The sequence below is a fragment of the Dermacentor variabilis genome, chromosome 9, assembly GCF_050947875.1.
Source record: "Dermacentor variabilis isolate Ectoservices chromosome 9, ASM5094787v1, whole genome shotgun sequence".
Lineage (NCBI taxonomy): Eukaryota > Metazoa > Arthropoda > Arachnida > Ixodida > Ixodidae > Dermacentor > Dermacentor variabilis.
In genome coordinates, this window is record NC_134576.1 from 3,626,672 (window position 1) to 3,698,760 (window position 72,089).

General features: G+C 45.8%; 3 long non-coding RNA genes across 4 annotated transcripts; 2 read left to right on the forward strand and 1 right to left on the reverse strand.

Annotated features, from left to right (window-relative positions):
• The first annotated feature begins 25,251 nt into the window (after positions 1 to 25,251).
• Positions 25,252 to 36,240, forward strand: LOC142558259 (uncharacterized). Of its 2 annotated transcripts, XR_012823005.1 has the most exons (4): positions 25,252 to 25,411; positions 26,342 to 26,477; positions 35,482 to 35,585; positions 36,019 to 36,240. It is a non-coding gene; the product is annotated as an uncharacterized LOC142558259 (long non-coding RNA). The 2 variants fall into 2 exon arrangements; XR_012823004.1 differs by having other exon boundaries at positions 35,482 to 36,240.
• Positions 36,241 to 51,892: 15,652 nt separating this feature from the next.
• Positions 51,893 to 54,298, reverse strand: LOC142558261 (uncharacterized). The gene is made up of 2 exons (XR_012823007.1): positions 53,903 to 54,298; positions 51,893 to 52,200 (listed from the first exon to the last, which is right to left on the reverse strand). It is a non-coding gene; the product is annotated as an uncharacterized LOC142558261 (long non-coding RNA).
• On the forward strand, positions 52,200 to 52,869 carry LOC142558260 (uncharacterized). The gene is made up of 2 exons (XR_012823006.1): positions 52,200 to 52,424; positions 52,493 to 52,869. It is a non-coding gene; the product is annotated as an uncharacterized LOC142558260 (long non-coding RNA).
• Positions 54,299 to 72,089: the final 17,791 nt, after the last annotated feature.

Here is a 72,089-nt window from a genome sequence, read left to right on the forward strand (position 1 = left end):
ACTGCCTTGCTCAAGATGGACGACTGAGCTATTTCATGATAGGTGTGTTTGAAAACTTGCATCAATACTGACTGAACGAAATGCTATTTTGCTTCAGCTACCTAGAAAGAACTAGCATTAGTGGGGTTGATCTCTTGATATGTCTTATGGTAAACGAATGGAGGTGCATTTGCCCATTTAGAATGAGAATAGTGGAAATTAATGGGAGATTGAAAAGACACTTCAACATTCCGACAGTTGTTACAATTATGAAGGGCATGACAGTTCCCGTAGCATTACTGTTCTGCTTACCATTTAAAGGTTACCAGCTTACTGCTGTGGTTTGGACATTAAACTCTACATTCGACCTCACATTGTGTGTTCTTGTACCTGCCTTGAACCTCATCCTTTCCGTGCATACGAGGTGTGTTGAAAAAGAAACCGAACTTTTGCTATAACAGCTTTGCTGCTTATGGTACAACATCTTAAGTGCTGTCCCCTTCAAAGTAGTCCCCTCTACTGGCAATGCACTCTTCCCATCTTTTCTTCCATTTTTGGAAAGCCTCCTGGAATGCAATTTCTGGAATGGCATGCAGGTCTGTTCTCGCATTGTCCTGGATCTCCTCTACGATTTGGAAAGGGTCTCGGTCCGGAGAATATGGTGGGTGGGGCACAAAAGGAGTGTGGTGTTTCGCTAAGTAGCTGCGAACAAGGAGCGACATTTGAGCCAGGGCATTGTCATGATGCAACGTTCAAGCCTGATTTTCCCACAATTCAGGCCTCTTACTGCACACAGAATCTCTCAAATATGCTAGGGTTCCCTGGCAAACTTCTTTGTTTACCATCTAACCATGTGGCACAAATTCCTGATGGGCAATGCCTTTGCAGTCAAAAAACACAACCAACATCACCTTCATTTTTGACCGACTCATGCGTGCTTTTTTTGGATGAGGAGAACCTTTGGCCACCCACTGCGACGACTGCACTTTCGTTTCAACATTGTAGGCATAAGCCCATGTCTCATCGCCTCTTATGATGTTCTTAAGAAAGTTTTCATCGTCATTGGCAGCGGCAAGCATTTCCTGGCTGATTTCAACATGGGTCTGCTTCTGTGCACCAGACAACAAACGTGGCACAAATTTTGCACTGACACTACGCATCCCAAGTTTGTCACTCAAAATTTCATGACATGATCCTATGCTGATACCCACTTCATCAGCGACTTCTCGAACAGTCAAACAACCATTTCTATGAATCACAGTTCAAACTCTCTCGATGTGGTCATCATCTGTGGATGTGGAAGGTTGTCCAGGCTTGGGATCGTCACCGACCAACATTCTTCCCTCTTCAAAACGCTTGAACCAATCATAGCACTGCGTGCGACTCATATAGTCCTCCCTGTATGCTTGGCTAAGCAACTGAAATGTCTCTGTGAAAGTTTTCCCAAGTTTGTAGCAGAACTTCACACACACACACACTGTTCTTCCAATTCCTTCATTGTCACTTTGGCACCAATCCGAAGAGCAGCTTGTTCATGTGCTCACTTCAGCGGCTGTAGCTCGCCAACTAACGGTCAGAGCGAAATGCGGCAAATGGCAGTTTGTTGCCTAAACCTGCCGCTACATGCGCTCAGTAGCCGCAGCGCGCTCCCTCTGCTGATTGGCATGCTATTTCAAAAGTTCGGTTTCTTTTTAAACCCACCTCGTATATATTACTGCACACACACACACACGAAAACCTTAAGTCATAAGTGAGCACTGTGTCTGTCCCCTTTCCTTTTCCAATCAGTTGACGCTGTTTTCGTTCTAAATACCTTCTAGGAACTAGGCCATCAAGAAACTGCCTTGCAAGTGCCCTATATTATCTGTGTTGTACAGTCCAGTTTGTCAGTCCACCTAAATTTAGCATTGTTTATAAATTCTGCTTAAGTGCTTCAAGATTTTATGTATTTTATTCTGTACACTTCTACAGGTCAACACCACCACATATTTCATGTAAGTAAAAGTTACTATGCAGAAAATGCTCGTTTTATTTGAAGACCAAGCAGTTTAAGTGATAATGCATGTCCTGACTAGGTAAAGTTAGCGAAAAGTGACCAAACATATTTTTCAACGAAAGGCTATGTATATGTACTACAGGCAATACAAACCTCTATTTGCATGCCGCTGCTATAGGTCCCATGACCAGTGTGACTTGCTTTCTGTAAGCAGTACAGGCTGTACAGAGCTGTCAAGTCAGCTAGTCTTTAGTCTATCTAGCTTGCTTTCCTGGTGCTTTCATGTATACAAACCAGAAGGCTGCCTTCTACAGTATTATGCTAAAGATTATGAACGGTTGTCTGACACTGTGCCTTGCAATGTTCACAGGCATTCTGTTACCAGGAGACATCATTTGTGTTGGCAACAGTAGGTGAGAGGTAAATAAAAAATAAAGTACACATTAATTTAAAAGCCTTCATCTTCACTACATCGTGCAACATGAGGATGCCTTTCCAAAGGAATGTAGCCAGTGCCATCTGCAAGCACATTGCTCACCAGCTGCAGTGGCTTCATATCGACACAGGTGACACGCAACGACATCATTGTGCTTGAAGTGAGGTGCATGTAAAGCACCACAATCCAATAAAACTGCTCATCTTTTATACATGTACTGCGTTTTTGCTTCCACTTTGAGGTTGACATGATGAGCCTGAATGCCATCAGCCATCCCATACAAAAACTGTCCCAACTTTCATTCAAATGACTCAACCTAACTGTGATAGGCTAGCAATTTTGTTGCTTGGATATGCTGTTCAGTTGGTGCATGTTATAGTGCAGGCATACCTCCAATTGAGTTAAGCATTGTGAAAATCAAGTACACTACATTGCCTACTTAAGCACATGAACATTTAAGTAACAAAATCTTTTTCTGCTCATGCAGTGACCTACAGCTACAAAGGAAGACACAAAGACAGTGCAGACGTGTAGGTAATATCAAGCTTTGATGCAGACATAGTAAGCTGTGGTGAGGAATGAAGTATAATCTGTGTTTCCACTTCTGCATGAATTTTGTGGAAGTGCTGGAGGGTCGAGGTTTTATACAGCTACTAATTTATGTATGTGGTCTAATAAACCATTGCAAAGTGAATGTGTGGCATCAGCAACAGATAGCCAGGCACTATCACAAAAAGAAGCAAAACAATGCTGGGGAGTGGTCGAAAGCTGCAGGTCTGGAGGAGAGAGACAAAAGGACAAGACTGCATCAATCAATTGGACATGACTGAAGGCATGCACGGCATGTCGAGCAAGAAGCAGACAGAAGGAGTATTAAGGAAACGCATGAAGGAGAACAGTCTGACAGTGTGTGAAGGCAAGAGCATCACATAAAAAGAAAAATTTGAAGAAAGTAGCAAATGAATGGGGAGATCAGATGCCAAGGAGCAAGCATTTTTCGCTAGAAATGTTTTTGCTGTTGTGCCTTAGCCCTGGTGCTGTAAATGGAAGGTGGAAGAAACAAGTACAGTACAAGTTGAAAAAGTGTTGTGGCAAGCGTGAGCGGCATTAGATCGGTGCCTCATCAAAATGATTGAATTTGCAGTGCTCATCTGCACTCAACAAAGTGTGGTAACCTGTGCTGCTGGAAGTGTGTGAACTATCTCGAGATTAAATGTACAATCAGCCAGCTCTTCCAGATTCAGAAAAGACTTAAGACCAGAGGAAAATTTCAAAAATTACAAGACGGCAACCTGATTTGATAAATCATATTTTGGATGTTTCCAGTAGAAGCACTTGCACCAACGGAAACTAAGCTGCATTAAAGGTTGGACTTCAGAAAGTGCATCAACACTACACCAACGATAAATGCAATTCCACTACATGGATGACTTGCCTTGTATGAAAACATTGTTTTCACCTTTTGCTCTCCTGTTCGCCACGTAAGCATTGCGGATTAAGACGAAGTCCCACTCTTTGGTGCAATGTGTTTGTCACTGGCTGACCACAAATTAATCGCTGTCAATGTAGTGTAATGAGCATTAAAAAGTTCTCTTCAGCTCCTACTTTGTGACTAATGAGCCGGCTGTGCTTACATAGGTACGGATCCACCTCCAGAGGGTCACCACTGAATTGCATCTTTTTTTTTTCTTTACAGGAGCGTGGAGGCCTGCATTAATAGTGTTTTTTTCACTGACTGCACATATGTTACCAGGCTTTTTATTAATCTTTTAAATCACCCACACTGGCGTACGTTATCCTCTTCGTTTAGTATAGAGGGGTAAACATCGACAAAATGATGCAGCTCAAATAGGTTGAACGTGTATGCGTTTTCTATCCGCAGTGACGGACAAGATGGCTCGAGCGTTGCATAATGCCGTTTGCCTAAAGCCAGCTTCGCTGCAGGGCACCATTGTCGCGCAATGAAGCATGCGCATTGTATTGCGGCAAAGTATACCAAGAGTGGAAAGCGGCCACTGTGATATACGCGCCCACTTGCCATCACGTCTCCTGCCGCAGTACAAGCACGGAGACGCCGAACAAGTGTACTGGCAGGCATTCAGAGTATTTCGCATGCGGTTGTAGCGATCTGAGCCCTTTTTTCGTCCACATAGAGCGCCCCGTATATGAGCTAGACATCGTAACAGCCAGGATTATTAACTAGCCAATATCAGTGTTACTGTACAGCTTTCACAAAGGTCTACTGCTATGAAATTGCATGACGACCATTTTTCTTTAGCATACATTTCTTCCGTATTCATCCGCAGGGGTAGTGTTTTGCCAGTGTGGCTGTACAGCTCTCACAACGAACTACGGCTCAGATTGCATGGCGACGCAAGTTTTAGTACTTACACATACAGAGTACAAGATTTCCATTCCCACGAACCTCCAAGTGTGCTGTATTCTCAGTTACATTAAGAACTAATGCATCGGCACGGCAGTTAATTCATAAACTGTTTCCGTTCCCGCGATTCCCCTGAAGTGTGTGGTATGCTGACCTTGATCAACGACACTAATGAACAATGCATCGGCACGACGTAATGCTTTGCCACTAAAGTCATCCGAGAAGACACCTCACTTCCAAACGTATCCCCTTGCGACTATAAAATTTATTATGCTACCGTCTTAACAAAATAGCAACAAACTCACCTCGGACGCGGCTTTTTCGCCTTGCCGGCCACGCATCCTGTCGATTCTGTGCTGCAAGCTCGGCTAGGGACAAACGGAGCAAACGGTTTTCTTCCCCATAGTACCTAAACGACGAGAAATTTTGAGCACCTAAAGTCCCCACATTTCTCTCTCGCAACCACTGCTCCTCGCGCGTGCGCAGAAAGAGCGGTGAAATCCAATTTCGATGTGCTCGTAACTCGCGGCGTTTGGAAACACGTGGTTTCCGTGTCATTGCACGCACGTGGGTTGTTGTATATTCCGGCGGCAATACAGGGAAGAAGCCTCCCCAATCACGTGACACACTAGGTATTCTGTGGCCTCATAGAGACATTTGGAAACCGACTTAGGGAACCAACATCCGGGAACGCAGGGTCACGTGGATGCTGCCTTCTATTGTTCACCGGCCTCAGCCGGCCTGCGGGGAGACGCTCGTATATTAACCATATGTGTCTGCGAGGCTCGTGTTGGCTGATGTTGTACGAGGCTTCGTCTAAAACGTGGATATGGCTTCACAAATGACACGTTTTTAACTTAAAGGGACCCTGAAACGCTTTTGACGATTTTCTACAAACGTATTGAGTCGTTAGAGTAGGTCCTTCTGATCATTAATTGACAGATCTAAGTGCTCCGCGTAAAGCGTGTAATTTATTATAAGGTTTTAATATGCACATCGCTGCCGATCGCAGCGCACTGCTCGGCGGAATTTTAAGCCGCCCCTACCCATATGACCGAAATCACCCATACGACGTCGCGTGCGTCTATTTGTCGTACAAAAATCCCTCACGTGACCTGATCCTAGGTGCCTAGGGACAGCATCGTTTAGGGATTTTTGAGAAGGCGCGATGCTGGCGTGGAGCGACGCCGTGGCGTGTTCGTCCACGGCGTGATCGTTCTCTGGACCCCGCGTTGTTCAACATTGCTCATGTCATTGTACGTGCGTTGCTTGTGTGTTGGTTGTAGGTTCTGCGTTACTTGGCGGAAAGCCGCGAGTAGTGGTGGTGCGGCAGTGCGGCTTTCGCCTCGGTGAGCTCTGGCAGTAGAGAATCTGCGTTGTGTGACCCGTGCTTCCTTGACAATTGAAATGTCGAAGTGGCCTAGTGCATCGGCAGCGAAGTTCTGCGAACCGCGATGTGGCGTCGCCGTGTCCGACTTTGCTTAACGAACATCCAGGGATGTGCTGCTCGCTACAAGTCATGTAAATGCGACTGCGTCGACCGCCCACTGTTCAGTGCTGAATGTGTGTTAGGTGTGCTGTGCTTGAAACTGAGTGGTTCAGCCGTACAGCGGGGTGTGGTGGAGGAGCAGAGTGGCTTAGGGTCTCCATTTGCACGTTCACAGATATGTGCTCCCGTTTTGGTCTCATTAGCGGCTGTCGCGGGATTGTGGTGTGCTCCTTGCCTAGTATGAAGTTTACGATGCTAACACACAGCATGTTCACGTTTTTCCGTGCCATATGTCATTTGCATGACGACCGAGTTGAAAACAAGGCATATATATCTGTTGTTTTCGTTTGTGTGTTGTAAATTACTTCCTGTTGTGGAAGTTCTGGAAGTCTTATTACGCAAGGAGTACGAACGTAAACATATAAACATATTTCTGTGTGTGTGAAATTATGAATTACCCAGAATAGCCTTTACGACTGATAAGTGGGGTACACAGCCTGTGTGAATCAGCTACCTTTTGTTGCGACGCTCTTCCATGTGGTAGACTGATGCATGGTGCGTGTTTATTTCTGTACTGTTGTAAAAACCATTTGTTTATTCACTCAATACAAATGTACGGCTTCTACGCCGCAGTGCATTTTAGTTACGCGGTAAAGGATACTAAAAGTGGGAGGGGGCCGCTATCACCCAGCATAGTATGTCCACTCAGGCGACCTGAGGCGGCGGTTGCGCGAGTGTATAATCATAGGGTATAATTAAAGAACTCTCTTTATGTCCAGTGACAGTGGCCCCTTTCCACTTTTGGTATGCTTCAACGCAGTACATTGCTTAGGCTTCACCGCAGAACATAGGTGTATTGCAAAAAAGGTAATCTTAAAAAGCTCAATTATGCAGCGTTTCTTTCGTAGCTTGCTACACCGCAATACAGAGGTGGAAATAAGCATCGTGCAGTAAAGCATACTAATAGTGGAAAGGGCACATAGGTTTGCTCATTATTTTCAATTGTGATATAATTTGCAAGTGCATCTGTGCTCTTGGTAAGCTTAATTGACAATTCTTTGTACATTACAAATTCATATTGCAGGGAAGCTTACTAAGGCACATTCGTCATTTTGTAACGCATTATTCACCTTCAATGCAGGAGCACAATGCGGTTTCATGCCTATGCTTCTGGCTGGACTGCACATGCTCTTTGAGAATTGATTCGTTGTTCATAAGTGCACTGGTACTTTACTCTAAACTGGAGGGCTGAAGTTTATACGGAAGCACAATTTTTATTAAGGGGACAAGATGTTGCCAAGATGGTTGCAGCACAGCTTTTTTTTCTTCCAGGCGCCTTTTCTATTAGAAGCTTCCATTGCAGTGTTTCGAGCCTCTTTGAGCCAGCACATAGTGTATATAAAAATCGTACACCGATTGGGAACATCACGTATGCTCTCTGCAGTAAGCTGTGCACAGGATAAGTTCATGCCTATTTATAGAAAAAAATGTTGCATGGGGGGGGGGGGCAGACAAAATAAAAGGGGGTGGGCTGCAGCAATACTAGGTGTTAAATGGTGCCTTATCCTTTCCATTCAGTTTTCTGTTTTGTGCTTTTTATTATGGATCCACCACAGTAACCACACGAGTGCTGAACTTGGGCTTGTTGGTTTCAGATCTGATGGTTGTTACTAACAGAACAGTCTGATACACGAACAAGGGCTTGGAGGCATCCGGTCACCTTGCTTGTCTCATGGTGTCGCTTTGTGAGCACCATGAGCCTCCAGACCAACTCGGAAGAAAGGTTTCTTGCAATCGCTTCTGAACTGTATTGCCACCAAACCAACAGTGCTCTCAATGACAACTTTTGGACAGTAGAATGCTTGCACCCAGCAAAGTCTAAGAAGGAAGCATTCAGGATGTGCCAAGTGGGCCTTTTGAAGCAGGCAGCATTGCTGAAGGGGCTTTGCCTATCCGCCCTCTTTATGGATGCACAAGGATGATTTCTTCTTTCAGAAGGATTGCTTCAGAGGTGTCGCATGGCAACAGTGTTGGGTGTTTAGTAGCAGATAAGCTTGCCTTTGGCCACTGTCAATAATCTGTTTCTTCTCCAGTGCCCCTGTGAAGTGCCTACTTTTTGGACACAATGTGCTCTCCATGCATGCATGCATCTTTAACTTGTAAAGATGTCTATTACCCCTTGCCTCAAGCCGGTCCTTGCTGATGTCAACCAAGAAGGCAGTGGGGAGTATGGCGATGCACACTTACAAAGCACTGCTGATACCAGTGAAACCAGATTAGTGGAGCTGCCGTTTTTTTATCCACTCCATCTTCATCAGTTACAATGAGCAGTTCTTTGTCCAAACAGAAGGCATATGTAGTTGGTCATGCATAGCCTGCGCACTAAGATTTGTTGGCGTGTTACAAGAGACGTGCCTGAGAACCTTAGCAGTGTCTATACGCAAAAACCTTCTGATGTGTTGATCACTCCATCTTCATCAGTTACAATGAGCAGTTCTTTGTCCAAACAGAAGGCATATGTAGTTGGTCATGCATAGCCTGCGCACTAAGATTTGTTGGCGTGTTACAAGAGACGTGCCTGAGAACCTTAGCAGTGTCTATACGCAAAAACCTTCTGATGTGTTGATGACTTGCTTCTCTTTATCACAGTTTACCTGATGAAGCCAGCAACTTGGTCAATTAGATGTTCAACAGGCTTCCCACTAGTTTTCCCAGCGTCTCCTTTACCAGTGTGCTGCTCATAAATATCTGTTTTCTTGACCTTGCACTGCACTTCAATCATGGCCACACCTGCTGAACCTATAGTGTGCGATCAGAAAAGTGCTATACATCACGTTGCTCCAAACTCATGACAAGCTAGAAGGCCTTGAGGAACACCTTCATTAATTTCCGTCCTCATCATACTGTAGGAAGCTTCGCATGACAAGTGCGACAATTACCATCTGCTGGTTTTTCAGTGCTATTCCTGTCCAGCTTGCTGAAAGCTATCCTGAGTGTTTCAAAAGCAAAACTGCTGCCGGACAAGGAGTGCATAAAGCAAGGGTAGCTGTAACCATATATGTCACACAAAATGAAGAAGGCCACCGAGTTTACAGGCGGTTTAATTCATATCCAACAAGCTTGGTTCTCTCTTTGCAAGTGAGTAAACCCAACTTGCCCCAAAAACATGGCCTGTGACAAACTATGTACCAGATGCTGTGTCCCCTGCAAAGCTGAAGATGTGTACAAGACCCTGACACCCGCAGTGGCTTCTACACTGGGCAAACAGGCTACTATAAGAACGACTGCCTCAACTAATATGTTAATAACATGAAAACGGGCAGAAATTTGCCTATTCATTGGGCCCAACTGCAGGTGCAAGCCACTCTTCCGCCGGATGCGTGTTGTTCACAGGAACTGGAGCTATACAAATGCAGATAAAAAACAATGATGTTTGAAAGTAGTAGAGTTGAACTATATTCTGCACAAACAGTGCTACTTGCAGTGCTGGTAACTTATAGCTACAATTCATGGCTGCCCCACCATGCAAAGGCACTATTCTTGAATTAACTTCTATTTATAGCGGCCATATATTGCAAGTACATATCATCCACATTGTGTGCAATATGGTTAAATGATGTCAACTGTGATAGCCATTCCTAATCTGAGATACAACAAAAGAACTTATATAGGCAACAAATTGTAATTCAAAAAGACAACCAGTGCACAGGATAAGTGACAGACTTCCTTTTATTGAACAAAAGTCACGTGTGTCACATGTCAACAGCAGTGGGTAGCAAACTTGCAAGCTTGGGTGACAGAGGCAAAACTTGGCGAAATGCTACACTCATACTCAAATGTAAAACGGCCTACGACACAAAAAACGACATTATATTGTACTGAATGAAAGGGCAAGACTCCATCCAAGAACACACTATGGCACCACATAATTGACATGGTGTAAAAGATGTTAACATGCCCTCTCCATAAAAAAAGAAACACTTAGAACATGCCTTAAAAGGCAATGTGCAGAGTCTGAAAGCAAGGGAAAACAACCCAATAAAGGTTTCGCTAAGTCTTTCAATGATTAAAATTGTCAAACTGTCTTGTCACTTCTTATGAATCTGCACAGCGGAAAAGGATGAAAAGAAAGCCCAATAACAGCGCCACAGAAAATGTCACCAAATAAATAAACCTTGCTTACCAAGGATACTGGTTTAGTTGTCTGACTCTGTACAATAATAGCGTATGAGCTTTTCTTGTTTAGAATGGTTTAGCAGATAGCGGAAAAAATGGACATGAGAGCACCAGGTGCATGCATAGTCGATGCACAAAAAGCCACTGTTTTCTTACTTTTTTTTCTCTACTACTATTCACGAATATGTAAGTGCCTTAATAGCACTGCTAACATCCTACTGCAAAACACAGGATTGGGCAAATTGTGGCATAACGAAAATTGGAGTTTCACTCATACTGTGAAAGTGATGCAATAAATGGTGAAATATGCGCAGGAAGCTTGCTTCATTCCGTGTTTGTTGAAGTGAACAGTTGCCAGTGCAAGTCAGTAATCTCCTTTAAAGAAGTAAAACAAGTGGGAGTTGTGCCTGCCAGTGTTGAATTGGAAAGACTAGTTTTCTTCCTCCTCTCACATCCAGACTTGGTCACTGGTCTCCAGAAAAACAACCCTTTAGCTTCTTACTGCTGAATTAATTTGGTTTTCGCAACTCTATATTTGAGCTACCCATTTCTAAGTCTCGCGCTCTGCCCCATCAACCATTTCCATCCAGTAAATCTGAGAAGCCAAGCACTAGAAGATTAATAAAGCAGATGCACCCAATCACTGTCATTACATGTAAGAAGAAAAATTAACATAGTACTGCCTTCACAAGTGGGGAAAATGATGAGTAAGAATTTGAAGGCGTGGACGCCCGCTCTATATACAGCACGCAGACATTGAACAGGTGTTAGCCAATCATTGCACCTGTTGGCTAGATCGCACTCTCCAGGATCAGTATTCGCCACAACTGTACCTTCAGCAGAGTGGCTGAAATGTAGAATTGTGGACTGCCAATCTTTTGATCATATGTTTGAATCCACACATTACAATGAGAACTTTATCGGCAATATTCTAGCAATAAATTTGGGAATTAGAGTGACAACACCAGTAGACATCAGAACCAGGGGAGTTGGCCCATAGCAGCTATTGGTGTAAAAAAGAAGACTGGCATAAGAAGAATTGAGATGTGCGCGCTACATGCCTTTGTTCGATAGTGTTCCACTACTTTGGTGCTACAGTTAATGATCTCGAATGAGTTCAAGGAGCAAGAATTTAGTCCAGAAAAAAATATTACGCATAACAGCTGTATCTAGTTGTATCATTTGCCTATGCCGCTTTATATAACCCTGTCCACACTGCTAGGAAGGGAAGCGTAGCAGAGGGTGGCAGAAAGTTGGGTGGGCGGATGAGGTTAAGAAATTTGCAGGGACAACATGGCCACAATTAGCACATGACCGGGGTAGTTGGAGAAGTATGGGAGAGGCCTTTGCGCTGCAGTGGGTGTAACCAGACTGATGATGATGATGTCCACACTTACCTAAAGCACATGAGTGGCATCCTAAACAAAATTGAGCTTTTGATATTGCTTTGGAGAAAATTAATCTGTTTCAGCCTAACAGTATGTATACATACCGCGCACACCTGTATTCGGTGTACCTTATCACCAACTGTTAAGTCACCTTCTTACCTCATCAGCGAATCACTCCTGCAACCAAGTGGGCTGGTGCGGGTTTTACCTGCATTTCCACCTGTGCAGTTGGTAAAAGTCTTTGGCTGTTTACTATAACTTCATATTCAAACATATGGTTGCATAAGAGGCTTTCGCAACACTAATGCCTGGGCAGGCTTCACGAAAGGCCACCAGTATCTCCTCATTGCAGACTGTGCTCAACATCCTTCTTGGTTGGACTGTGACTAAGAACCCATACATCTTTCCTCCAAAGCAGCTGGCATTGGCGATGGTTTGATGCAGAAAGAGGCTATTGTGGCACATGTCAACCTTAGGTCAGAAACCAATCTGGCACAGGTGGAAATCGTCTTGTCTTTCCCAGATGCTGGTTCAGCCTCGCGAGGCACATTCCTTCAGTCAATATGCACACTGTCAATGTGAGTGACACTGATCAAAGGTTGTTTATGGTGTCAGGTTTCTTGTCTGGTTTCGGTAGTGGCATCATGACCAAGTGTTTCCACTCTGTGGGGAATTCCAATATTCCAGATTTCATTGATTACAAGCAATAGTGCTTGCTTCCTTGTTTCGGCAAGATTCCTCAACATCTGAAAAATGACTCCATCTTTGCCATGTGCACTTTAAGTGTTGACATGCTCGAGAGCAACAACAGGTTCTGCCATCGTAAATAGAGGCTTTCCATTCCTTCCTTGGCAAGTGGTCATTAAGGTGCGTACAACTCAGGTGACGGTCAGTCACTGCAAGGTGGTCGGGGATAACATCTGCAGGTTGTTCCTCAAATTTCTCAGATGTGCACTGAAAATCGAGCAGCATGTTTTCAATAGTATTACAGTATTTGGTGCATCCTGTTATAGCCAAGAATGTGTTACAGCTTACTGAGGCCTATATGTTTAAATGACGCGCGCAGTAAGCTCTAGTTAGCATGTCGCTCTTTGCAGTGTGTAAAGCATGCGTGTTGCTAGCGATTCTTCAACACCTTCACATTCTGCACACTCAAGTGCATCACGGAAATGGCCCCAGCCTGAAACCCCGATTTTGTGAATGTGGCACATTTTCACCCCTACATCAAGTATTATATCACATAATGGTCGCTGCCTCTTGGGGCAGAATCGCATTGACACTCTTAGATGAAGGCCCTAGTTGCCCATGCTAGGTAAGTGTACTGCCCTTCTGGTTTGAATGGAGGGTATACCAGTTGGGATAGTTGGCGTCATTTGTTAATTCGAGGTCTGTGGTGTCTGCTTCGTCAAGGTGGCATCCTCTTGGCCGTATGTCTTTGCATCCCCAGTGTGGGTGATGTGCATTGAGCTCACCTCGACTGAGTGTTACGTGCTTGTGAAAGCGAATTTGAAGCTGTAAAAGCCAAGTGAAGTCGCCTTGGCTGTGGTGCCTGGTTTTGGGACAGAGGTAGACCAATGCCAAAACGGCTTTTAGCCTGCAGCACACCACCGCAACTTTCTGATGAGACACATGTTTATTCAAGCCGCTTCTTCCTTGCCCTAATTCAATAATAGCCAATTTTAGCAGCTGCGAATCAAGCCGACTTCAGAAGACTGCTGATTTTTTTAGCCACTTCTAGTAGATTATCGCATGGTTAATTTTCTAGTTGGGCATGACATGCTTCGTGCTTAAAAAATGAACTGTTTAAAGAATTATTGGAGTAACATTAGGACAGGCAACTCTGACTGACTCATCACTACTTTTGTCGCAAAATGTGGCAATGAGCTAGGTAGATGCTGTCACGAAACCATAGGTTGTACAAGTACAGAAGAAACAAAATTGGAGTTGTGAAATTCAAAGCCATATTTTTACAGCCTCTCTTTATACTGCTGACATTAGAGAGCTTTAGATTAGTGGATGCAAGCAGCGTGTGTAAACAAGCACCATGTTTGGGTATTTCTGGCACCCATGTGGTTTGCATAACCAAGCAGCACACGAGTCGCTTGCGTCCTCTTATGCAGTACTATTATTTTCATTGTAAAACAACCAATGTCAAAGTAAGTCTGATCAGCCTGCATCAATATGCTAGAAATTTTTAAGCACTTAAGGTGTGTTGGATGAATGTTTAAAGCACTTCACCACACCCTTGGTCACTAGACTTGAACTTTCCAGTATTACTTGCTAATCAACTCTTGAGGTGTTTACGTTGCTTTTCTGTGCTGTAAGATTAGTTTGACAGTCCTAATAGAATTCTTAAAGTGAAGGTGTGAGCTGTTGTATTGGCCATGTCATTCTATAACTGTTAGATCTGACACTGTCAAAGCATTTGGCAACATTAATCAGCTTCACCTCACTATATATATGTATTGCGGTAGGACCATTCAGCACGTGAAAATAAAAATACCGGCAAATAGAGAGTTCGAGAGCACCTGAGATTATAGTAAGGCGGGCGGGGCAGTATGTTCAGGGTAACAAATGTGTTGCGGTGAAGTTATTGCAGACGTATATACACATTCATTCGTCCCAACTTTGCACCGAACCCTGCGTCCTGTTGCTAAAACTAAGAGCGCGAAAAACGGGCACAAATGCAGCTGAACATCACAGGGGACAGTATTAAGCTCCACCTCACTGTGCTTATCGCGCCCTTAGTACGAATAATAGTAAACATCTACTCTGCATTTCGTGGAATTCTGGCAGATCATGTGACATCACTAAAGCTCCGTTATGTTCACAGCACTACGCGATAATTGTCGTAAAGCCCACGATAAAAGTAAATCACATGAAGTCACGGATAGTGCACTAGCGCTGAACACGATTGAAAACATGCGCTGCCCTATTTCAAGGACGCGTGAACAGTTGTGAGCAAAGACCACCTTAAGCATTATATTACTTACGTAAGTCGTGTTGAAAAACACGTGCAATACCTCCGCCTACGAGTCCCGTCAAGTAAAGATGCATGTGCGATGTGATGACGCTGCCGAAAAGGGGCGAACACGACGACGCTGCTGCACAGCGCCGGTTCGCAAATTGCATTGCCGAGGCGCTACGCCACTTGAATATTTCAATCGTCAGCACCAATGAATTCTTCAGAAATACGGATCTCACACCACCAGAGTTCACCGAGACTTAAAGCCGACATGCCACACCACTACTACTGCGCGACTTTTAGCCAACAAATACTCAACCCACTGCGGAGACACACGACCAGCGGTAGGCGTGGGCCGGAGATTCAACGCACGCCACGGCATCGCGGTTCGCAGAACTTCGCTGCCGAGGCGCTAGGCCACTTCGACATTTCAATTGTCAAGGAAGCACGGGTCACACAACGCAGATTCTGTACTGGCAGAGCTCACCGAGGCGAAAGCACAGATGGCGAAAGCCGCACTGTCGCATCACCACTACTCGCGGCTTTCCCGCTAAGTACCTACAACCAACACACAAGCAACGCAAGCACAATCACATAAGCAACGTTGAACAACGCGCGGTCCGCGAGAGCCGGTGAACGATCACGCCGAGAACGAACACGCCACGACGTCGCTCGGCGCAACCATCATGCCTTCTCAAAAGTCCCTAAACGATCCTGTCCCTAGGCACCTAGGCTCAGGTCACGTGAGGGATTTTTGTACGACAATTAGACGCACGCTACGACGTCAGTGGGGCGAGCTATCCGATTGGCTGACAAGGGCGCGTGATCGATAATTTTTCCAACTTTATGGTAAACAAATGATCTTCGTAATAGTTGGAATGTTAGTTAATTTGTTTTTATGAAAATAAAGTAACATAAAGAGAATGCACAAGAATAATTTTTCAGTACACTTAAGCACTTCCGGCACACAGCATATGTCGTCTGCTTCTGTTACAACGTACTCCATTTTGAAGAGAGCTCCGCGGTCAGAGTCGGTCTCAGTCTTTTCGCGAGCACTATGATTCGACTTTGTTGCCTTGTGGATTGCAAACGTAGCGACTGGCAATATGTCAAGCTGCGACATCGTGTCCCTCTGCAAGGTAGCGTACGCGCGAACTGGCTGCTGCACATCGGACTGCCGCTATCCGATCAGCGCCAGGATTTGCGCGTTTGTGGCCGTCACTTTACACCGGAAGATTAGTAACGCAATAGCGTTTCCCGAGTCCGGTATTAGGGAAAACGCAAGCGCAAGGGGACAGCGTCTGGCCGCTTGACTTTGCCGTAACGGGATGAGCCATGAGATGAGCAGAAGCGCAAATGCGAACGGTCTAAAACGCGTGCGTCTAATTGTCGTACAAAAATCCCTCACGTGACCTGATCCTAGGTGCCTAGGGACAGGATCGTTTAGGGACTTTTGAGAAGGCATGATGGTTGCGCCGAGCGACGCCGTGGCGTGTTCGTTCTCGGCGTGATCGTTCACCGGCTTGCGCGGACCGCGCGTTGTTCAACGTTGCTTATGTGATTGTGCTTGCGTTGCTTGTGTGTTGGTTGTACGTACTTAGCGGGAAAGCCGCGAGTAGTGGTGATGCGACAGTGCGGCTTTCGCCATCTGTGCTTTCGCCTCGGTGAGCTCTGGCAGTACAGAATCTGCGTTGTGTGACCCGTGCTTCCTTGACAGTTGAAATGTCGAAGTGGCCAAGCGCCTCGGCAGCGAAGTTCTGCGAACCGCGATGCCGTGGCGTGCGTTGAATCTCCGGCCCACGCCGACCGCTGGTCGTGTGTCTCCGCAGTGGGATCAGTACTTGTTGGCTAAAAGTCGCGCAGTAGTAGTGGTGTGGCATGTCGGCTTTAAGTCTCGGTGAACTCTGGTGGTGTGAGATCCGTATTTCTGAAGAATTCATTGGTGCTGACGATTGAAATATTCAAGTGGCGTAGCGCCACGGCAATGCAATTTGCGAACCGGCGCTGTGCAGCAGCGTCGTCGTGTTCGCCCCTTTTCGGCAGCGTCATCACATCGCACATGCACTTTTACTTGACGGGACTCGTAGGCGGAGGTATTGCACGTGTTTTTCGCCACGACTTACGTAAGTAATATAATGCATAAGGTGGTGTTTGCTCACAACTGTTCACGCGTCCTTGAAATAGGGCAGCGCATGTTTTCAATCGTGTTCAGCGCTAGTGCACTATCCGTCACTTCATGCGATTTACTTTTATCGTGGGCTTTACGACAATTATCGCGTAGTGCTGTGAACATAACGGAGCTTTAGTGATGTCACATGATCTGCCAGAATTCCACGAAATGCAGAGTAGATGTTTAATATTATTCGTACTAAGGGCGCGATAAGCACAGTGAGGTGGAGCCTAATACTGTGCCCTGTAATCTTCAGCTGCATTTGTGCCCGTTTTTCGCGCTCTTAGTTTTAGCAACGGGACGCAGGGTTAAGTGCAAAGTTGGGACGAATGAATGTGTATATACGTCTGCAATAACTTCACCGCAACACATTTGTTACCCTGAACATACTGCCCCGCCCGCCTTACTATAATCTCAGGTGCTCTCGAACTCTCTATTTGCCGGTATTTTTATTTTCACGTGCTGAATGGTCCTACCGCAATACATATATATAGTGAGGTGAAGCTGATTAATGTTGCCAAGTGCTTTGACAGTGTCAGATCTAACAGTTATAGAATGACATGGCCAATACAACAGCTCATACCTTCACTTTAACAATTCTATTAGGACTGTCAAACTAATCTTACAGCACAGAAAAGCAACGTAAACACCTCAAGAGTTGATTAGCAAGTAATACTGGAAAGTTCAAGTCTAGTGACCAAGGGTGTGGTGAAGTGCTTTAAACATTCAACCAACACACCTTAAGTGCTTAAAAATTTCTAGCATATTGATGCAGGCTGATCAGACTTACTTTGATATTGGTTGTTTTACAATGAAAATAATAGTACTGCATAAGAGGACGCAAGCGACTCGTGTGCTGCTTGGTTATGCAAACCACGTGGGTGCCAGAAATACCCAAACATGGTGCTTGTTTACACACGCTGCTTGCGTCCACTAATCTAACGCTCTCTAATGTCAGCAGTATAAAGAGAGGCTGTAAAAATATGGCTTTGAATTTCGCAACTCCAATTTTGTTTCTTCTGTACTTGTACAACCTATGGTTTTGTGACAGCATCTGCCTAGCTCATTGCCACATTTTGCGACAAAAGCAGTGATGATTCAATCAGAGTTGCCTGTCCTAATATTACTCCAATAATTCTTTAAACAGTTCATTTTTTAAGCACAAAGCATGTCATGCCCAACTAGAAAATTAACCATGCAATAATCTACTAGAAGTGGCTAAAAAATCAGCAGTCTTCTGAAGTCAGCTTGATTTGCAGCTGCTAAAATTGGCTATTATTGAATTAGGGCAAGGAAGAAACGGCTTGAATAAACATATGTCTCATCAGAAAGTTGCGGTGGTGTGCTGCAGGCTAAAAGCCGTTTTGGCATTGGTCTACCTCTGTCCCAAAACCAGGCACCACAGCCAAGGCGACTTCACTTGTCTTTGACAGCTTCAAATTCGCTTTCACAAGCACGTAATACTCAGTTGAGGTGAGCTCAATGCACATCACCCGCACTGGGGATGCAAAGACATACGGCCAAGAGGATGCCACCTTGACGAAGCAGACACCACAGAGTGCACATGGCAAAGATGGAGTCATTTTTCAGATGTTGAGGAATCTTGCCGAAACAAGGAAGCAAGCACTATTGCTTGTAATCAATGAAATCTGGAATATTGGAATTCCCCACAGAGTGAAAACACTTGGTCATGATGCCACTACCGAAACCAGGCAAGAAACCTGACACCATAGACAACCTTTGATCAGTCTCACTCACATTGACAGTGTGCATATTGACTGAAGGAATGTGCCTCGCGAGGCTGAACCAGCATCTGGGAAAGACAATAGCCTCTTTCTGCATCAAACCATCGTCAATGCCAGCCGCTTTGGAGGAAAGATGTATGGGTTCTTAGTCACAGTCCAACCAAGAAGGATGTTGAGCACAGTCTGCAATGAGGAGGTACTGGTGGCCTTTCGTGAAGCCTGCCCAGTCATTAGTGGTGTGAAAGCCTCTAATGCAACCATATGTTTGAATATGAAGTTATAGTAAACAGCCAAAGACTTTTACCAACTGCACAGGTGGAAATGCAGGTAAAACCCGGACCAGCACACTTGGTTGCAGGAGTGATTTGCTGATGAGGTAAGAAGGTGACTTAACAGTTGGTGATAAGGTACACCGAATGCAGGTATGCGCAATATGTATACATACTGTTAGGCTGAAACAGATTAATTTTCTCCAAAGCAATATCAAAAGCTCAATTTTGTTTAGGATGCCACTCATGTGCTTTAGGCAAGTGTGGACATCATCATCATCAGTCTGGTTACACCCACTGCAGCGCAAAGGCCTCTCCCATACTTCTCCAACTACCCCGGTCATGTACTAATTGTGGCCATGTTGTCCCTGCAAATTTCTTAACCTCATCCGCCCACCCAACTTTCTGCCGCCCTCTGCTACGCTTCCCTTCCTAGCAGTGTGGACAGGGTTATATACAGCGGCATAGGCAAATGATACTAGATACAGCTGTTATGCGTAATATTTTTTTCTGGACTAAATTCTTGCTCCTTGAACTCATTCGAGATCATTAACTGTAGCACCAAAGTAGTGGAACACTACCAGAACAAAGGCATGTAGCGTGCACATCTCAATTCTTCTTATGCCAGTCTTCTTTTTTACACCAATAGCTGCTATGGGCCAACTCCCCTGGTTCTGATGTCTACTGGTGTTGTCACTCTAATTCCCAAATTTATTGCTAGAATATTGCAGATAAAGTTCTCATTGTGATTCATTCAAACATATGATCAAAAGATTGGCAGTCCACAATTCTACATTTCAGCCACTCTGCTGAAGGTACAGTCGTGGCAAATACCGATCCTGGAGAGTGCGATCTAGCCAACAGGTGCCATGATTGGCTAACACCTGTTCAATGTCTGCGTGCTGTATATAGAGCTGGCGTCCACGCCTTCAAATTCTTACTCATCACTTGCCCCACTTGTGAAGGCAGTACTATGTTAATTTTTCTTCTTACATGTAATGACAGTGATTGGATGCATCTGCTTTATTAATCTTCTAGTGCTTGGCTTCTCAGATTTGCTGGATGGGGCTGGTTGATGGGGGAGAGCGCGAGACCTAGCAATGGGTAGCTCAAATATAGCTTTGAGAAAACCAAATTAATTCAGCAGTAAGAAGCTAAAGGGTTGTTTTTCTGGAGACCAGAGACCAAGTCTGGATGTGAAAGAGGAGGAAGAAAACTTGTCTTTCCACTTCAACACTGGGAGGCACAACTCCCACTTATTTTACTTCTTTAAAGGAGATTACTGACTTACGCTGGCAAGTGTTCACTTCAACAAACACCGAATGAAGCAAGCTTCCTGCACATATTTCACCATTTATTGCATCACTTTCACAGTATGAGTGGAACTCCAATTTTCGTTATGCCACAACTTGCCCAATCTTGTGTTTTGCAGTAGTATTTTAGCAGTGCTATTAAGGCACTTACATATTCGTGAATAGTAGTAGAGAAAAAAAGTAAGAAAACAGTGGCTCTTCGTGCATAGACTATGCATGCACCTAGTGCTCTCATGTCCATTTTTTCCGCTATCTGCTAAACCGTTCTAAACAAGAAAAGCTCATAGACAATTATTTTGCAGAGTCAGACAACTAAACCAGTATCCTTGGTAAGCAAGGTTTATTTATTTGGTGACATTTTCTGTGGCCCTGCTATTGGGCTTTCTTTTCATCCTTTTCCGCTGTGCAGATTCATTAAGAAGTGACAAGACAGTTTGACAATTTTAATCATTGAAAGACTTAGCGAAACCTTTTTTGAGTTGTTTTTCCTTGCTTTCAGACTCTGCACATTGCCTTTTAAGGCATGTTTTAAGTGTTTCTTTTTTTATGGAGAGGGCATGTTAACATCTTTTACACCATGTCAATTATGCGGTGCCATAGTGCATTCTTGGATGGAGTCTTGCCCTTTCATTCAGTAAAATATAATGTTTTTTGTGTCATAGGCTGTTTTACATTTGAGTATGAGTGTAGCATTTCGCTAAGTTTTGCCTCTGTCACCCAAGCTTGCTACCCACTGTTGTTGACATGTGACTTTTGTTCAATAAAAGGAAGTCTGTCACTTATCCTGTGCACTGGTTGTCTTTTTGAATTACGATTTGTTGCCTATATTAGTTCTTTTGTTGTATCTCAGATTAGGAATGGCTATCAAAGTTGACATCATTTAATCATATTGCACACAATGTGGATGATATGTACTTGCAATATATGGCCACCATAAATAGAAGTTAATTCAAGAATAGTGCCTTTGCATGGTGGGGCAGCCATGAATTGTAGCTATAAGTTGCCAGCACTGCAAGTAGCACTGTTTGTGCAGAATATAGTTCAACTCTACGACTTTCAAACATCATTGTTTTTATCTGCATTTGTATAGCTCCAGTTCCTGTGAACAACACGCATCTGGCGGAAGAGTGGCTTGCACCTGCAGTGGGGCCCAATGAATAGCCAAATTTCTGCCCGTTTTCATGTTATTAGCATATTAGTTGAGGCAGTCGTTCTTATAGTAAACTGTTTGCGCAGTGTAGAAGCCACTGCGGGTGTCAGGATCTTGTACACATCTTCAGCTTTGCAGGGGACACAGCATCTGGCACAGTTTGTCACAGGCCATGTTTTTGGGGCAAGTTGGGTTTACTCACTTGCAAAGAGAGAACCAAGCTTGTTGGATATGAATTCAACCGCCTGTACACTCGGTGGCCTTCTTCATTTTGTGTGACATATATGGTTATAGCTACCCTTGCTTTATGCACTTCTTGTCCGGCAGCAGTTTTGCTTTTGAAAGACTCAGGATAGCTTTCAGCAAGCTGGACAGGAATAGCACTGAAAAACCAGCAGATGTTAATTGTTGCACTTGTCATGCGAAGCTTCCTACAGTATGATGAGGACGGAAATTAATGAAGGTGTTCCTCAAGGCCTTCTAGCTTGTCATGAGTTTGGAGCAACGTGATGTATAGCACTTTTCTGAACGCACACTATAGGTTCAGCAGGTGTGGCCATGGTTGAAGTGCAGTGCAAGGTCAAGAAACCAGATATTAATGAGCAGCACACTGGTAAAGGAGACGCTGGGAAAACTAGTGGGAAGCCTGTTGAACATCTAATTCACCAAGTTGCTGGCTTCATCAGGTAAACTGTGATAAAGAGAAGCAAGTCGTCAACACATCAGAAGGTTTTTGCGTATAGACACTGCTAAGGTTCTCATGCACGTCTCTTGTAACACGCCAACAAATCTTAGTGCGCAGGCTATGCATGACCAACTACATATGCCTTCTGTTTGGACAAAGAACTGCTCATTGTAACTGACGAAGATGGAGTGGATAAAAAAAACGGCAGCTCCACTAATCTGGTTTCACTGGTATCAGCAGTGCTTTGTAAGTGTGCATCGCCATACTCCCCACTGCCTTCTTGGTTGACATCAGCAAGGACCGGCTTGAGGCAAGGGGTAATAGACATCTTTACAAGTTAAAGATGCATGCATGCATGGAGAGCACATTGTGTCCAAAAAGTAGGCACTTCACAGGGGCACTGGAGAAGAAACAGATTATTGACAGTGGCCAAAGGCAAGCTTATCCGCTACTAAACACCCAACACTGTTGCCATGTGACACCTCTGAAACAATCCTTCTGAAAGAAGAAATCATTCTTGTGCATCCATAAAGAGGGCGGATAGGCAAAGCCCCTTCAGCAATGCTGCCAGCTTTAAAAGGCCCACTTGGCACATCCTGAATGCTTCCTTCTTAGACTTTGCTGGGTGCAAGCATTCTACTGTCCAAAAGTTGTCATTGAGAGCACTGTTGGTTTGGTGGCAATACAGTTCAGAAACGATTGCAAGAAACCTTTCTTCCGAGTTGGTCTGGAGGCTCATGGTGCTCACAAAGTGACACCATGAGACAAGCAAGGTGACCGGATGCCTCCAAGCCCTTGTTCGTGTATCACACTGTTCTGTTAGTAACAACCATCAGATCTGAAACCAACAAGCTCAAGTTCAGCACTCGTGTGGTTACTGTGGAGGATCCATAATAGAAAGCACAAAACAGAAAACTGAAGGGAAAGGATAAGGCACCACTTAACACCTAGTATTGCTTCAGCCCACCCCCTTTTATTTTGTCTGCCCCCCCCCATGCTACATTATTTTCTATAAATAGGCATGAACTTATCCTGTGCACAGCTTACTGCAGAGAGCATAGGTGATGTTCCCAATCGGTGTCCGATTTTTATATACACTATGTGCTGGCTCAAAGAGGCTCGAAACACTGCAATGGAAGCTTCTAATAGAAAAGGCGCCTGGAAGAAAAAAAAAGCTGTGCTGCAACCATCTTGGCAACATCTTGTCCCCTTAATAAAAATTGTGCTTCCGTATAAACTTCAGCCCTCCAGTTTAGAGTAAAGTACCAGTGCACTTATGAACAACGAATCAATTCTCAAAGAGCATGTGCAGTCCAGCCAGAAGCATAGGCATGAAACCGCATTGTGCTCCTGCATTGAAGGTGAATAATGCGTTACAAAATGACGAATGTGGCTTAGTAAGCTTCCCTGCAATATGAATTTGTAATGTACAAAGAATTGTCAATTAAGCTTACCAAGAGCACAGATGCACTTGCAAATTATATCACAATTGAAAATAATGAGCAAACCTATGTGCCCTTTCCACTATAAGTATGCTTTACTGCACGATGCTTATTTCCACCTCTGTAGTGCGGTGTAGCAAGCTACGAAAGAAACGCTGCATAATTGAGCTTTTTAAGATTACCTTTTTTGCAATACACCTGTGTTCTGCGGTGAAGCCTAAGCAATGTACTGCGTTGAAGCATACCAAAAGTGGAAAGGGGCCACTGTCACTGGACATAAAAAGAGTTCTTTAATTATACCCTATGATTATACACTCGCGCAACCGCCGCCTCTCAGGTCGCCTGAGTGGACATACTATGCTGGGTGATGGCGGCCCCCTCCCACTTTTAGTATCCTTTACCGCGTAACTAAAATGCACTGCGGCGAAGAAGCCGTACATTTGTATTGAGTGAATAAACAAATGGTTTTTACAACAGTACAGAAATAAACGCGCACCATGCATCAGTCTACCACATGGAAGAGCGTCGCAACAAAAGGTAGCTGATTCACACAGGCTGCGTAGCCCACTTATCAGTCGTAAAGGCTATTCTGGGTAATTCATAATTTCACACACACAGAAATATGTTTATATGTTTACGTTCGTACTCCTTGCGTAATAAGACTTCCAGAACTTCCACAACAGGAAGTAATTTACAACACACAAACGAAAACAACAGATATATATGCCTTGTTTTCAACTCGGTCGTCATGCAAATGACATATGGCACGGAAAAACGTGAACATGCTGTGTGTTAGCATCGTAAACTTCATACTAGGCAAGGAGCACACCACAATCCCGCGACAGCCGCTAATGAGACCAAAACGGGAGCACATATCCGTGAACGTGCAAATGGAGACCCTAAGTCACTCTGCTCCTCCACCACACCCCGCTGTACGGCTGAACCACTCGTTTCAAGTACAGCACACCTAACACACATTCAGCACTGAACAGTGGGCGGTCGACGCAGTCGCATTTACATGACTTGTAGCGAGCAGCACATCCCTCGATGTCCGTTAAGCAAAGTCGGACACGGCGACGCCACATCGCGGTTCGCAGAACTTCGCTGCCGATGCGCTAGGCCACTTCGACATTTCAATTGTCAAGCAAGCACGGGTCACACAACGCAGATTCTCTACTGCCAGAGCTCACCGAGGCGAAAGCCGCACTGCCGCACCACCACTACTCGCGGCTTTCCGCCAAGTAACGCAGAACCTACAACCAACACACAAGCAACGCATGTAGTACAATCACATGAGCAATGTTGAACAACGCGGGGTCCAGAGAACGATCACGCCGAGGACGAACACGCCACGGCATCGCTCGGCGCCAGCATCGCGCCTTCTCAAAAATCCCTAAACGATGCAGTCCCTAGGCACCTAGGATCAGGTCACGTGAGGGATTTTTGTACGACAAATAGACGCACGCATAGTAGGGTGGCTACCCTACTCTACCCTACTATCGGCCACCCTACACCTGAACATCGCCCCCGAGGGCTCCGTGGTCGCTGCGCATGCGTTAGCTGAGAGAAGGTGAGAAAGGAGGACAAGTTGGCGTTACCGAATGTGACGTCACATTGTTGTTTGTTTTTGCTTTTATGAAATAACTACTCTCGAACTCAGACGGCATGGCTCGCGTCTCGTTCGCGCGCGTACGTATAGATGTGGTCCGCTTTTAGTTTTTGGCGAATGCTTAGAAGCTTCAAGTTGCGGACACTGCGGTGGGCCAGGGCTTGATGACATTTGTTGCCCAGCTGCTGGTGCTACCGCGACGTACTTGGAGCAACGGTAAGTGTTGTGCGATTACCCGTTCTCTTGCCGACACGTAAAAAAACCGGTTGCGCATTCGAGCTGTGGTCGATGTGATCTCGAAATTCGAAGGAACACGAAACGGTTGTCGCAGGTCCCGCAGTGATCGCAGTATAATGTATTCGTTCGTGCCTTCAACACTGTAGTTCCTACGCGTTGCACTGATGTAAAAAAATGAACAAAAAAACAGGGACATCTTCCACGCGCCAGAAATGCATGCACTCAACTAGCGTGGATGTCGTCCTATGATGTTTATCGCGTTCTTAAGTCTATTTTTCTCCATCTCTATAGGATGCCTACGCTATGCCCTTCTTATTTACCCATGCAGCGCATTGCTGCATTTAATTACCTTTCTCACTGCTGACCGCGGTAAGGGCGTCAGAGGCTTTCATTCGTTGCAGTGAGATAACGAAAGCGTATTTCCTTCACTTAAAGCTTCTTAGTAGCTCCTTTGCGAGCCGTGGAGTTAAATCATACAATGCGTACGTTGTGAGCGAGCTGGTAAACGAAACCACTTCACTGCTGCTGCTACTATCACTTTTACGGGAACTTTCAAAATTAAACATATATATATTAGTATGAATCGGCTCACCAAGCTTTATATGCACGTCCGTTGCTTTCGTTCATAGATCATGTGCGTAGCTTTGCAACCGTGACCGATATTGTAAGAACAGCAAGAAGACAGATGACACAAGTAATGTGTCTGCTTTAATTGTTGCCTGTGCTGTTTTTAGAATATCAACCAACTCCGCGCAGTCGTGCTGTTTACAGCTAAAACGTGTTTTTTCTTGTTGCATGAGGAACATTTGCTTCTAATTGTGGCAGTAACGTTGTAAATTGTCTTCGGCCCAGATCGCTGACTGTGTGCAAACTTGTCTAATTTGTTTCACTTTGCTGCTGTCTTTACAGCTTCTGCTTATTTACTCTGCCTGCACCTTATATTTGTTGTGTTTATCGAGACCTGGCCTGTCTCTCCCTCGTTGAAGACAAATGGACACAAGTACTGGTTGCTGTTGGTTTGTTTGGTTTGCTCAGTCTGAGCGTGGTATGTATATCCATTTGCTAAAAGGGTATGCAGCTGCGTCTAATGCAGGTACTGCTGCATCTAAAGGTAGATTTAATAAGTAGTGGTTTGAGCGAGAATTAGTTGGTTTGAGTGATGTATGACACCAGAGAGTTATTGTTCTAGAAAGGTGACAAAGCTGGTCCACAAATTTAAAGTATGGAGATGCTTAACCATTTAAGTGTTCTAAGTTGCCATGAAGTATTATGCACATTTAAAATTTCAGTTGCAAAAGACATAGTAGAAGAAGAATCCAGAGGATTTGCTGCCAGATGTCTTGAGACAATAAATTGTAGAGAAAGCATTATAGTGTGAGCTGCCAATGATTGTCGTCAGGTCTAACCCATTTTTCTATATAGTCACTGTTGCTTCATTGTCTGTTGCCATCTCATGCTTGTTATAAACAAAAAATTGAGCTGCATGATTCCCCTGATTTTTCTCGCTCATAAGATACAAATGTTTTGATTTCAGCTGCCTTGGGGCCTCATGGTAGAAAAAGAGTTTTTATTAGCCAGTTGTCAGCTTCTAAGATCATGTGCTTTGTAATGTGGGTGTTTTAAAGGATGCTACACGTCTGCCATCATAACTGTGAGTGCTGCTGCCTAGCACTCCCACGGCTATGCTCAGTACATATGCGCAGCTATCCAAGAAAATTGACATTGGGACAACTGCCGTTGAAGCTCACTTGGTAGAGCATTGCAAGCACAAGGCAGAAAACGTGGGTTCAGCTTCGTTGTCTCTTATGCAAAGCATTATCATGAGCTGTCTCCTGGCTTCTTCGTACATCCAGTCAGATAGGCTCAATAATAGTTAGTAATGTGCCTGATGGTGGGTCGTTAATCAGGGTCCTTAGTGCAGCAGCCCAATTCTTTACCCATTAGGCTAAAGATGCATGCATAGCGCGCCAGATTAATCTCATTGGTTCTCTCGTAGCAGCTAATTTTTTCAGATGTTATGTGACACAGAGTTTGGGATTCACCCGTTTCAGCTCATATGCAACAAAGCAGGTGTTGTGTCTATTTCGGTGAGAAGTGTGTGCAGTTGTTTTGGTTTCTCTGTGTTGACGTAGTGTGCTTTGTATTTCATGTGGTGTTAGGCATTACCTCAATTGCAGCTTCAATGCTGTGCCCATAAAAGCAGTTGTAGGTAGGTGCTCAGGAGTAACGGGAAGCTCATTTTTCCTCATTCTCTCTTGCATACAGCAGGTAGTGCGTCCAGTTTAGTGCCATGCACCTGTGTGGGGCATTTCCTTGTTCTTATTCTGCTGATGTGTTGTACATAGGGGGAAAGTCAATCATCTACATCATGGTTGTCAGTGCCGCTGAATACAGTGCAGTCTCAGTCTCGCTGCCTTGAAATGTCATAAGAGGTGACATCTGGTGGTAAAGTAGCATCTTGCTGTACCTTGTAATCGGGCATAGCCAAGGTGGTGGTTGTGCAACCCAAGGATCCTGGAACTTTCTGTGGGACCAATGGCACCGATGTTGAAAAGTGGGTGGCTATGTACGAACGTGTGAGTGGAATCAACAGATGGGACCCCACGCGTGTGCTAGTTAACCTGTTGTTCTACCTAAGAGGCACGGCAAAGGTGTGGTATGAAAACCACGAAGAGGAGCTAACCAGCTGGGACCAATGCAAAGAGAAGTTGACAGAGTTGTTTGGCAAACCAGCCGGCCGTAAAATTGACGCAAAACAGGAACAGGCCTCCTGTGCCCAATCCCCCATGGAGTCCTATCTCTTGTACATCCAAGACATGCTGGCACTTTGTCGTAAAGCAAACCCGATCACGACATGACAGAAGCTGAGAAGGTCGGGCATGTGCTTAAGGTTTGCTGACGACGCCTTTAATCTGCTCATGTGCAAAAGCTACTCTACATTTAATGTTATCTTTAAAGAGTGCCGACAATTCCAGCACGCCAAAAGCCGATGCGTCTTGCAACCATTCGCCACACTTCCCACTACTGCTGCAATGCCAACATGTGAAGATCAACCCACACAGCAGCACACGTCGCCATCGGAAGATGTGGTGCGAATCGTTGACGTGAATTGGATGCAATGGCGCCTGCATTTCTGTTCGCCTATCCCTGATGCTACAACATTTTCAGTCCCCTTCTTACAAGCCATCATTCACCAGGAACTTGAAAACATTGGCTTACGTTCTGTCTGTGCTGTTGCTAATCCCAGAGCTAACAAACGCCCTTCTGCTATTTTTGCTCCACCCCAATGCTTCTCTCCGCGTTATCGCAACCCGACTGAGTATAGAACTGCGGACGACCAGCCGATATGTTTCACCTGCTGCCGCATTGGTCATGTCGCCTGATACTGTCACAACTCATGGCCCTTAACACTTCTCATGCCAACCAACCTGAGCCGTTTTGATGAAAAGGCCCGCAATGTTTCGCCCACCGCCGAATCTAACAGAGCCAACTCTGCTAGGAACATGTGGTACAGTCGCTCACCATCGCCGCACGGACACCAGTCTCGTTCACCGCAAACACGTCGCCCATCTTCGCGTTCGCCACAGCCACGTCGCCTTTCGTGCCCTGTGGTGTTTGGCCGCACCCGTTCGTAAAAGTAAGAAATGCAGCCCTCGGAGGAGGTGCATTGCCTAATGCTGCAGCAAATCCTCTGTCTATGCACACAAGGAGAAGTGTAATTGGCGTTCAAATAGACAGCATAGCTGTCCAAGCACTCATCGACAGTGGAGCCCGCATACCTGTGATGAGTGCTAGCCTGCTTAGTCGTTTAAAGAAGGTCCTCACCCCAGCAGCTGCCCGAGTGCTTCATATGGCTGACGATGGAACGCTGGTTCTTGGAATGTGTACTGCAAGTATAGCTGGCCGCCCTACTTCTGTTCTCTTTGCTGTGAGCAACATCTTCCCGCACAACGTTATCCTAGGATTTGACTTTTTATCCACTCATTCTGCTCTCCTCGACTGCACGGCCGGCGTTCTTCAGTTAGAACTGCCTCAACTCGCCGATGCTCCGAGCACCGCCCCACCGCACTTGTGCTCGCTTCGTGATGTGCGTCTGTCACCCGAAGCAGTTACTTACGTCACTTTGACCGCCCAGCCACAGGTTCCTGATGGTGAATATGTGCTTCGCCCCATCATCGATGTGCTTTGAACCGGTCACGGTTACTAATAATGACATTGTTTTACCTCTTCTGAATTTCAGCCTGTGCCCTCAAGTGATTCCGGCCTGCATGTTCTTGGACAGCGTTTCTAGTGGTTCTGAATTTGATATTGAGAGTCTGAATTCTGAGAGTCGTTTATTAGTGCCAATCGCAGCGGCCAGCTCTGGTTCCTTAACGGACGACTTTGCGAAAATGACTGCACTTAACCTCACCTCTGCACAGGCCGGGGACATACATCTCCTGCTTGAATCGTACAGTGGAATCTTTGATTTGGGCAACAGGCCTTTAGGCTGAACATCTGTTGTTCACTACCATATAAACACTGGAGACACAAATCCTATTTGTCAGCGTCCCTATCGTGCATCGCATGCTGAATGTCGAGTCATCCAATCAGAGGTGGGCAAAACGCTCCGCAAAAGGGTCATCGAGCCATCAGCCAGCCCTACGCCTGTCGTCCGTGTGAAAAAAGAAAGATGGTGCCTGGCATATTTTCGTCGATTATTGCCACTTAAATGAGATCACGCGAAAAGACGTCTACCCAATACCATGCATCGATGACGCCTTGGACCGCTTGCACAGAGCTAAATACTTATCGTCCATCGATCTTCGATCCAGCTACTGGCAGATTTCAGTTGATGAAATGGTTGGAGAAGACAGCCTTCATCACACCGAATGGCTTATATCAATTCAAAGTCATGCCCTTTTGCCTATGCAATGCTCCTGCGACATTAGAACTTGTGATGGACTCTCTTCTACGATGCTACAAATGGACCACCTGTCTTTGTTACCTTGACGAAGCTGTTTTTTCTCCCATGTTGGACAGCCGCCTTACCCGACTAACTGCCATTATTGCGGTCTTCTGAAAAGCTGGCCTCCAACTCCACGAAGTGTCAATTTGGGCGCCGTCAGATTACCGTGTTGGGGCACCTCATTGACGCATCCGGTGTCCAACCAGATTCGGAAAAAGTGCGTGCCATACGCAGTTTTCCTGTGCCACATTCTGCTTCTGATGTGCGCTGCTTCTTCGGCCTGTGTTCTTACTTTCATCGTTTCATCAAAAACCTTGCCAACATTGCGGCTCGGCGCTGCTTTCACCCGTCGCTACGCACACCTCATCGGCCAATCGAACAGCCCTGATTGTGTTCACTGCCAGGTGCCCGAAACACTGCAACATGTACTGTGCGACTGCCCAGCATATATGCTGGAGCGAAGGACGTTAGACAGTTTCCTAGCCAGCGTTGGCAGACAACTACTGTCAGAGGAAGCTATCCTCGGCCCATGGCCTGACACTGCAATTTCAATGCGTGCAACAAAAGTATTGTTGAAGTTCCTGCAGGACACCAAGCTAGATGAGCGGCTCTAGCGAGGCAACTGTCTCATGTACATAAGCACTCACCACTTCTCTTATCATCATCATCCATCCCAATACTTTCACTCCCCTTCCCTCTTCCCCAGTGCAGAGTAGCAGACTAGAGCGCACTGGCTCAGGTCGACCTCTCTGTCTTTCCTATCAATAAATTCTATTCATTCATTGCCAACATTGCTCGGCCTTTGACAGATCAAAAAGAAGAACTCGCCATGCTCATGGGGCCCGGAGCAGACTCATGCGTTTGCCGCTCTCATCAGGTTTCTGACCACCCTTCCCATACTTGCCCACTTTGATCCATCTGCACCGACCGAAGTCCACACTGGCGCAAGCGGCCATGGCATCGGCGCTGTCCTCGATCAACAACAGAATGGTACGGAGTGCGTGATAGCTTACGCCAGCCGCCTGCTGTCACCTGCCGAGAGAAATTACCCCATCACTGAGTGGGAGTGCTTCGCTTTAGTTTGGGCTGTCATCAAGTCCCGGCCATATTTGTACGGCCGTACATTTTCGGTCGTTACAGACCACCATGCACTCTGCCGGCTGTCTTCCCTCCGGGACCCGACAGGACGGCTTGGTGGCTGGGCTTTGTGGCTCCAGGAATTTTCATTTATTGTCAATTACAAGACTGGATGCCTCCACAAGGACACTAACTCCCTCTCGTCACCCCGTGGATCCACTTGATCCTTCTGTGCATGATCCGGTGACCTGCGTGAGGGCTTTCACTGACATGACTGACATGCGCACCGAACAACAACGCGACGAGTCCTTACAGTCCATCATTGCCGGAGTGCTATCACTCCGACAGCACTGACGGCACATGCCGCATTTTCTTGCCGCGCAACGGCATCCTCTACCACCGCAATATGAACGCTGATGGCCCTGAGTTGCTCCTTGGCCGTCCTCATCATCTGCAATCTGTTGCTCTTGAACAACTTCACGATGCACCGACAGTGGGACACCTTGAAGTTTTGCATACATACAATCATGTACAACGCCGGTTCTTCTGGCCAGGTCTCTACTGCTTTGTGCACTGTTATGTCGCAACTTGCGAATTGTGTCAGTGCCGGAAGAAACCTCCCCTACCACCTGTCGGATGACTCCATCCAGTTGAAGTTCCCTGTGAACCGTTCTCTCGCTTAGGCCTTGACTTACCTGGCACTTTTTCGACGACGACTAGAGCTAACAAGTCGATTGCCATCGCTACTGATTGCATGACACGCTATGCGATAACAAAGGCGTTGCCGACTAGTTGTGCAACAGACGTCGTCAATATTCTCCTCCACGACGTCATTCTCCACCATGGTGCACCTCGACAGTTATTACAGACCGCAGCTGCTCATTCTGGTCTTTAGTTGTCGACGACCTCATCCGCTCTTGTGCCACTGAGCACAAGCAGTCCACCGCCTACCACCCACAAACAAACGGTCTTATGGAATGTCTTAAACGAACAATCACAGAGATGCTGTCGATGTAGGTCTCCAACGATCACCGCGACTGGGACACCACGCTGGCCTACGTGCCGTTTGTGTATACTTGTCCCGACGTGACACTGCAGGATATTCACCCTTTTATCTTTTGTATGGTTGCAACCCCACTTTGCCCTTTGACATCATAATCCCTTCTGTGCCACGTGTTGCAACTGACCATGCTCATGAAGTCATTGATCGCGCTCACAGGGCATGTCAAGTCGCCCGATCTCGTTTACTAGCCCCGCAGCATATACCAAAAGAGTTATGACTGATGCCATCGCGATGTTAAGTTCGCACCAGGTGCTTGGATGCTCCTTTGGTCAACATGTCGTCGGGTTGGCCTCTGCCAGAAGCTTCTCTCTCACTACACAGGGCCTTATGAAATCCTGAGCCAAGTTAACGATGTAAATTACGAGATTTCGCCACTTCAGTTTGATGCATCCTCAAGTCTGACGCCTGTTGACGTCTTGCATGTTTCACAGCTGAAGCCATACTTCGCTCGCGATTCTTTGCCTACCATGAGCCGAGACGGCGCTTCACCACCCGCGGGTCCTGTTACGGAAGGATGAAAAAAGAGAGGAAGAAGACCGCAGCATGCTGGCTGCTGCGTGCTGTTGCTGGTCAGCCATCGTAACTACTCTGCCTCATCTTGTATATTGACACGTGTACTTCTTCATCTTTATCGGGCGACCACTTCTCGCCGCCTAACAAATGTTATCGCATAGGACGCGCCTGCATGTAAAAGAAGTTTCTGGAATGTTATCGATGGTCCCGTCCACTGTCTTTCACCGCAACTTGTGTTATCTGATTGCATGTGTGCGCGACGCGGATAATGTGCAACTTTGTGGAAGGCACGCGGGTTCCAGCGATTGCTTTGGAACATTCGACGACAGATGTATAAAAGCCGACGCGCTTGACCCGCTCATTAGATTTTCGATGACCGCCGATCATGTTCGCCGCTACCATCTTTCTTTGAGTGTAGCCTCTTTTGAGGGCACAAGTTTGCCTAATAAAATGCTCGTTTCGTTAATCATAGTTTTGCTGCCTTCTCAACCGTCACTACCACGTGACAATATATATTGTAAATACAGTCTTTCTATACTCCCAACATCCCCGTAACAGTATGCTTTGCCTCTGGCATGTTCATGATCTCCGATGGTATATAAAACTGTGATGCAGACTAAGCTTCACAAAGAATTATGTTCCGTGTCTTCCTTACAGGCTGCTGTGTTTCAGCTAAATCTGCTTTTCCTGTGTTCAGTGGTCTTGTCGCTCAATTAGTGCTTGCCTATTTCTGTTACACTACAACCTCTCTTCTCCTCTCTCCTCTTGTCCTCCTGTCCTTTTACACTGCTGCAAACTTTTAGATTTCAATACTCGAATGATTAATACAAAGATTGATGCTACCATATTATATGTGACAGCTGTCATGATGGCAATAATTTAGGTGGACCGGAAACTATAGGGAAAAAGAACAAAGAACAAAACAGGCATGTGTGAGTAGGAATAACTTCCTTGTGACAAAACTGGCTCCATGCTAAACTTTGCCTCAAGGAAATTGGTCTTAAAAGTCTCAAACCCATTTGCGCATACTGCATAAGCCAAGTTTTCCACTCGTCAAAACAGCAGCCGCCACAAAGTGTTAGGAAAGAGGCAAAGAAACCATGCCTTTGCAATCGTACTCTCCTCACAAAGCTTGTGTCATATATGCAATCACTCACCATACACAAACACATTGGTCAACACTGCAATGTTTGGAAGAACCCGAACTAACACTATGTAGCCATTTACCTGCAGTATGCCTCCTGTAACATGAATCCCCACTGTGCTTGTAATCTAGATAACTTTTTTTAATTTCTCAGGCATTTGGTGGTAAAGGCCAATGCATTAGACAGAAATCCTGCTACACTGCAGCAATGTTCAGAATGTAGTATGAGGTACTCTGTCTGACTGGAAGTTGAAGATAGAAATTATATTAGTCGTTAAAATGTAGTAGCCAGTATTGAAACTACACATGCACTCAAGGCTGAGCCACATCATGAGCACACAGAAGAGCAGACACACACTTGAGCTGCATTGTGTAGCTTTACCAACAAGCCCAGCTGTACACTGAAGTAAGGCATGGTTCGGGCTAGTCAGCTCGTAGCTTCAGCAAAATTTTAAACTCTGCGAGGAAGACAGGACATGAACAAAAACATAGATGCATGCACAAAGTGTAGACTTCCGACTGGCTTTGTTTGGTGAAGACAAAGAGTTTATAAGGTTCTTCAAAATGGCAAAACAAAGAACATTCGCAATGAAATCGTGCACGAGGCAGTGACAAAAAATAGCAAGGCCACCTGTGCATTAAGAGCGCAGTAGAGTCCCAATGTGCCCATCTAAGAATTCTATTTCTTTCCTTGATAGGGATCAAGAAGGTGAGCTAACTTAGTTGTCACGCCTTTTAGCGATGTGGAATGCCTTGATGACTTCTCTTTCTGTTCTTGAGTTTGCCTTCGAAAGGAATTTATTCTGTTCCTCATAAGGCAGGCAGCTTTTGCTGTTGCAGCTCCTGCACTGCAAGAGGAGATTCTCAAGGAAAGAAAGTCTTAGATGGGCACATTAAGACTCTCCTGCACTCTTAAGGCATACATGGCCTTGATATTTTTCATCAATACCTCGTGCACAAATTATTTGCAATTTTGTTTGCTATATTATTTGCAATTTTGTTTGCAATTGTTTTGCTATATTGAAGTACCTTATATATTCTTTGCTTTCACAAAATAAAACCAGTTGGAAGCCTGTGCTTTGTGTGCGTCTATGTTTCAGTTCACGTCCTGTCTTCCTCGCGCAGTTTAAAATTTTGCCTAAACAGTTGTATAGCTTGTGTTTACGAATTAATATTATGATGACTGGAGCACAGCAATGGTCTAGTGGCATATAGTGTCGACATAGTATAGAGATGGTACTAAGTTAAAAATTTGGAAATGCCATAAATTGTGCAATCAACCCTTATCCCTCGGTTTCCTACAGCTGCAGAGCACTTGACCACTGCAGCAGTCAGGCATGCTGTATATTGGGCAGTGCCAGGAATTGCGAGATCGAGAGAGGCTGCCACTAGAAGTTCCTTGGGCCAGGTGATAACTCAAATACATCTAAATATTTCTATATTTCACTATATAAACCTTTGTAGAATGAGGAACTTTTCAAGGGTGAGGTTGTTTCACACAAAGGAAAACTATTACTAAATAGTGACCGGTTCCTTTTGTTTTGTACGCCAGATTGCAAGTACTATTTGACATTGCTTACTGACTTAATTATTCTCGCTGTCCAATACAAGCATATGCACTCACATATGTTTTCAAATCAAACTATTGTGTGGAGCCATGTTTGTGGTGGAATAAAATTGGTCCCAATACAGAGCTTTGTGGCACACCAGATCTTACTAGCGAACGCGGAGAAGAAAGTTAATTAGTAGTTACAAATTGGTACCGGTCAGTTAAGAATTTACTAATACAATTCGTAGTCCTGTCAATTCGAAGTTTACTGTCGTTTGTGTATAGGACCAAGCCGATGTCCCCTGGCCTGGGCGGTCCCTGGCGCTTCACCTAGTGGTGGCCTTTAAAAATAGCAGCGTGGCACCAGTGGTTGCATCAGGATCTAGGCTCATGAAAATAGACAGCAACGTGCACAGGGCAAGGAGTTCGGTGGCCTGGTACTCGTCACATTTGTGGAGAACACTATAGTTTGTGCGAGTCCTAGCCCCTACCTAGGGTACCAGTCTGTGCACTGCGCGTGTATATATATATATATATATATATATATATATATAATATGTTGTGCAGGATTGCTCGTTGGCAGCACGTGCTCATGCAGCAGCTGACGGGCCTTCGATGTGTTTCGCCCTGGTAGCGCAGTCGTCCTTGTGGTTCTAGAGCTGCACTGGCATTGCCCAAGAACAGGATGTATCGGCATGGTGCAGAATTGCAGAGTGGGGGCGCTCCATTCTATTCCCACTTTATTCCTTCAGAGTTGTGGTTTATGTGATTCCAGTCCTTTTGTCGGAGTTCTGACAGTTGAACCATTCCCACTCCTTGAGTGGTCGAACTAATCTACTCCAATCCTCCAATTACAGTAAATAAAACGCTTTCTGTATAATTACTTACTACTTGTGCCCCGATGCGATAGCGTAGAGGTAGAGCATCTGCCTCATGTGCAAAAGGACTGTGGTTCAAATCCCGGTGCCACGCAATTTTCCACTGGATAAAAAAATCCACATGTTGATACAGCTGTATAAACAGGCCTGGTGGCCTGACCCCGGTGACCAGAACCGGTAATGCACTCCTTCACCAGAGCAGGATTGGCCACCTTGGTGCAGTACTTGGCCACAACCTTCTATATGAATAGAACAATCAAACCCCGGCTCTCAGTCCCCAGCAGCTACAAAGCAACTGACCATTGGGGCGGTCAGACCTGTGATGCAGCAGAGCCTGCTAAGAATCTCTGAATCTGGACAGGCCGCCATTGGAATCTGAACCTGGCAATGTTTAACGCTAGAATGTTTTCTAATGAGGAGAGTCTAACAGTGCTATTGGAGGAATTAGTGGGTATTAAATGGGATATAATAGAGCTCAGTGAGGTTGGGAGGACAAATGAAGCATATACAGTGCTAAAAAGCGGGCACATGCTGTGCCACCAGGGCTTAGCGGAGAGACGAGAACTAGGAGTCGGATTCCTGTTTAATAAGGATATAGCTGGTAACATACAGGAATTGTGTAGCATTGACGAGAGGGTGGCAGGTCTTGCTGTGAAACTTAATAAGAGGTACAAATTGAAGGTCATACAGGTCTACGCCCCTACATCTAGTCATGATAACCAGGAAGTCGAAAGCTTCTATGAAGACGTTGAATTGGCGATAGGTAAAGTCAAAACAAAATACACTATACTGATGGGCGACTTCAATGCCAGGGTAGGCAAGAAGCAGGCTGGAGAAAAGTCAGTGGGGGAATATGGCAAAGGTTCTAGGAATAGTAGGGGAGAGTGATTAGTAGAGTTTGCAGAACGGAATAATTTGCGGACAATGAATACCTTCTTCAGCAAGCGGGATAACCGAAAGTGGACGTGGAGGAGCCCTAATGGCGAGACTAAAAATGAAGTAGACCTCATACCCTGTGCTAACCCTGGCATCATACAAGATGTGTACGTGCTCGGCAAGGTGCGCTGCAGTGACCATAGGATGGTAAGATCTCGAATTAGCCTAGACTTGAGGAGGGAAAGGGAAAAACTGGTACATAAGAAGCCGATCAATGAGTTAGCGGTAAGAGGGAAAATAGAGGAATTTCGGATCAAGCTACAGAAGAGGTATAGGGCTTTAACTCGGGAAGAGAACCTTAGTGTTGAAGCAATGAATGAAAATCTTATGGGCATCATTAAGGAGTGTGCAATAGAAGTCGGTTGTAACTTCGTTAGACAGGATACCAGTAAGGTATCGCAGGAGATGAAAGATCTAATTTTAATACCACCCCTTATACATAGCTTTCATTGATTACAAGAAAGTGTTTGATTCAGTCAAAACCTCAGCAGTCATACAGGCATTACGGAATCCAGGTGTAGATGAGCTGTATGTAAAAATACTGAAAGATATCTACAGCGGCTCCACAGCCACCGTAGTCGTTCATAAAGAAAGCAACAAAATCCCAATAAAGAAGGGTGTCAGGCACGAAGGTACGATCTCTCCAATGCTGTTCACAGCCTGTTTACAGGAGGTATTCAGAGACCTGGATTGGGAAGAATTGGGGATAAGAGTTAATGGAGAATACCTTAGTTACTTGCGATTCGCTGATGATATTGCCTTGCTTAGCAACTCAGGGGACCAATTGCAATGCATGCTCACTTACCCAGAGAGGCAAAGCAGAATGGTAGGTCTGAAAATTAATCTGCAGAAAACTAAAGTAATTTTTAACAGTCTCGGAAGAGAACAGCAGTTTACGATAGGTAGCGAGGCGCTGGAAGTGGTAAGGGAATACATCTACTTAGGGCAGGCAGTGACCGCGAGTCCGGATCATGAAACCGAAATAATCAGAAGGATAAGAATGGGCTGGGGGTGCGTTTGGCAGGCATTCTCAGATCATGAACAGCAGGTTGCCATTATCCCTGAAGAGAAAAGTGTATAACTTGTGTGTCTTACCAGTACTCACCTACGCGGCAGAAACCTGGAGGCTTACAAAAAGGGTTCTACTTAAACTGAGGACGACACATCGAGCTATGGAAAGAAGAATGATGGGTGTAACGTTAAGGGGATAAGATGAGAGCAGGTTGGGTGAGGGAACAAACGCGAGTTAATGATATCTTACTTGAAATCAAGAAAAATGGGCATGGGCAGGGCATGTAATGAGGAGGGAAGATAACCGATGGTCATTAAGGGTTATGGACTGGATTCCAAGAGAGGGGAAGCGTAGCAGGGGGCGGCAGAAAGTTAGGTGGGCGGATGAGATTAAGAAGTTTGCAGGGACAGCATGGCCACAATTAGCGCATGACCGGGGTAGTTGCTGTTTATTCAAGCATTTTGTAAATGTGGCTCGCTTTTAAGCACCCTTTCTTATGTCTAAAAAGAAAACAAATGAACATCCAGTATTCTTTTTTAACTTTCACTAAGCTTATCGTATAGCTCAGTGTTAACATACAGGTTAACATACAGTATTTACAAGTGAGGTTACAGAAAGCAGTAATAATTGACAGTAAACACTGCTTGGATGTTGAAAAACATGGGAATCAGGTCATTTTATTTTCGACAATTTTTTTTGGCATAGGAGGCTAAGCAAATGGTGATGTAGCAACACTGTAAAGACTGAATAAGATGGATGTGGAATGCCTTGATGACTTCTCTTTCTGTTGTTTATTTTGCCTTCGAAAGGAATTTATTCTGTTCCAGACAAGGGAGGCAGCTTTTGCATCTGCAACAGAACATCGGTGGATGTTGTGTGAAGCACTTTTTCCATGCTTTTTCACTACCTGAGCAAGGTAACTTTCTTGGCGCTTCATCACGCAATTTATACAATCAACTTCCATTAATTCTACCCTCACGAGACTGACGGGTCGAATTAAGATGCAAAAACCTGCTGAAGCACCGTTGATTCATTTGGCAACATGTGCTTGAGTAACATGCCTCTGAAACGAACATGCATCAAATTTCTATTTGTCCATAGTATAAAACTAAAGTAGAAATGACTTAACTCCGAACCAAAGTAGATACCTATGCGTACCTGATTTTTTAGAATGGCAGCTGATTTTCTAAAGCCAGCTTCGCCGTATTACAGCCATGATATGTGGTAAAGCATATGAATGCTACAACCACGGTTTTAGTTTCGCAATCGATTGCACAGCTAGGCAATTTTCGTCTCAATGTCCTTCGAAAACAAAACGTGTTCGTTAGAATCAGATAAGTACCACAATCGGACATTGTCAGCTACTGTTACTGCTTGAAAATCTTTCTTGGGTGGGTCAAAAATAGGCATTTCAGAGAGGAGATGGCATTTGTTTAACGCATTCACTGTCCCCTAAGCTCTACTGAGACATACGCTGCCACTAAAAGGGGTCGTTATTGGAGTCTGGTCAAGTTCGTATTATCCGACGAATGCCAGTTTTAGGATCGAAATGATGAATGTGTAATCACATAGAAATGCATGGGCGTCGGCCAGGTTCGAATTAACTAAAAAAATTAAATTAACCGGAGTCAGATTATTAGAAGTTTACTATACACCCTTTTCTGTTCTCCAAGAAGTTGCCATTTTAATATGTAGTTTTCTTCTATCAGTGTGGCAATGGTGCTAAATTTAGCATTTGTTTGAATCATCCATTGTTCCAAGGACAAGCTACAAAGTAGGGGCACAATTTGAGACTTGAAACATTTCCACATATAAAGGCAGGGCATGTTAACATCTGTACAATTAACATAAGTTGGCTGTATTGTCTGCATAGCATGTGGTTGCTTTTTTGGAATGTGGTCTTTCTGTAAAACAAAGTTGCATTTGTTTCAAATAAATTGCTGAACCATTGCTTGTGTGTTTTCCTGTGCTCTCTGTGCTTTTGAAAGTGCAGTGAGCAAATGCAGACTGAAATGCACAAGGCTTCACTTTATCATGCCAAGAAGCATTTTGGCTTGACAAAGGAGCCTTAACCCCTTCCATGCCCACACTTTTTCTGTATAAACACATCAAATGAAAGACAGTGACCTCTTTTCATGTATTTTAAAGCCTGGCAGTGTTAAAGACAGAGTGAAGTTGTACAAATACAATTTACTGTTAAGTATTGCTGCTAAAACCTCGTGCTTGTGTATAGTATATGCATGCAGTGCTGGCTATGCCGTGGTAGAGCCCTGAAACAGCTTTCACCACACTGCTTGCTATAGCATTGCTGTGTTCTGCAACCTGAGGTCAAAACTATAAATCTCTAGAAGTTCAGCAGCACAATTGACAGCTATTTCCGTATGTTCGATGCACTCCTGGCCAGGGACTTTTCGTCCTGTAGGCAAAATAGATGGCCGCCTCGGACGCTGTTTTGGAAAGAGCGCAGCGTACCTCGAAAGCTTGCTCACAATGCTTCACCAGCAGGTTTTGCCTGCGAGAGTGGAGGGGGGCACAATAATTTGACTTTACATGGTGTGGCACAATACCTTAAAATGCTGCTGCTTCTGGCTTCTATTTACTATGACATGCTGGTGCACCTCAACATGGAGCAACCCCATCTTACTAAAATTCTTAATTCTTCTACCAACATGGTGTGGTGTGGCTATCTATGATCACTGTATTAAACCGGAGCAAACAGCATGTCTAAAAGTACAAAAGCTGGTATAGCTGTAATGAATGACCTGCAGTCATCCGAAATGCGCAAAATCACAAGAATTGGTCAAACTCAAACACTGCAGAGTTTAAGTAGTCCTGGCACAATTTTTTTCTTATGCGTGTGTAGCTGTCATTCAGTTAACTACACTACAAAACTTCAAATTCCTTCTATGCGCAACAAATATATCCTTAACGTCAACATTTAAACATGTGCCAAAGGCAGTGTGGCCCCATAATCTGGTGACAACATTGCATGGTAGGTCACAAACAAATGATGCATGCTGCAGTTGTTCATGAGTAAGCCATGCCATTATTAGGTCATTGAAAACTGAGCATGTTAGGACCACTATGCAGCACAACATTGGTCTTTCTGTCTTGGTGCACACTGTGGAGTGGGTGCATGTTAAAAACCTCAGGCGATTAAAGTTGAGCCGGAGTCTGCAACTATGGCATGCCTCGTAATCGTATTGTGGTTGTGACTTATAGAACACTAGAATTAAATTAATTTTAATTTAGATGTTTGAGAAGAGTCATAAGAAAATTTATTTAGTGAAGCAAGTCTTAGCACACATTAAGAATCGCTCAAAGCACATGCAGCTTTCAGTGGCATGGTGTGGTCACAAAAGCTGCCATTTGGAACCAGATTAATATAAAAAAATTCAGTCCAAGAGTTTAATGTCAGAGCACCTTTACATGTAAGCATGAGGGACACATCTTTAAAGGCATCATCTAAATCCTGTGGAAGTATTTATTGGTGAATATCAAATGGGCCCTACATCTAAGGAAGTTATAGGGTGCTATGATAACAGGAAGCCACAAGATTTTTGTTGTGCACTCTTCCTATAGAGACAATATAGGGCAGCAACAAAATAGTTGGGCCTAGTGAAGAATTAATTCAAGATCCTTGCCAATTTGGCAGGTTCACTATGATTAGAGATAATGAAGGCCAAGCACCTTGAAATGCATGCCCAAACCTCATCAGCATTGCATCACTTATTTCGAATAACTTTCATTTTGTCATTTTGCCAGATCAAAAGTTCTCAAAAACCTGCTTGACTGGTTTCAAGAACTTTTCGAGAACAGTTTGGTTCCATTCGAATGCAGCATTGTCAGTCTTTAGTGAACTAGACCCATCTTTACTGATATGCAATTAGGTAGATCAAAGCAGATGCTGTCAAAGTGCATGTGACAGAGTGTTTGGAGTGGGCATTCCTGGGTGATGTTGCCAAGAAGGGAGTTGTGAGCTTAACGCACACAGCAGCCATAGCATATGAAAACCAGCACTTTACTCATTTTTTAGATAACGCAGGGCTTGTGCTAATGCTGGTCATAGTCTACTATAATTTCTACCATATATTGCCCTTGTCATGACAAGTTATTTTTATTGTCCAACAATATATTCCCTCTGTGTACAATCAACATCTCTGCCAAGGACAACAGAAACAGTATGTTCGGAAACTGCAGAATTCTCCATCTGCGGAAGTGGCTGGCTGACTGCCGTATAAGATGCTTTGTGAGCTGGCATTGATGTGTAAATCTCAACTCATCTGCAAGCATACAAAATAGGCTTTGGGATACTTTTACCACAAGAAGAGAGACTAGAATGACTGTTGCCTGTGATATATGGCACAGACCCATGACGAGGGATCGGCTAGGATTCCCCATGAATACAACATCAAATAGCTTTATATTCCCACTAACTTGATAGTACATAATACTGATATGTAACAAAAATAAACAACAAAGTAACTGAAAAACGAACAGGTCTACTACGATTGAGCCACAAGGCGAAAAATGGAAACATATATGTTAACTGTATGAAAAAAATGTGCCTAAGATGTCATCTTCCCAGCAGCAACAATATGATCATGCACAAACTAGCATTGCTCTTCAGGCACACCCCAGGCTGCTCACACCATATTCTACAAGATTTGAAGCCCAACAGGCAAAAGGGGTGAATACCTTCAGCATAAAAGAAGAAAGTTATTTTATTCCATATCCTCACATGAAACACAGCAATATTGTTACAAGCCATTTTCACACATTGAAGGCATCAGCAATGTGATGAAGACAATTGAAGCACTCATGTTCTTATTTCCATTCCAATACAAACCTACACTTGGTCATATGAAGGTGCATGTGCCAAATTCAACCGTGTACTGTTATGAGGCACATGGAACAGACATTCCAAGGAAGTGAAATATTTGTAATGCAGTTACTTAATTTGCAGAAGGGTTGAAATCTGGGCCAGTTGGTACATACTTGAACGAAAAAACCAGTCAAAAACACAAAGGACAAGAGAAGAGGTTCACACCACAACGACTGGACTATCAACTGAGGTTTATTAGGATCGGTGTAGTCCCAGCAAGGCCAGCAGAGCATGCGCAACTGCATCATCGCTAATCACATAGTGTGAAAAGACAAGAAACGCTTCTATCGTGACCGACTTAGAAATTCAAATTCTTTTTCAAGTAAGCGCACCGAGGTTGTACTAACGCAGTCATCACCTAATAAACTGATGTAGTACGCTTCCAAGATTTCCCGCTCTTCTTTGCCCTTGCCCCTACCAAGAATCGTCACATTGCTAAACAAAGGATAACAACCACACTCATTGCAATGGCGAGGCAAGTTTGCACTGTTATCTGACCCCAGGGAGGAGTGGTGCTCACGCAGGCGGTCATTAATACATCGGCCGGTTTGGCCTATGTAAAATCTTTCGCACGTGAGAGGGAACTTATAGACAACCCCTGCAGCACATGCCGTAAAACGGTTTTCATGCTGCGTTGTGCAAACGTGGTTCCTTGCCCTGCCTCGAGAAATGCGCGAGCACAGACCCGAAAGCTTACAAGGGGCAGAAAAAACAACACTTACTCCCTGCTTGGCGGCAACCTTCTTGATATTGTGGCTCACTTTATGCACATACGGCATAACTTCAAGTTTCCTACGTTCAGTTGCCCCACCATCTGCCAGCTTCGTACATTCCTTCTTTAGCCTGTGAAGCAGCGATTCAGCCACCACTTTCAAAAGAGGCGGAGGGAACCCTGCGGACTCTAAAGTTGGGATTGACTGAAAAGGCCAACATGGCCTTTTCAGTCGACATTGAAGACCTCTTCTACAGCATTCCCCATGATGAACTCTTTGTAGCTGTGCGTGAACTTATTGATCACTGCAGTGCTGTAAACTTCCAGAATGCATGTGGTATGTCGGTGGATGCCTTTCTAGAGCTCCTGTCCTTTTATCTGTCATCCACTGTTGTTGAATTCAAAGGTTCCTTGTTCCTTCAGAAAAAAGGAATATGTATTGGCTCTAGTGTTGCCCCAGTGCTTTCCCAGATATTTTCAGCAATATTTGACAGGAAACTTCAAGGCTTCCTTTTAAACAAGCGTGTATGCAAAGTTTTTAGGTATGTGGACGATTTTTTAGTACTTTTAGAGCTTTTACCAAGTGACACTCTGCCCGCAGCAGTAGACGATGTATTGACTGCTTTTAAAGCTTCTTCACGCACTCTTAATTTCACTCATGAACTTCCTAGCAATCATTCCATCAGGTTCCTAGAATTGCAACTAACATTCTTTGATGACGGGCATTTGTGCTGGATGTTTTCACCTAGGGGCAAGAAAGCTCTTTTACCATTTGGATCTGCAATTCAAAGATTGTAAAAAGAGGGATTGCAATCAATTGTTTCCGCAATGCACTTGAAAGAAGCTGTCACCACGCCATTAAAAGTAGCTTTGACGCACAATCCCAACTTTTAGAGTCCGCAGGGTTCCCTCCGCCTCTTTTGAAAGCGGTGGGTGAATCGCTGCTTCAGAGGCTAAAGAAGGAATGTACGAAGCTGGCAGATGGTGGGGCAACTGAACGTAGGAAACTTGAAGTTATGCCGTATGTGCATAAAGTGAGCCACAATATCAAGAAGGTTGCCGCCAAGCAGGGAGTAAGTGTTGTGTTTTCTGCCCCTTGTAAGCTTTCGGGTCTGTGCTCGCGCATTTCTCGAGGCAGGGCAAGGAACCACGATTGCACAACGCAGCATGAAAACCGTTTTACGGCATGTGCTGCAGGGGTTGTCTATAAGTTCCCTCTCACGTGCGAAAGATTTTACATAGGCCAAACCGGTCGATGTATTAATGACCGCCTGCGTGAGCACCACTCCTCCCTGGGGTCAGATAACAGTGCAAACTTGCCTCGCCATTGCAATGAGTGTGGTTGTTATCCTTTGTTTAGCAATGTGACGATTCTTGGTAGGGGCAAGGGCAAAGAAGAGCGGGAAATCTTGGAAGCGTACTACATCAGTTTATTAGGTGATGACTGCGTTAGTACAACCTCGGTGCGCTTACTTGAAAAAGAATTTGAATTTCTAAGTCGGTCACGATAGAAGCGTTTCTTGTCTTTTCACACTATGTGATTAGCGATGATGCAGTTGCGCATGCTCTGCTGGCCTTGCTGGGACTACACCGATCCTAATAAACCTCAGTTGATAGTCCAGTCGTTGTGGTGTGAACCTCTCCTCTTGTCCTTTGTGTTTTTGACTGGTTTTTTCGTTCAATTACTTAATTTGTCCAGTCAGAAGGGCAATGCGCTAAATACAAAAAAAAAAAAAACCTACAGGCCCACTATGCAATGCTTTTGGCAAACTATCCAAAACTTCAATGTGTGCAAGTCCACAATGACTGCAGGAAAAGAAGTAAACAAATTTCGTGAACATGGAATGAAAAAGAAATGTTGCGACAATTGAGAAATGAGTTCTTTGCTTTCTAGTGGCACATAGATAGACAGTCGGTGGGCAGAATTTGAACTTGAACTCATGGCAGTTTTGCAGGGGCAAATACCACTCATACTTCCGAGAAGCGTTGGTTACAATGCTGAGTTGGAAGGGAAACTTTACAAATACTTCTTCGGGAGTTCAAGCATCTGACCAGTAAGTAGTTGAGCATGACTAGGGGAAATATGATCAATTTCACAAATAGCACCATTCCAAAAGAACTGGCACACTGCATTGATTTCTCAGGTGAAAACTATTTTTCTAAAAGCCTCTGCGCGCGTTAATACAACCTGAGGCAGCTTAAATCTAGGTCACATGGAATCGAAAAATACAGCAGCGGCCGTGTAACACTTAAATTTTGCTATCTCGCGAACATGAGCGAAAACATCGATCAATTTCAAAAGGTTTGCTCGAAAGGAAAACTCACGGCCGTAACGCTGCTGCCCATCGCCAGTTGTGTGAATAATAATAAAAAAAAAAAAAAAAAACATCTGCACGGTCAATAGACACTTCGTCGGTATTTGAAGCAGATCGCTAGTGGATATCAAGAAATGTGCACTGGATAAGAGCGAAACATCTAACCGACTGTCTGACGGAAGTAAGGTTCACAGGATAAGTTTTCTTTATCTGCACCGATAATGCAGCACGTATTGTGCAATTAAATGGCCCGTAATGCGCAGCAATTGCCGCACTCGATTGAAGTCACCATCGCAGCGACGCGCTATTTATTTCAGGACCACGAAAAACAAGGTATTCACCTAAGTGCAGCGGCGTTTTACCTGTCGGCGAGCCCCTAATTCGCATATGACGAAAGCAAATGTCACGGAGTCCAAGCCCACGATTGCTCAAGTCGAACTGCGCTCGCACGAATATCGCGCACGTTATACGCTTTCGACACGCACAAAAGCGCGCCAACCGCGCGCAGAACGTCTTGCAGCCGACACGACGGCAATGGCTAATCTACGTTCGAGAGTAGCTCTTTCAAAAAAGTAAAAGCAAGCAACAATGTGACGTCACATCCTGCGAAAATGAGTTGTTCTCCTTTCTCACCTTCTCTCAGCTCACGCATGCGCAGCGATCACGGAGCACTCGTGGGCGATGTTCAGGCATAGAACCTCTCACTATGTAGTGAGAAACTCTTATGTGTTCAGGTGCATAGAGTTTCTACTAACTCTATGGCTGCCGGGCCGTAGGCGACCACGGCAGGCCCCGCACACTCTCAAGTTCAACAAATGGCCACAGAGGGCGAAAAATCAATCGAGGCGCGTTTCAGCGTAAGCGCGCAAGTGTAGCTACTTAATTTGGTCGAATACTTTAATTTGTGCTTTCTCTGCTAGGGGCGCTGAACATGCTGAATTTTTTCCAGTGGTCGATTTAGGCACCACTGGCCTCCTTGAAGCATAGAGTTAGAAGAACATCTCTAGAGGAAAAGCTGGGCCGGAAAAGTGGGAACCTCTAGGGCGCCGCCCTGTTGCTACTGGTCAATGTGGCCAGCGCAATTACTATTGAAAGAGTTGAAAGCAGGTACAGGTCACCTTATGCTTTCTCATATAAAAACGCATACCTGATGGCTTTATGAAGGTGGTACGTTAATATTAAGTTTACAGAAAGCGATCGCTAAGTCCGCGACTTATGTAAATCACGATGTACGCATTCTTGCAATAAAGGATGACGCGAATTTTGGTTTCGAATCTGTTTTTTGGATGCGTAGTAGTTTCGTACAGTTTAGGTTTGACATGCGATCGCGCGTCGACATCGGACGCTATGGCACACACACTCGTGCCTTGTGTGCCACCGAAGCCCCGAAGTGCTCTGGCATATACCTTCACATGTAAGTAAACAAATGTATCTCCTTGTTGAGAATATCACGCGAGTAGGCAGCTCTTGTGGTGCATCACAATCGTTTGAGAAGCGTCACAGTAGAGCATTTTTCTACATGCGGAGCGGTGTTTTTATTTGCAGGTTTCCCTTCAGTAGGAAGTTGCTGGACAGGCGGACCAGCGCACCGGAATTGTACTGGCGAAGCCGCAAGCAACTCAAAGAATCTGTTTAATTGTTGCACTTTGAACAATCATGCTTCTACAAAGGCCACAGCAGACAAACAGCCTGATGCCGAGTATTTCTGTGCCACGAAGTAATCAAGAGGCGAGTGCCTAATGCGGACGAAATCGAGTGCATCGAGACTTAGAACGGCAGAAAGCTCAGCTACTTGGTAAGGATTCATTACGCAAAACAGAGGTGAGGCGTGCAGACAGGACACAAGAGTAGAGAAGTGGGCGGCGCTCGTGTTGTTTGCTTGTAAATACTCTACTCTTGTGTCCTGTCTGCACGCCTCACCTCCGTTTTGCATAACGAGTGCATCAACCCACATATTAATAGCGTAGGCGTTTTATTAACCCTTTCGGCCCTGGTGTCCTAAATATAGGACACATAGCAAAACACGCGACATGAGGCTAGAAACCAACCAAAACTACCAAAACAAGAACCGAAACAGAACTTGGGACATCGCTGTTGACATGGGCATCAATGCCGATGTTGTTGTGGCGTTTGCAACGACTGGAGACGACGACGAAAATGGCGGACGGCGCGGGCGACGGCAGTGAAGGTTTTGCGATTGGTTTACTCAACGACTAATTTGCATGCTGCCCCTGAGAATTATATACGTTCTTTTTAAGACCTTCGAGATGCTAAAATCATAGAGCAGCTTCTACATTGGGCTGTATGTCGGTCACAAGAGGCCACGAATGTCGTGTCCTATATAAAGGACACCAGGGCTCAAGGGTTAGCGATCAGCGGGAGGTTTCACTGCGGGGCGTTCGGTGTTTACTTTTACGGGAGCAATAATTTCGCGTTGTTTTTTATGTAGGTGCGACAATACCTACTGCGTTGTTCTACTCGGCAAGGAGATTGCCTCGCTCAAGAAGGCCACGTCTCGAAGATCCGGATATTATCTTTGCTGCACTGGGCAACGGCGATATTTCGGACATCGACGATGACGAAGAAGAGGTAGACGAAGCAGGTGAGCTAGACGATGCAGTGGACGGCGACTGGGACAACCAGCAGGAGCTATCTGACTCGTCTGACGAGGAAGAGCCGGATAAAGAGAGTGCTCGAGAGTACGGCTCCTGGTGCAGGAAACCATTTGAAAAGCCAGCTGCTGAATTCAAGCCGGTAGCTGACGAGAACGAAAGCTATCGCGATCCTCTTCTCACGCCTTACGAGTATTTTTCAAAGTATGTGCCCAAAAGCGTGTTTATTGAGTTAGCCGACAAGACCAACACATACTCAGTTTTCCAAGATGGAAAATCAGTGCTGACAAATGAAGAAGAAATCAGAAAACTTATTGCACTTCATTTGACAATGGGTGTTCTGCGCTATGCACGGCTGCGCATGTATTGGAAGCCTTCAATGAAAACAGAACTTTTGGCATCTGTAAACATGTGCAGGAATCGCTTTGAAAAGCTCAGGAACTGTCTTCATATTGTAGATGTAAATGGAGATCACAACAATAATGACCGCTTGTGGAAAGTGAGGCCACTTCTGAATTCATTTCAAGAAAGATGCCATAATCTTCCTTTGGAGGAGCGCCTATGCATTGATGAACAGATCATTCCGTTCAAAGGGAAGCTTGATATCAAGCAATACATCAAAGGCAAGCCAAACCCCTGGGGCGTCAAAGTGTTCATGTTGTGTGGTGCGTCGGGAATAATTTATGATTTTCTCGTTTACCAAGGCTCCACAACAGAACTTAGCTCAGAAATCAAGAAAACGTTCGGAGTAACAGGCGCGTTTGTTCTCCATTTAGCATCCAGGATACCTGATGGCATCGGGCACAAGTTGTTTTTTGATAACTATTTCACCTCCCTGCCTGTGCTCCGTGTGCTGCTTCAGAAAACAATTTATGCTGCTGGCACTATTCGCCAGAACAGAACTGAAAAATGCCCTTTGAAGACGGAAAAACAACTGAAAAAAGAAGGAAGGGGGCCATCAGACTACCTCGTCAGCAGCGACGGAAAAATTGTGATCACACGATGGATGGACAATCGAGCAGTAAACCTGGCATCGAATTTTGTTGGCGTTGATGATCTAGGCGATGTGACAAGGTGGAGCAAAGCAGACGGGGCTTTCATAAATGTGAAACGCCCAGCAGTTGTGCAGCAGTACAACGAAAGCATGGGGGGAGTAGACAAGACAGATTTTTTGGTGTCCCTCTACAGGACCTCAATTCGATCGAAGAAATGGACACTGCGTGTAATAACGCACTTTTTCAATTTGTGCGTCACAAACTCGTGGTTGGAATACAGGCGCCATGCCGAGCACCAAAAAATCAAGATGAAGGATCAAATGGATTTACTAGAGTTCACTCTGAATGTAATAGAGAGCTTGGCAAAAGCTTGCTCTGCCGGGCTGCCACGGAAGCGCGGACGGCCATTTTCCTCTCCACTTCAGCCGCTGAAGAGGCCGAACTTGATTGAAGTGAGGCCAATCCAAGACATTCGGTACGACCAAACTGGTCACTGGCCTTCAGTAGAGGAAGAGCAGCAGCGATGCAAGCTTGAAGGATACAAAGGCAAGCCCAAGGTGAAGTGCCAAAAGTGCAATGTGCACCTTTGCTTATCTGCAGCAAAGAACTGCTTTCGAGCCTTCCATACGCAATAGCCTAAGCCTTTGCTAGAAAAAGCTCCAAACAACTGTTTCTGTTTGAAAATAAACTTCAGATTGCAACTTTGTGTTTTGATTTCTGACAACCTCCAAGCCCTGATGTCCTATATATAGGACATGATCCAATCTCGAACACCAATGAGTCCAAAAGGTAATATTTGATTGTAACATGCTTTTTCTTGGGTAATTAGAGTACTTAAGGCAAAAAAAAAATTTTTCTGCGCCGTAAAAATAATTCAGGGCTGAAAGGGTTAACTGTGCAATATTTTCAACACTTCCTTGCATGCCATTTCATATGGAATATCTTTTCTGGTCACAAATTTGCGCAGCGAATCTATTTGCATGATCGACTCCGGGCCTGTGGGACCGTTCACTTGTACTTGATGCGGAGTCTTTTACATGTATCCATAAACTGCCGATATGCACATCAGATCCCTGCGAGAATTTTCAAAATTCAATTACTTTAAACAACAGGCACATATGCAATACTGACATAAACTCAAATACCACTAAGCAGCTGCGACACATTTTTGTTGACCATACTCGCAGGTAAAATAAGTAGATCATGTGGACAGCTCCAGCTCATTTTCCTTAAATTCAAAAATAATTTTTTTTTCTCGCCCACCGATTATTCTGCTGTATAAGCAAGAGAACCCACCACGTTAGTGTAACGTATCTTGTACATCACACCAATATGCGCTTTAATTTACCAAGTGCGATGAGTTACGTTTATGGCTCATTCAGTCATATCACACTGCAAGCTGCATTCATCAATCTTCAATTGGATTTTGCAAATCTTTAATGAGACATGTTTCCCTTTTATGCAGATATGCAATGGCAAGCCCTTCCGTGTGTTCCAAAGGTAAAATTTAAGCTCTAAATTAAAGAAGACATTTTTAGTCAGAAACAAGCAAAAATGGTGAATGCAGAGTATCGAAGCCCAAGGTACAGAAATTATGAGAAGTGTCGAATGATTTTAAGGAAAGAGTCATATTTGAAAATGCAAGACTCTTTAGTGGAGGTCAAGTAAGTCAATATAGGTAGAATACTCTGCAAAATTATGCGAGTGAGGGGATGCGTTGTTTTTCTGCAAAACAAAAGCTGATTGCCATTACATAAGTCATTTTAGCATCATGAGACTGGTGCTTGATAAATTCAGAAATAAACCAAAAAACAAGACAAGCAAAAATAAAAAAACTATTTAATGATGCTCTCTCCACAGTGGGAAATAAAAACAAACACATCACATCTAATGTGGACATATCAGACGTCTTGTGAAACACTAAAGGAAAAATTCAGTTTCGAGCTATGGAACTTGCCGCATAGTTGTGGGGGGCCTTGCACTAATAGTGATAGTTACCACTGCATTTAGAAATTGAAAGCATTCGTGCAGACAAGGATGATTCTTTATATTTTTGGCTACCACTTCAAATGCCTCCACCAAGTGTTACAATGCTGCACGCAGCCATACTAAGGATCTCGCAGCAACACCTGCAGGTAAAAAAGCAGAAGCAGTCAAAGTCCTGGTGTGTACTGGACACTATGTTTGAAAATTTTTGGGCAAGAAGAGTGCAAGAAGCAGACATAACTGCATTGATTTCAATAATTTCCCATTTGAATGGCCTTTTCTTTTTGCTTAGACAATGCCTACGCCTAGTCACAGCAGCTCCCTCGTACAGACTCCGCAAGCCAAGAGGCCGTGGAGGCAAATGCAGGTAAGAGGCAAGAAGCAATAGCACTGGTATCGACATTCATCTAATTTCTTTCTTTTTCTTTCGTTTAGGCAGCCAGCACACCTCGAACAGCCACCTTGACTGGGGGTGTGTCACCCTAGTCGCCAAGGAAACATTTGAGGGAAAGCGGCAGGCAACGTGAACAGCCACTTCTCCATGTAAACGATACCCTTTCTCTTGGATGACTCCTTCGCCACGCCAGCACACTTGTGCACAAAGATGCCGTGGAGGCACGTGCAGGTCAGAGGCAAGAAGCAGTGGCACTGGTGTCGACATTCACCCAATTTCTTTTTCTTACACTGAGGCAGCCAGCACACCTCGAACAGCCACCTTGACTACGGGTGTGTCAGTAGATTCCTGTTGTACATATGCTCATAATAAACTTCAGTAAACTTGAACTTGATAATAAACTTGAAGGCAAATGGGACATTGATGCATTGTATTTTTGAACATTTATTGTACACATACAATATATGTTACACTTTGCAGTGCTACAGAGCGTATTTTGAAGCTTCCCCCTATATTTTGCACCTTTAATTACGTATGTGTTGTGTGGCCCTCAATGCAGTTCATGTTGTAGCAGCTGCTTTGTCTGTGTATCGCACATTGGCTTAAGCTCGTGATATCCACATACTTCTCTCACATATACAAAATAAAGTTCTATGTAGTCCTCAGTGTTACAACAAAAAATGAAAGTAAACAATCCAATCGTGGAATTGTGTTTAATACAGTGATTCCTATGACAGTTACTGACAAGTTGACAACTTGAACTGGTCAATTGGTCCATAGCCTCCTCTATTTTTCAAAAATAAAGGAGGCTATGGATCCGTCATGGCAAGGAATTGTATGTATACATAAAAAGAGGGGGGTATGTGTGTGTGTGTTTGTAGTAGGGGGTATAGGATTAGGGCGGTACGAAAAAATGTACCAACACCGTCCTCTAGACCCATTGCGTTAAGGTACCGTAACAAAGCGTATTATGCATAAAGTTCACACAACCAACTCTGATATTACTGCACACGCCAGGCGACGCGAGCTACATTTGTCATGACGCATTCGCGACTGCACCGGATGCCCTCCATATTATTCTCTTTAATCGTGCACACTGCACCGAGGCAAAAGAAAAATGATGGGCGCAGGTGCCTTTAAGGTATCTCGACCTTGCGAGGCTCTGCCGCGCGTGCCAGGGGAGCTGTCCGTGCGAACACTCCCTGGCACACACCTGCCTCGGCGGCCCCAACCTACGTACCGTTCTGCTTCGAGCTTTGATCCCCCCACTGTCCCTTGGGTGCCCTAGAGTTCCTGCGCCGCCTGCTTTATTATAATCTCAGGTGCTCTCCTGAGACTTCCGTTTGTAGGTTACATGTGCCCTACCCCAACTGGATCAGTGCTTATAATAATAAAAAAAGCCCGATCTATCGTCGCGACGATAGATCGCGAAAGCGGCTTTTGCAACATACCGCGCCCGTGCGAAGAGAATTACGGAACGCCAACGAGGAATCTGACCACAGCTTCGAGCTCGTAACCTCGTCGAGTGACACTCCTGCAACAGGCGTGACCGCTGAAAACCGCATACCACCGGAAACTTCAACAGGATCATCCCTCGGTTGCATAACTGCCACCTGTACGGCCAACATGGACCACACCCGCACCGTCCCGCAACATAGAATAAAGAACCAACTTATAAGCCCAAACACACGGCTGCACGCACACATCACGACAGTACAAGCGAGACGCCATGCTGCTACGCTGCTACTGTTGCCGGATTAAAACTGACTACTGTCACCAAGTCTAGCAAGCGTCTCAGGAGCTGGCAACCTCGGCGCGTAGCAACATGGCGGCGCTCTTGCGGTTCCCGATTTCAATGCATGGGCCCTATGGGCATAGAGTTTCTCACTACATTCATCATCATCATCAGCCTAGTTACGCCCACTGCAGGGCAAAGGCCTCTCCCATACTTCTCCAACTACCCCGGTCATGTACTAATTGTGGCCATGTTGTCCCTGCAAACGTCTTAATGTCATCCGCCCACCTAACTTTCTGCCGCCCCCTGCTACGCATCCCTTCCCTTGGAATCCAGTCCGTAACCCTTAGTGACCATCGGTTATCTTCCCTCCTCATTACATGTCCGGCCCATGCCCATTTCTTTTTCTTGATTTCAACTAAGATGTCGTTTACCCGCGTTTGTTGCCTCACCCAATCTGCTCTTTTCTTATCCCTTAATGTCACACCCATCATTCTTCTTTCCATAGCTCGTTGCGTCGTCCTCAATTTCAGCAGAACCCTTTTCGTAAGTCTCCAGGTTTCTGCCCCATATGTGAGTACTGGTAGCACACAGCTGTTATACACTTTCCTTTTGAGGGATAGTGGCATCCTGCTGTTCATGATTTGAGAATGCCTGCCAAACGCACCCCAGCCCATTCTTATTCTTCTGGTTATTTCAGTCTCATGATCCGGATCCGTGGTCACTACCTGCCCTAAGTAGATGTAGTCCCTTACCCCTTCCAGTGCTTCGCTACCTATCGTAAACTGCTGTTCTCTTCCGAGCCTGTTAAACATTACTTTAGTTTTCTGCAGATTAATTTTCAGACCCACCCTTCTGCTTTGCCTCTCCAGGTCAGTGAGCATGCATTGCAATTGGTCTCCTGAGTTACTAAGCAAGGCAATATCATCAGCGAATCGCAAGTTGCTAAGGTATTCTCCATCAACTTTTATCCCCAATTCTTCTCACTCCAGGCCTCTGAATACCTCCTGTAAACATGCTGTGAATAGCATTGGAGATATCGTATCTCCCTGTCTGACGCCTTTCTTTATAGGGATTTTGTTGCTTTCTTTGTGGAGGACTACGGTGGCTGTGGAGCCGCTATAGATATCTTCCAGTATCTTTACATGTGGCTCATCTACACCCTGATTCCGTAATGCCGCCATGACTGCTGAGGTTTCGACTGAATCAAACGCTTTCTCGTAATCAATGAAAGCTATATATAACGGTTGGTTATATTCTGCACATTTCTCTATCACTTGATTGATAGTGTGAATATGGTCTATTGTTGAGTAGCCTTTACGGAATCCTGCCTGGTCCTTTGGTTGACAGAAGTCTAAGGTGTTCCTGATTCTATTTGCGATTACCTTAGTAAATACTTTGTAGGCAACGGACAGTAAGCTGATCGGTCTATAATTTTTCAAGTCTTTGGCGTCCCCTTTCTTATGGATTAGGATTATGTTAGCGTTCTTCCAAGATTCCGGTACGCTCGAGGTTATGAGGCATTGCGTATACAGGGTGGCCAGTTTCTCTAGAACAATCTGACCACCATCCTTCAACAAATCTGCTGTTACCTGATCCTCCCCAGCTGCCTTCCCCCTTTGCATAGCTCCTAAGGCTTTCTTTACTTCTTCTGGCGTTACCTGTGGGATTTCGAATTCCTCTAGGCTATTCTCTCTTCCACTATCGTCGTGGGTGCCACTGGTACTGTATAAATCTCTATAGAACTCCTCAGCCACTTGAACTATCTCATCCATATTAGTAACGATATTGCCGGCTTTGTCTCTTAACGCACACATCTGATTCTTGCCTATTCCTAGTTTCTTCTTCACTGTTTTTAGGCTTCCTCCGTTCCTGAGAGCCTGTTCAATTCTATCCATATTATAGTTCCTGATGTCCGCTGTCTTACGCTTCTTGATTAACTTAGAAAGTTCTGCCAGTTCTATTCTAGCTGTAGGGTTAGAGGCTTTCATACATTGGCGTTTCTTGATCAGATCTTTCGTCTCCTGCGATAGCTTACTGGTTTCCTGTCTAACGGAGTTACCACCGACTTCTATTGCGCACTCCTTAATGGTTCCCATGAGATAGTCGTTCATTGCTTCAACACTAAGGCCCTCTTCCTGAGTTAAAGCCGAATACCTGTTCTGTAGCTTGATCCGGAATTCCTCTAGTTTCCCTCTTACCGCTAACTCATTGATTGGCTTCTTGTGTACCAGTTTCTTCCGTTCCCTCCTCAAGTCTAGGCTAATTCGAGTCCTTACCATCCTATGGTCACTGCAGCGTACCTTGCCGAGTACGTCTACATCTTGTATGATGCCAGGGTTCGCGCAGAGTATGAAGTCGATTTCATTTCTAGTCTCACCATTCGGGCTCCTCCACGTCCACTTTCGACTAACCCGCTTGCGGAAAAAGGTGTTCATTATCCGCATATTATTCTGTTCTACAAACTCTACTAATAATTCTCCTCTGCTATTCCTAGAGCCTATGCCATATTCCCCCACTGACTTGTCTCCAGCCTGCTTCTTGCCTACCCTGGCATTGAAGTCGCCCATCAGTATAGTGTATTTTGTTTTGACTTTACCCATCGCCGATTCCACGTCTTCATAAAAGCTTTCGACTTCCTGGTCATCATGACTGCATGTAGGGGCATAGACTTGTACCACCTTCAATTTGTACCTCTTATTAAGTTTCACAACAAGACCTGCCACCCTCTCGTTAATGCTATAGAATTCCTGTATGTTTCCAGCTATTTCCTTATTAATCAGGAATCCGACTCCTAGTTCTTGTCTCTCCGCTAAGCCCCTGTAACACAGTACATGCCCGCTTTTTAGCACTGTATATGCTTCTTTTGTCCTCCTAACCTCACTGAGTCCTATTATATCCCATTTACTACCCTCTAATTCCTCCAATAACACTGCTAGACTCGCCTCACTAGATAGCGTTCTAACGTTAAACGTTGCCAGGTTCAGATTCCAATGGCGGCCTGTCCGGAGCCAGGTATTCTTAGCACCCTCTGCAGCGTTACAGATCTGACCGCCGCCGTGGTCAGTTGCCTCGCAGCTACTGGGGACTGAGGGCCGGGGTTTGATTGTTGTATTCATATAGGAGGTTGTGGCCAAGTACTGCACCAGGGTGGCCAATCCTGCTCTGGTGAGAGAGTGCGTTACCGGTTCTGGTCACCGGGATCAGGCCGCACTCCAGGCCTGTTTGTGCAATTTTCTCAACACACGGTTTTTTTTTATTTCCCGGTGGAGAATTGCGCGGCACCGGGATTTGAATCACGGTCCTCTTGCACTGGAGACGGATACTCTACCGTCCCCGCAGGAGTTAAATTAAAAATTGAATTATGGTGTTTTGCGTGACAAAACCACTTTCTGATTATGCACGCCGTAGTGGAGGACTCCGAAAATTTCGACCACCTGGGGTTCTTTAACGTGCACCTAATTCTAAGTACACGGGTGTTTTCGCATTTCGCCCCCATCGAAATGCGGCCGCCGTGGCCGGGGTCCGATCCCGCGACCTCGTGCTCAGCAGTCTAACACCATGACCACTGAGCAACCACGGCGGGTCCCGCAGGAGTTGTACGCCTCATTTAACCTACAGTGGTGCCCTATTTGATCAGTCAAGGTGGACCAATTTGAGCTCGGTTATACCGCATGGATGGCACTCGGCTAGAGAACCTGGTATTTATGACCTGCACATGTGTGGCCACACATAATTGAGGATATATAATTTTTTTTTAGGAGGGTTTCCGTACAGTGATAAAAGGAAGGAAAATACATTAAAAGAAAAAAAAAGGAAGAAAAAAGGGAACATAACATGTGATTTGAACTCGTGATCCTTCAATGTTGCCCGGAAAGGTAGCTCAGTCGGTTGGTTCGTCAAGCCGACGGTTACTTTCAAGCGCCAAAGCTCCCGCTCCGAGCCTCATACTTATGTGGAAAGGGACTGATGTTGTCCGCGGCAGTCGATTGAGGGGGGGAAATATGCGCTCACCGAGAGGGCATCTTCAGCACGAGACCACCACGAGGCACCTTACTGAGATGTAGAGAGCTTCGCGGCCGGAACGAAATCTCCCCTCTCCGCCGGCCCAGGGTGGAAAACGCGCTTTCCGATCGCTCAAGGTTGCGCGGATATTGTATAGCTCTAGCGTCTAGGAAAAAGCTTAAACAGGTGCGGGGGCGGCACGCATAGCGTGGGAAGCTAGCCGCCGGAATAGCTATCTCAAGTACTGCTGCTGGCGAGGGCGAAATACCTTCGTGTAATTATAATAACCCTAATAGGACTTCTTTCAAAGAGAAGAAAAAGAAAAGGGAAACGGCTCTGAAGGCTATACTACGAGAGCTATGACTGATACTTTTCTATATATATGTATTCATCTCATCTATGGGATCGCATGCGCGCGCTGTTGGTTTTAAAGCGCAACCGTGGTAGGGAAACGGAAGGCGATATAAGCATGCGTGTCCATGATACGCACACGACAAACTGCCTTACAATATTTAGAATTGATATATATATACACACACAAAAGCCAATATAGGCTGCTCGACACTATGTCGCGCGTTTTTATAGCGAAGTACATCAGAACCGACTCGTCGTTCCACAACAACCATTTCCTGAGTGATCGCCAGATATATGCCGAATAACTTCCTGTCATTCAATAAGAATGTCTCTCTTTCATGCAGCCTACCAATTCGCGCTGTTTCGGTTTAGACAAAACAATTTATCATTCGAGGCGCACTTGCCAAGTTTGCCTCCAGTTAAAACTGCCTGCGATGCCTATAGTGCAGCTCTTATCTCGCTCAACATACACAGTTCTATATACGTGCATCCGGTGCAATGCTTTCCATTGTATCAGCAATTTCAATGTCATGGCCGATCATGTAAGCAAAAGTAGCTGTTTACTATTTACAATATCCAGAATTGATCAAACGTGAAGTTGTCACCGGCATTCTGAGTGGTTGGAAGGCATAATTTCTTTGAAAAATGGCCGCCAGAGGAGCAGCGTGAACTCGAGCGGCTTTATAGACTAGGAAAACTGCCTTAATATATTTAGACTTGAGGGGAAGCTTCGTTAACAAACTATAACACGGCAATCAGCACTCGTATACGACGAGAGAAATGATTGAGACGTGGTAAATTCCCTTGAAATAAATCTGGTTTGCGAGACAAATGCTTGTATGTATTGAATCTCTTAAAAGATGAGGGGGGGGGGAAATATGCGCTCACCGAGAGGGCATCTTCAGCACGAGACCACCACGAGGCACCTTACTGAGATGTAGAGAGCTTCGCGGCCGGAACGAAATCTCCCCTCTCCGCCGGCCCAGGGTGGAAAACGCGCTTTCCGATCGCTCAAGGTTGCGCGGATATTGTATAGCTCTAGCGTCTAGGAAAAAGCTTAAACAGGTGCGGGGGCGGCACGCATAGCGTGGGAAGCTAGCCGCCGGAATAGCTATCTCAAGTACTGCTGCTGGCGAGGGCGAAATACCTTCGTGTAATTATAATAACCCTAATAGGACTTCTTTCAAAGAGAAGAAAAAGAAAAGGGAAACGGCTCAGAAGGCTATACTACGAGAGCTATGACTGATACTTTTCTATATATATGTATTCATCTCATCTGTGGGATCGCATGCGCGCGCTGTTGGTTTTAAAGCGCAACCGTGGTAGGGAAACGGAAGGCGATATAAGCATGCGTGCCCATGATACGCACACGACAAACTGCCTTACAATATTTAGAATTGATATATATATACACACACAAAAGCCAATATAAGCTGCTCGACACTATCTCGCGCGTTTTTATAGCGAAGTACATCAGAACCGACTCGTCGTTCCACAACAACCATTTCCTGAGTGATCGCCAGATATATGCCGAATAACTTCCTGTCATTCAATAAGAATGTCTCTCTTTCATGCAGCCTACCAATTCGCGCTGTTTCGGTTTAGACAAAACAATTTATCATTCGAGGCGCACTTGCCAAGTTTGCCTCCAGTTAAAACTGCCTGCGATGCCTATAGTGCAGCTCTTATCTCGCTCAACATACACAGTTCTATATACGTGCATCCGGTGCAATGCTTTCCGTTGTATCAGCAACTTCAATGTCATGGCCGATCATGTAAGCAAAAGTAGCTGTTTACTATTTACAATATCCAGAATTGATCAAACGTGAAGTTGTCACCGGCATTCTGAGTGGTTGGAAGGCATAATTTCTTTGAAAAATGGCCGCCAGAGGAGCAGAGTGAACTCGAGCGGCTTTATAGACTAGGAAAACTGCCTTAATATATTTAGACTTGAGGGGAAGCTTCGTTAACAAACTATAACACGGCAATCAGCACTCGTATACGACGAGAGAAATGATTGAGACGTGGTAAATTCCCTTGAAATAAATCTGGTTTGCGAGACAAATGCTTGTATGTATTGAATCTCTTAAAAGATGAGGGGGGGAAATATGCGCTCACCGAGAGGGCATCTTCAGCACGAGACCACCGCGAGGCACCTTACTGAGATGTAGAGAGCTTCGCGGCCGGAACGAAATCTCCCCTCTCCGCCGGCCCAGGGTGGAAAACGCGCTTTCCGATCGCTCAAGGTTGCGCGGATATTGTATAGCTCTAGCGTCTAGGAAAAAGCTTAAACAGGTGCGGGGGCGGCCCGCATAGCGTGGGAAGCTAGCCGCCGGAATAGCTATCTCAAGTACTGCTGCTGGCGAGGGCGAAATACCTTCGTGTAATTATAATAACCCTAGTAGGACTTCTTTCAAAGAGAAGAAAAAGAAAAGGGAAACGGCTCAGAAGGCTATACTACGAGAGCTATGACTGATACTTTTCTATATATATGTATTCATCTCATCTATGGGATCGCATGCGCGCGCTGTTGGTTTTAAAGCGCAACCGTGGTAGGGAAACGGAAGGCGATATAAGCATGCGTGTCCATGATACGCACACGACAAACTGCCTTACAATATTTAGAATTGATATATATATACACACACAAAAGCCAATATAGGCTGCTCGACACTATCTCACGCGTTTTTATAGCGAAGTACATCAGAACCGACTCGTCGTTCCACAACAACCATTTCCTGAGTGATCGCCAGATATATGCCGAATAACTTCCTGTCATTCAATAAGAATGTCTCTCTTTCATGCAGCCTACCAATTCGCGCTGTTTCGGTTTAGACAAAACAATTTATCATTCGAGGCGCACTTGCCAAGTTTGCCTCCAGTTAAAACTGCCTGCGATGCCTATAGTGCAGCTCTTATCTCGCTCAACATACACAGTTCTATATACGTGCATCCGGTGCAATGCTTTCCGTTGTATCAGCAATTTCAATGTCATGGCCGATCATGTAAGCAAAAGTAGCTGTTTACTATTTACAATATCCAGAATTGATCAAACGTGAAGTTGTCACCGCCATTCTGAGTGGTTGGAAGGCATAATTTCTTTGAAAAATGGCCGCCAGAGGAGCAGCGTGAACTCGAGCGGCTTTATAGACTAGGAAAACTGCCTTAATATATTTAGACTTGAGGGGAAGCTTCGTTAACAAACTATAACACGGCAATCAGCACTCGTATACGACGAGAGAAATTATTGAGACGTGGTAAATTCCCTTGAAATAAATCTGGTTTGCGAGACAAATGCTTGTATGTATTGAATCTCTTAAAAGATGAGGGGGGGGAAATATGCGCTCACCGAGAGGGCATCTTCAGCACGAGACCACCACGAGGCACCTTACTGAGATGTAGAGAGCTTCGCGGCCGGAACGAAATCTCCCCTCTCCGCCGGCCCAGGGTGGAAAACGCGCTTTCCGATCGCTCAAGGTTGCGCGGATATTGTATAGCTCTAGCGTCTAGGAAAAAGCTTAAACAGGTGCGGGGGCGGCACGCATAGCGTGGGAAGCTAGCCGCCGGAATAGCTATCTCAAGTACTGCTGCTGGCGAGGGCGAAATACCTTCGTGTAATTATAATAACCCTAATAGGACTTCTTTCAAAGAGAAGAAAAAGAAAAGGGAAACGGCTCAGAAGGCTATACTACGAGAGCTATGACTGATACTTTTCTATATATATGTATTCATCTCATCTGTGGGATCGCATGCGCGCGCTGTTGGTTTTAAAGCGCAACCGTGGTAGGGAAACGGAAGGCGATATAAGCATGCGTGCCCATGATACGCACACGACAAACTGCCTTACAATATTTAGAATTGATATATATATACACACACAAAAGCCAATATAAGCTGCTCGACACTATCTCGCGCGTTTTTATAGCGAAGTACATCAGAACCGACTCGTCGTTCCACAACAACCATTTCCTGAGTGATCGCCAGATATATGCCGAATAACTTCCTGTCATTCAATAAGAATGTCTCTCTTTCATGCAGCCTACCAATTCGCGCTGTTTCGGTTTAGACAAAACAATTTATCATTCGAGGCGCACTTGCCAAGTTTGCCTCCAGTTAAAACTGCCTGCGATGCCTATAGTGCAGCTCTTATCTCGCTCAACATACACAGTTCTATATACGTGCATCCGGTGCAATGCTTTCCGTTGTATCAGCAATTTCAATGTCATGGCCGATCATGTAAGCAAAAGTAGCTGTTTACTATTTACAATATCCAGAATTGATCAAACGTGAAGTTGTCACCGGCATTCTGAGTGGTTGGAAGGCATAATTTCTTTGAAAAATGGCCGCCAGAGGAGCAGAGTGAACTCGAGCGGCTTTATAGACTAGGAAAACTGCCTTAATATATTTAGACTTGAGGGGAAGCTTCGTTAACAAACTATAACACGGCAATCAGCACTCGTATACGACGAGAGAAATGATTGAGACGTGGTAAATTCCCTTGAAATAAATCTGGTTTGCGAGACAAATGCTTGTATGTATTGAATCTCTTAAAAGATGAGGGGGGGAAATATGCGCTCACCGAGAGGGCATCTTCAGCACGAGACCACCGCGAGGCACCTTACTGAGATGTAGAGAGCTTCGCGGCCGGAACGAAATCTCCCCTCTCCGCCGGCCCAGGGTGGAAAACGCGCTTTCCGATCGCTCAAGGTTGCGCGGATATTGTATAGCTCTAGCGTCTAGGAAAAAGCTTAAACAGGTGCGGGGGCGGCACGCATAGCGTGGGAAGCTAGCCGCCGGAATAGCTATCTCAAGTACTGCTGCTGGCGAGGGCGAAATACCTTCGTGTAATTATAATAACCCTAACAGGACTTCTTTCAAAGAGAAGAAAAAGAAAAGGGAAACGGCTCAGAAGGCTATACTACGAGAGCTATGACTGATACTTTTCTATATATATGTATTCATCTCATCTATGGGATCGCATGCGCGCGCTGTTGGTTTTAAAGCGCAACCGTGGTAGGGAAACGGAAGGCGATATAAGCATGCGTGCCCATGATACGCACACGACAAACTGCCTTACAATATTTAGAATTGATATATATATACACACACAAAAGCCAATATAAGCTGCTCGACACTATCTCGCGCGTTTTTATAGCGAAGTACATCAGAACCGACTCGTCGTTCCACAACAACCATTTCCTGAGTGATCGCCAGATATATGCCGAATAACTTCCTGTCATTCAATAAGAATGTCTCTCTTTCATGCAGCCTACCAATTCGCGCTGTTTCGGTTTAGACAAAACAATTTATCATTCGAGGCGCACTTGCCAAGTTTGCCTCCAGTTAAATCTGCCTGCGATGCCTATAGTGCAGCTCTTATCTCGCTCAACATACACAGTTCTATATGCGTGCATCCGGTGCAATGCTTTCCGTTGTATCAGCAATTTCAATGTCATGGCCGATCATGTAAGCAAAAGTAGCTGTTCACTATTTACAATATCCAGAATTGATCAAACGTGAAGTTGTCACCGGCATTCTGAGTGGTTGGAAGGCATAAATTCTTTGAAAAATGGCCGCCAGAGGAGCAGCGTGAACTCGAGCGGCTTTATAGACTAGGAAAACTGCCTTAATATATTTAGACTTGAGGGGAAGCTTCGTTAACAAACTATAACACGGCAATCAGCACTCGTATACGACGAGAGAAATTATTGAGACGTGGTAAATTCCCTTGAAATAAATCTGGTTTGCGAGACAAATGCTTGTATGTATTGAATCTCTTAAAAGATGAGGGGGGGGGAATATGCGCTCACCGAGAGGGCATCTTCAGCACGAGACCACCACGAGGCACCTGTTTGGATCCCACCGATGGCATCGGTTGTTGGGAACTCGGCGCTGACGCCCGTGGTTGTACCTGGGTCGCAAGCCCCAAGGGTAGCGTTGGCCTGGCGGCCTGGGGTACAACTGGAAGCATCCGAAGGTCCCGGCAAAGCATGAGTCGACTGGTAACAACAAAACAACTTGTTTATTTTAACATCGCAAAGAGTTGGCGGTCAGGTTGACCGAAGTAGAGAGACGGGAGAGCACTTTACTCAACAGAAGAAATCGGAGCCCTCCTCTTGGCGTCCGGGGGCAGCTGTTTTTATACTCTCGCAGTTGAGGGCAAGAAGGAACCCCTCAATAGACGAGCACGTGATTGTACAATGGGCTAATGGTGACGCACACTGTCGTAGCGCCGCCGGTCGGGCACAAAGACTGGAAGGAGAGGGTGACCCCCTGCTGTCGCATCGCCGCCGTTCGGGCACAATGGCACATACACTCACACACGCACATGAAGACACGTGGCATCGGAACATGCCTGGAAACGCCTGGCGGGGAGCGTTGCGGCGACGCCGAACGGGCCAAAATGTCTGCCGCCCCGCCGCAGTCGCGCCTGGAAACGCCTGGAAACGCCTGGCGGGGAGCGTTGCGGCGACGCCGAACGGGCCAAAATGTCTGCCGCCCCGCCACAGTAGCGCCTGGAAACGCCTGGAAACGCCTGGCGGGGAGCGTTGCGGCGACGCCGAACGGGCCAAAATGTCTGCCGCCCCGCCGCAGTCGCGCCGGCAAAACCGCGTGTCGCAGGCGAAACGCAACAGACCGCCCCGCCGGGGGAAGGAGATCCCGATGGACAGGGGACTGCATCCGCTGTCCGGAGGGATGTCGCTCGATGATGCTCATAACCGAAGTCGGGCGTCCCTCGACGTTTCTTGAGCGCAGCGCACAGAGAAGGCCTCGTTCTCTCGTTCAGGTTCGCACGGGACACTGCAAAGTGACTTCGGGAGAGTTCACATTTTTGTTCTCGTTCCCGGCAAGCGTTAGAACTACGCTGAAACTCAACCGCTCAGTCAGCAAGCATGGCACAACCCTCACTAAGCCCTGCCAGGCTCTTTCCCCTTTTTATACCACTGCCTAGTTCCTTACAGTAGTCTAGCATCACTCAGAACGCGTCCACAAATTGGAAAATTGCACTAGAAAGCATATCATCACTTTGAAACACTAAACAAAAGCAATATGTTAAAAAAAATCCTGCCTCAGGAAGAAAAACATCAGTAACCAACAATTTTGAGGCTGATTCCTACGTTAGGGGCTTCGACTTAAGCCATCGGCGTTACCGTTGAGACTCCCCTTTTTGTAACGCACCTCAAAGGAATATTGTTGTAAAGCGAGGCTCCAGCGCAGGAGGCGGCCATTTTTGGGAGAGATGGTCTGCAGCCATTGGAGAGGGCAGTGATCCGTCTCAATGATAAACCTCGAGCCGGCTAGATAGCATGACAATTTCTGAACGGCCCACACGAGACATGCACACTCTTTCTCGGTGGCGCTATACGCCTGCTCACGACTGGTCAGCTTACGACTAGCATACAGGACGGGGTGTTCTACTTCTCCCTTTTCCCGTTGGCACAGTACAACGCCCATGCCTCGCTCACTAGCATCGCACTGAACAATGAACCCTTTTGTATAGTCTGGCGATCGTAGCACAGGCTGGTTTGTTAGGGCACTCTTTAGGGCGCTAAAAGCTCTTTCCTTTGTCTCGTCCCAGACGACTGTTTGAGGCTCTGACTTTCTTAGAGCATCCGTCAGGGGAGCCGCGATATCAGAGTACCTGGGGATGTACCTCTGATAGTAGCCGGCGACACCTAAGAACGACCGAATATCGGTCTTTGTGCGCGGTTGCGGAAAGTCTCGCACAGCGGCCACTTTTATTTCAGAGGGGCGGCGACGACCCTGATCAATCACGTGACCGAGGTAGACAACCTCGGCCTGTGCTAACTGGCACTTAGGAGCCTTTACTGTCAAGCCCGCTTCGCGCAGGCGGGTTAGCACTGCCCGCAAGTGTGCCATATGCTCAGACCAGGATGCGGAGAATATCGCTACGTCGTCTAGATACGGTAAAGCGAATTCTTGCTGTCCCCGCAACACTTTATCCATGAGGCTTGAAAAACAGTATGGCGCGTTCTTCAAACCAAAACTCAACACTTTAGGACGGAATGTTCCCATTGGTGAAATGAACGCCGCATACCTACTAGCCTCTTCTGTAAGTGGAACCTGCCAATAACCCCTGACAAGATCTAGGGTGGAAATAAACTGAGCGCTACTAACTTTCTCAAGGTGCTCCTCGATGTTAGGGATCGGATAAATTTGATCCTTAGTGATGGAATTAAGCCTGCGGTAGTCGACGCAAGGACGAGGTTCCTTGCCCGGTACCTCAACAAAAATCAAAGGGGAGGTATAATCACTCTCACCTGCCTCAATAACACCGAGCTGTAGCATTTTCTTTACCTCAGCCTCCATAATATCGCTCTGGCGGGGTGACACCCGATACGCCTTGGATCGTACTGGCTCTGGGGAGGTAAGTTCTATGTCATGAGTAAGGACAGAAGTCCTACCAGGCCTCTCAGAGAACAGACCTTGAAACTCTTGTAATAGCTGGTGTAGTTCGGTTTTCTGCTCGGGCGACAGCGGTGCTTTACTGATAAGGTCACTAATGACTTGACCGGTGTCTTCCCTGTTCGTCACTGAGCCTAGTCCCGGAAGCTCGACCGGAAGCTCTTCAGGAACGTTTACCATCATGCACACCACTGCTTCCCTTTGTCTATAAGGTTTGAGCAGATTACAGTGGTAAACTTGCTGTGCTTTCCGCTTTCCTGGCAGACTTACCACGTAGTTAACGTCCGACAGTTTCTGAACAATTCGTGCTGGGCCCTCCCACTGCACGTCTAGTTTGTTGTTTAGCGATGTGCGCAATATCATGACCTCATCGCCCACCTCAAAACGACGGGCCCTGGCTGTCCGATCATAATAAACCTTGGCCCTCTGCTGGGCCTTTGCCATTGCTTCACCTGACAACTCCTGTGCCCTTCTTAAGCGTTCGAGGAGCTTAAGCACGTACTCCACCACGACTGGGTCGTCGCCCCTGCCTTCCCACGATTCTCGAAGCATGCGAAGCGGAGACCGAAGCGAGCGACCGTACACCAGTTCAGCTGGCGAAAACCCCGTAGCCGCATGCGGCGCGGTTCTTAACGCAAACATCACCCCAGGCAGACACAGCTCCCAGTCAGTTTGATGTTCAAAACACAAGGCTCTCAACACGCGCTTCATGACGGAGTGGAGCTTCTCAACGGAATTCGACTGTGGGTGGTACACTGAGCTGTGTAGCAGCTTTACCCCACACCTTTCGAGAAAAGTTGTCGTCAAAGCGCTAGTAAACACTGTGCCCTGATCTGATTGGATTTCCGCAGGAAAACCAACTCGCGCAAATATGGACAGTAGTGCATTGACTATCTCAACTGAGCTGAGTTCTTTAAGCGGCACTGCTTCAGGGAACTTTGTCGCTGGGCAGATCACAGTCAAAATGTGTCTGTACCCCGTGGCTGTTACCGGCAGAGGTCCCACTGTATCAATAACGAGCCGTCTAAAAGGCTCCGTAATGATAGGTACCAATTTCAACGGCGCCCTCGATTTGTCCCCTGGTTTGCCCACCCGCTGACAGGTGTCACATGACCTTACGAAATGGTCTGCGTCCCGAAAACACCCTGGCCAATAGTACTCTTGCAAGAGACGGTCCTTAGTTTTCTTAACTCCAAGGTGTCCGGACCACGAACCCCCGTGTGACAAGCGCAACAGATCCTGACGATAGCATTGAGGCACGATCAGCTGATCGAACTCCACTCCTCGGCGGTCTAGATACTTCCGGTACAGGACTCCACCTCTTTCCACAAAACGCGCAGTTTTCCTGGCGATACCTTCTTTGACATTGCAGCGCACGTTTTCCAGGCTGCCATCCTTTTTTTGCTCGGCTATCAAAGCCGACCGGCTGACTTTTAGCAACCTATTAAGTCCGTCTGACGTAGGCGCGATGAGCAAATCAGTAGATAGCTCTTCTAACTTTCCCGCATCGGGATTTTCCTCTCCGGTATCTTGTGCCTTTAACGTTACATACTCAAGTTTATTCAGTTCGGGCGTGCTCTGAATATCAGCTTGCTGCGCCTCTGACCCTTTTTCGTTGTTTGATAACGTCGGCCCCGCAACTACCGCCTTTGCAGCGAGCTCCCGAACCTTCGATCTGGTTAAGGCCTGAACACTAGCTTCACCAAACAAAAGCCCCTTCTCGCGCAGGAGGTGATCGGACCTGTTTGAAAATAGGTACGGGTACTGGGGTGGCAGCATAGATGACACTGCCGCCTCTGTCTCAAGCGCTCCGAAAGGTCCTTCAATAAGCACCTTTGCTACTGGCAGACACACGCTATGAGCTTCCACGGCTTGCTTGATCCATGCGCACTCGCCCGTGAACATATGGGGTTCTACATAAGACGGGTGAACTACATCCATTGTAGCTGCGGAATCGCGAAGCACTCGGCACTCTTTCCCGTTCACGAGGAGGTCTCGCATGTAAGGCTCGAGAAGCTTCATGTTCTCGTCAGTGCTGCCTATTGAAAAAAACACAACTTTTGGTGTTGTTTCCGGACACTGCGCCGAAAAGTGACCCGGCTTCTGGCACGTATAACACAAGCGCGCTCGCCTCATCTCCAACCGCTTTCTGCGTTTGGCTGCCGCCGTCTCTTTACGTTTGGTCGGACTGCTTTCACTCGCATCCTCACTACGCGTGTCCCCCTTTAATCTCATGGGCGTGAATTTCGGCCTCTCAAACTTCGAGCCAAATTCACCCTTTTGACCGTCCTTAGCTCCGCGAGCCCGACGCGTCACAAACTCCTCGGCTAGCTCAGCGGCTTTAGCCACCGTACAAACGTCTGGCCTATCCAAGACCCAGTATCGCACGTTCTCCGGTAACCGACTATAAAACTGTTCTAGCCCGAAGCACTGCAGAACTTTATCGTGGTCACCAAACGCTTTCTCTTCTTTGAGCCACTCCTGCATGTTCGACATAAGCCTATACGCAAACTCTGTATATGACTCACTTTTGCCTTTCTCATTTTCCCGAAACTTCCGACGGAACGCCTCCGCAGACAGCCGGTACTTTTTTAGAAGACTCGATTTCACTGTGTCGAAATCCTCTGCCTCCTCTCTATCCAAGCGAGCGACTACGTCGGCCGCCTCGCCGGGTAACAAAGTGAGCAAGCGCTGTGGCCACGTTTCCCGAGAGAACCCCTGCTTCTCGCACGTTCGCTCAAAGTTAACCAGGAACAAACCAATGTCCTCTCCAAGCTTAAACGGCCGCATCAGGTCAGTCATTTTGAACAATACGCGTTCTCCTGCACCGTGTGCCTGACTTCCATTACGAGCGCGTTCCATCTCTACCTCAAGACGCTTCATTTCCAAAGCGTGTTGACGGTCACGCTCTTGTTGCTCTCGCTCTTTCTGTTCTTTACGTTCACGCTCTTCTTTTTCTTTCTGTTCTTTACGTTCACGCTCTTCTTTTTCTTTTTGCTCTTTAAGTTCGCGCTCCTGTCTTTTTGCAGTCTCCCTCTCCTCAATGGTCTCAAGGCATTCCGACAGCTCGTCATCCTCAGCCTCTAACTCAAGAATAGCCTTTAGCAGTTCAGGTTTTCTTAGTTTGTCTGAGACATCCAGACCCAACTCTCTTGCAAGCTCCAACAATTTCGGTTTGCGCAACGACTTCAAATCCATGGCTGCTCTGAATGCTGCTTTCTCTACTGCTTACTATTGTCTTGCCGCAAACTAACCCGGCAGCAACGACAACCACAATTACCAGCTCTGTTTCTGACACTAACAAAAGCCTGGCAAAGCTCAGAAGAAGAAAGTCCCGCACTCACCAAACCTCGCAGCCAAGAGTCCAGTGCAGTCGTTCCGCTGCAGGCAACCAGTCATCACACAGGGCTCGTTGCACTGCTCCCGGATCGTTGTTGAGCTGCTCAGCATACAGTCAACTGCATCTCTTCGCTGCTGGCCTCCGTTGTCGCGATCTCACCGCTGGCAGACAGTTATTTCGGATCCCACCGATGGCATCGGTTGTTGGGAACTCGGCGCTGACGCCCGTGGTTGTACCTGGGTCGCAAGCCCCAAGGGTAGCGTTGGCCTGGCGGCCTGGGGTACAACTGGAAGCATCCGAAGGTCCCGGCAAAGCATGAGTCGACTGGTAACAACAAAACAACTTGTTTATTTTAACATCGCAAAGAGTTGGCGGTCAGGTTGACCGAAGTAGAGAGACGGGAGAGCACTTTACTCAACAGAAGAAATCGGAGCCCTCCTCTTGGCGTCCGGGGGCAGCTGTTTTTATACTCTCGCAGTTGAGGGCAAGAAGGAACCCCTCAATAGACGAGCACGTGATTGTACAATGGGCTAATGGTGACGCACACTGTCGTAGCGCCGCCGGTCGGGCACAAAGACTGGAAGGAGAGGGTGACCCCCTGCTGTCGCATCGCCGCCGTTCGGGCACAATGGCACATACACTCACACACGCACATGAAGACACGTGGCATCGGAACATGCCTGGAAACGCCTGGAAACGCCTGGCGGGGAGCGTTGCGGCGACGCCGAACGGGCCAAAATGTCTGCCGCCCCGCCGCAGTCGCGCCTGGAAACGCCTGGAAACGCCTGGCGGGGAGCGTTGCGGCGACGCCGAACGGACCAAAATGTCTGCCGCCCCGCCGCAGTCGCGCCGGCAAAACCGCGTGTCGCAGGCGAAACGCAACACACCTTACTGAGATGTAGAGAGCTTCGCGGCCGGAACGAAATCTCCCCTCTCCGCCGGCCCAGGGTGGAAAACGCGCTTTCCGATCGCTCAAGGTTGCGCGGATATTGTATAGCTCTAGCGTCTAGGAAAAAGCTTAAACAGGTGCGGGGGCGGCACGCATAGCGTGGGAAGCTAGCCGCCGGAATAGCTATCTCAAGTACTGCTGCTGGCGAGGGCGAAATACCTTCGTGTAATTATAATAACCCTAATAGGACTTCTTTCAAAGAGAAGAAAAAGAAAAGGGAAACGGCTCAGAAGGCTATACTACGAGAGCTATGACTGATACTTTTCTATATATATGTATTCATCTCATCTGTGGGATCGCATGCGCGCGCTGTTGGTTTTAAAGCGCAACCGTGGTAGGGAAACGGAAGGCGATATAAGCATGCGTGCCCATGATACGCACACGACAAACTGCCTTACAATATTTAGAATTGATATATATATACACACACAAAAGCCAATATAAGCTGCTCGACACTATCTCGCGCGTTTTTATAGCGAAGTACATCAGAACCGACTCGTCGTTCCACAACAACCATTTCCTGAGTGATCGCCAGATATATGCCGAATAACTTCCTGTCATTCAATAAGAATGTCTCTCTTTCATGCAGCCTACCAATTCGCGCTGTTTCGGTTTAGACAAAACAATTTATCATTCGAGGCGCACTTGCCAAGTTTGCCTCCAGTTAAAACTGCCTGCGATGCCTATAGTGCAGCTCTTATCTCGCTCAACATACACAGTTCTATATACGTGCATCCGGTGCAATGCTTTCCGTTGTATCAGCAATTTCAATGTCATGGCCGATCATGTAAGCAAAAGTAGCTGTTTACTATTTACAATATCCAGAAT